The sequence below is a fragment of the Camponotus floridanus genome, unplaced genomic scaffold (genome assembly GCF_003227725.1).
Source record: "Camponotus floridanus strain SB8 unplaced genomic scaffold, Cflo_v7.5 scaffold156, whole genome shotgun sequence".
NCBI lineage: Eukaryota > Metazoa > Arthropoda > Insecta > Hymenoptera > Formicidae > Camponotus > Camponotus floridanus.
This window is the reverse complement of record NW_020229277.1, coordinates 118,932-191,020: the sequence shown is the minus strand read 5'-3', so window position 1 is coordinate 191,020 and position 72,089 is coordinate 118,932. Positions and strand designations below refer to the sequence as shown.

General features: G+C 32.2%; 4 protein-coding genes across 8 annotated transcripts in view; all 4 read left to right on the top strand.

Annotated features, from left to right (window-relative positions):
• Positions 1-23,700, top strand: part of LOC105254154 — a 72,058-nt gene extending 48,358 nt beyond the window's left edge. Inside the window, exons 1-3 of one of the 3 annotated variants that reach the window (XM_025406821.1) lie at positions 13,317-13,439; positions 13,617-13,778; positions 19,944-23,700. In XM_025406821.1, coding sequence (XP_025262606.1) covers positions 19,996-23,460 — 3,465 coding nt within the window. In that variant the 5' untranslated portion in view covers positions 13,317-13,439; positions 13,617-13,778; positions 19,944-19,995 and the 3' untranslated portion in view covers positions 23,461-23,700. Of the gene's footprint in view, positions 1-13,316; positions 13,779-19,943 lie in introns of those variants that run through there. The other 2 variants (XM_011262659.3, XM_025406820.1) reach the window with 2 other exon arrangements.
• A 19,526-nt stretch (positions 23,701-43,226) lies between these two features.
• LOC105254153 (solute carrier family 41 member 3) lies at positions 43,227-53,603 on the top strand. Of its 2 annotated transcripts, none has more exons than XM_011262658.3 (9): positions 43,227-43,589; positions 45,923-46,009; positions 46,749-47,018; positions 49,273-49,541; positions 50,401-50,725; positions 51,392-51,686; positions 51,985-52,190; positions 52,613-52,761; positions 52,844-53,603. In XM_011262658.3, exons 3-9 carry the CDS (start codon positions 46,751-46,753, stop codon positions 53,027-53,029), a joined length of 1,698 nt encoding a protein of 565 aa, XP_011260960.1. In that variant the 5' UTR covers positions 43,227-43,589; positions 45,923-46,009; positions 46,749-46,750; the 3' UTR covers positions 53,030-53,603. The 2 variants fall into 2 exon arrangements, with proteins under 2 accessions (XP_011260960.1, XP_011260959.1); XM_011262657.3 differs by having other exon boundaries at positions 43,227-43,602.
• A 2,642-nt stretch (positions 53,604-56,245) lies between these two features.
• On the top strand, positions 56,246-63,192 carry LOC105254152 (FYVE, RhoGEF and PH domain-containing protein 1). Of its 2 annotated transcripts, none has more exons than XM_011262656.3 (7): positions 56,246-56,684; positions 59,423-59,890; positions 60,008-60,723; positions 60,841-61,046; positions 61,147-61,512; positions 61,613-62,058; positions 62,147-63,192. In XM_011262656.3, the coding sequence occupies exons 2-7, from the start codon at positions 59,424-59,426 to the stop codon at positions 62,250-62,252; spliced, it is 2,307 nt and encodes a 768-aa protein (XP_011260958.1). In that variant the 5' UTR covers positions 56,246-56,684; position 59,423; the 3' UTR covers positions 62,253-63,192. The 2 variants fall into 2 exon arrangements, with proteins under 2 accessions (XP_011260958.1, XP_011260957.1); XM_011262655.3 differs by lacking the exon at positions 56,246-56,684 and adding an exon at positions 56,697-56,876.
• Positions 63,193-64,322: 1,130 nt separating this feature from the next.
• On the top strand, positions 64,323-64,917 carry LOC105254151. The gene is made up of 2 exons (XM_025406815.1): positions 64,323-64,447; positions 64,649-64,917. The coding sequence occupies exons 1-2, from the start codon at positions 64,340-64,342 to the stop codon at positions 64,787-64,789; spliced, it is 249 nt and encodes an 82-aa protein (XP_025262600.1). The 5' UTR covers positions 64,323-64,339; the 3' UTR covers positions 64,790-64,917.
• Positions 64,918-72,089: the final 7,172 nt, after the last annotated feature.

Below are 72,089 nucleotides of genomic sequence, written 5' to 3'. Positions count from 1 at the left end.
ACGGCGGTAACCAACCCCCGCCAGGATTTATGACGGCTCTAATAAACGCGGCAGCCATAATCATTTGCATACTATGACCACGCTCCGGCGAATGCATCGGATGGCGAAAAGAGACGAGAGCCGGCGAGATATCTCGGCGAAACAAAAGGCTTCCGTGCGACTAATTCTGGCTGCGTCAGTTCACGCATTCGCTTACGTCTCCCGTACATACGTGCTTGTGTACTTGTTCAACGGGGACGAGATGATGTTTTGTCTAACGGTGCATTAACCCTTATGCTATTGCATAAATTTCGCGTTCCACTTTCTCGCAAAAATCAACTCGACAAGACAAATTCCAGATATTTGCGCAATGTTTGTATTAATTTTTAATTTGAATTTTTGATTGACAAGAAAAAGAAAATCTTTTATTTGGCGGAAGAAAAATATACTTATTATGACTAAAATCTAATAATTATATATCCGAAGATATATTTTTGAAGAACTTAATTAAATGTTGTATGATAATGTTTTATAATGAATATAAATTTGGGCAAATTATCCTGCAATCGATTTTAAATTATGTTAAATTTACAATTTTGAAATTCCGAGTCGGTAATGGATTCCAATTATTGAATCAATTTAGATCAATTCAGTTCATCGCAAAAGTATCGAGAGAGAAATGTGATAAATATATAAATTTGTAAAAGATCGAATAGTTTTCAACGCATGTTAAATTATTAACTACTAATATACGGATTCAAAATGATATTTCAAATTTCACATGTCATTCAAAAATTTATCTGTCAATACGATTTTCTTCTTGGATAAAGGAAAAATAAGTCTCTCTCTCTAATAATTTCATGTCGATTTTGTAATTTTCTTAAGTGCACAAACACCTTCTCTATGATATTTTATATCTACTTTACACTTTTTTGAGAAGTTGATGAAACATGTTGAGAGAGACTGTATCGTTAGTTTTTCAGTAAGGCTTTGATGAGAAGTCGACAAAGAAGCTCGTCGTGACACGAAGAGAAAACGTATGAGCAGAAGTTCGTTGGCCGTTGAAGGTGAGCGAACAGGAGTTTATCGAACAGTGCAGTTGATAGTTGCGTCAATAGTTCTACGATGAATGATTTTTGTCGGATTCGAAATTATTATTAATAGCTACGAATTATCAGTATCGTTTAATTTTATGCTCCTATAGTTCTTTATATTCATATTTCTCACGGTGAAAGATAAAATAGATGAACAGAGGCAAAGTATATATAATGTCACGTTTAAATAAATAATCAATTTTAAACGTATATATTAGTTTTTCCATTAAACAAATAATTGTGGAAAAATAATTTCAGAAAAAGCAGAATTAAATTTAATTAAAGTTAATTAAAATAAAATTGTATAATAAAGCAGTTTCTCATTTAGCAAATTTATCTTTAAAGTATAAAAAAAGATCGTAACAAGTTTATTTTGAATAATTGTTTAAGATTAACTATGTAATTCTGTAGATTAAATGACATGTTACGTATAGATATACATGGTTATATATCGGCTATTTTTAATTTTAATATTCAGTAAATATGTAATGTAAAATAATATTTTATTTAATTTTACATCGGCCATTTTTCTGTTTGGAGAATTTTAAATTTTCGCTCTAGGAACGCTCCAAATTTCAACGAGGTCAAAGTCAAATAGTACCAGCAGCACAGAAATAGGGTAAGATAAGCTCGGTCGATCGATTCCTCTATCTTCCGAATGGAAATGAAGCGCATTCGACTAAATTTAAGTGCGCGAGCCGGTCCGAACTAATCAGCAATATTGCTGCAAGTGCACCCACTGCGCGGATTCTCCCTTGGGTTCTCGGTTTGCGGCTTGCGGTCTGTGGCTCACAGATATTGAACATTGTGAGCTATGAGACATACCGACTCGATAATAGAACGATATGTTTCGCGTACGAAAAAGCCGAATCGATCTGTGATCGAACGATTTAGCTTTCTTACTGCCTTTCCAGAGATGGTCAATTATTTCCCAAACAGATCGCAAACTACTCTCGCGATTTGCTCGCAACGTTTATTATTGCGCAGAAAGATAGAATTTAGAAAAAGAGGAAAAGGAGAGAGAGAGAGAAAGAGAAAGATTATTAAAATCGCAAGGTAAATATTTACAAAATCAAATACAAATCATATTCAAGTGCATTTTAAATGATGTTTCCAATTAATCGATGTGAAAGGAAAGAGAGGGAGAGAAAGAAACAGCTTTTGTACGAGTTTGTAACATATTTCTCTGCGATTCTATTTTAATAATGTAAAACACGAGCGTACTACATCGACAATTCTTTTATTTTTGTCTTATATAAATTTAAAGCATAGGTTTTATTATTTAAAAAGTTTGCATTTAATGCCCGAAACAGTAATATTATTTTAAAAAGTATTTAAAAAAATGTTTTCATATATTCATATAAAGATATATATACTTTAGCATTAACAATTGATATTATAATATCTCTACCTATTTGTGGTGCAATAATCCTATTTGTAGTGTAAATATAATTGTGATTAAATTTTTTGGGAAATTATTTGCACTAAATAATTTGAACTAAAATAGTAATTAAAACGTAGATTATTAAACTGAATTTTGCAAATATCGATAAATGCCTTTGTTAAATTATGTAACGATTACTTAATTAATATATCTAATTAAAATTAGTGTACAATGTAGATTAATATTAATATGTGAGCACGGTATATTGTACACAGTGTATTATAAAATTAACGGAAACTTCGCAAATTCAAAAATGTTATAAAAATATTAGATAAATATGTTTGTTAAAATAGAGCAAATGTACAAATATAATAATTCGAAATCCGGATAAATATTCAAAGTTATTATACGATTTGTAAAATACTCTCATTAGAATATACATATAAATGTAAAGGTTAATTACGTTGATTAAAAAGATATCGTTTTCCAAGATTTATTCGAAGAAAAAGAAGTGTAATGCATTGTCGACGCAACAAGCCACTTATTGAGAGCAACGGCGACTTTTCTTTCGCAAGTAACTCATCCCGAATCAATTGGTCGATGTCTCGAGAAAAGCGGAATATTGGAAATGGCGGCTGAGCGGAGACGGAACAGTCTGGCTGATTATCCGATTATCCGATTCTCCGGAACATTTGCAATTTACGTCTCAGAGTTCTACCCTTCCCTTTCTCTCTCTCTCTCTTTCTCTTTCGAAGCAAGCGAAAGGGTAAGTCGTCTTCCTTTCCTATATCTCTCCTCCACCCTTGTTCTCGTATCGACGAATGGTAAATTTCGTTTCCATCTCGCAAAAGTCGTTTTCGCGCGAGCTCACCTTCCTGTCACATGGATCCTTGATTAAGAGTCCTTATGCGGATCACGATAACTGCCATAGTTGACCTACACGAGCCTGGAGATTAATTCTCAAGCGGAGACTCTCATTCCACAGCTGCAGGTACAAATCCTATTAACATAATAGGGACGACCTAATTAAGGACCATTTATGCCCAATATGTCGCAGCTTCTTTGAAGGAATATCCCAGAGGGATTTGATGATTAATCTTATCGAACGCGACATTCTCTATTAAAATCTTTCAAATGTGACAGGCGTATGAGCTTATTTAAGCTTTAATATCTGCTTATCGATCGACGTACCATATATACTTTATCTAGGCCGAAAATATATACGATATTACGAAAAATCTTTATTGGATCTATCGAATTTCAATCAGAAATTCTTCAGAGCTGTCTTTTTAAAGTAGATATTCTTTAAAAGTTTCGATATTATTTACCGCCAATTTACGAATAAGTATTTTTGCAAACAAAAAATTAAATTTCTTAGTAAAACAGCATCTGCTTGAAACAAAGTTAAGTACATTTTCCATGTATATATTTGCATTCTTGATTTCATTCAATGCAATAACTTTCATGTCAAATATATAGTTATATATATATATATATTTTTTTTATCGATCAATGTTTATGCGCTGTTTATATTCATTTTTATATTATTTTTTTTATTTATATTATTTTAGTATTTATATTTATTTAGTATTTATATTATTTTATAATTATTTATATTACCTTTTTTGCTAACTATTTATACTAATAAAGAATAACTATTATTTCGTGAAAAAGTTAGGGATTGAAAACACACTCAAAAATAAATCTAAAACATGATATTTTGGAGTTAAAACACATTATATTACTTTTATACTATTAGTGAGCAAAAAATCACCAGTTTGTTGCACAAATAACTAACTAAGATCTATTCTCGTAAGTTAAAAAAACGAGGGCAAGTCGCGTTTTAAAGTTTGCATTATTTACCAATAGTAAAATAACAATTTCAACTATATTGGCCATTTTCCGATGGTTAACTTTGCGACTTGGAGAATGTGGAGAGCATCGAGTCGCTAATTATTCATCACCGCAGTCCCCGCAGATCGAACGTGGAGAGAGAAGGGAGAAGGGATGGTTTCCACAGGAGCAACGACGGACATAACGTCGTTCTGAGACGGATAACGGCGAGGGGGAGAGAAAATGGGGAAGAAGAGGGAGGGTTGCCGAGCAAGAGCCTCGACAACGGCGTATTCGATGTTCCCTCGTGTCACTGATTATTCCATTTACAAGCCATGCCGCATGATTCTGAATAGAGGTACACATACCGGGCGCGAATTCGCTGGATCCATAACCGGTATACGTTGTCTCTCATCGCGCAGCCATATCGCTCTCCTCTTTCTCTTTCCTTTTACCCTCCCGGCCTCGCACGTTTCGTCCCAGAAAGAGAAAGAGGAGAAACCCCCATCGGATCGGAAATCAATTCAATCTGCGCGAGTCGTGTCAGGCGAGGATTTTGACTCGCGAGCGCGAACGATACTTCTGAAAAAAAAAATAGCAGCATCCCCTGCAGAAACACACGCGTCCGTATCGTCATTTAGCGCGATCGACACCGTTGAGGTGGAATGTTTACGCACTCTTCCGAGCTGATTTTCCGATCGTGCACGCGAGGATATCCCGACTTGATGAAGCTCAAATTGAAATACGCAATAAAAATAACGTGTCAGTTGCTGTGATCAGTTGTTTCTTGCACTATGTTGTTTCGATTCGGGATACGATTGGCATACTTGACGATACTCATCGCTGTTTTAAACGCGCTTTCGCGATTCGCCAGGTATTCCATCGATTCTCGGCGTATCAGACACTCAGAGCGCTGTATTAAATCCCATAGCGGCGCTTATGCACCGATAACGTTGCAGTCTCCATCGACAAGCCGGCTCAGTCATATTACATCCATCTACTATCTCCGATCGGCAGCGACGAAAGGAGGCTCGGCCGGTTAACGTTAACCAATTTAGGCCCCCAGTCGAGCTTTAGATACGTATCGCGACCGACATTATGGAGATGCGAGAGCTCGCGCGCACTTTGGAAAATTTCCCCCTCTCCCCCTGCCGCGTATATATATGCGGAATAAAAAATTTTGCGGGGGCAGCACCCTGCCGCTATCGAACACTCTGCACGTCCGCAAACACGACGTAGATCGTCGTGCTTGCGCATGCAGATTTTCACGTGCTGCAAGCCGTCTGCGCTGGAGAAGCGCGACGCGTCTACCTGAATTAGGCACGAGCGGGAGAAGGATGGAGGGAAGGGACGCGAAGGGTACTTCTGTCCTTATTCATGCATAAAATCCATATTCTTCGAGGAGGAGGCACAACGTGCCATCACGAGGAAGCGACCATCACCCGAGGCAACCCTTTCTTCGTTCGCCCTCGTGTCACCCCCCTCGGTTGTGCGTTTTTAAGGGATTACATTGTCTCACTTTCGCTTTATTTTTCTCGCAAAACTCCCTTGACATCATCACGATGACGTGTTCACGGAGAATTAATGCATTAGGAATCACGAACGTAGGGGAGGCGAGATGTCTCGAAAGAGGGATGAAAAATTTAAAACCTGATTCATGAAATATAAAAGTTTCGAGATACATTTTGTTTCTTTTTTTCGTTCTATTAAAAATATTAAGAACAGTTTAAAATTTTTTTTCGCCCACGTTGCAAAAGTTGGCGAGTTGTTTTTAATGCGGTTTCGTTTTATCCGGCGAGCGATTAAAATTACATCGCCTCCAGAGAACGGTATCTTTATTTTATCCCGTCTCTCGTTTCAGCTTAAGTCACGTCGTGCTCGCGAGTGCGCACTCGATTACTTTATAATTGAATCAATGGCCCGCGCGCTCTCTCGATCAGTAGTTATGGCTATTCGATTTTATTATGCGTCTTGTGATAACGTTCCGTGGCTCGTGGCTCGCGAACAATGCCCGCGAGCGATACGAAACATTTCAATCTCGCTGATTAATCGGAGTACACGCTGAAATGAAATATATTTAATTCTGCGAAAATTTAGTCCCGCATACAATTATTCCACGATATTCCCTCGATTATATTAATGAACCGAGCGAATGCATTACGCTGTCGTGATTCTGTCGTTGCATCGACAAAGGACCAGTTACACATTTCATTCTGTCGTAATATTCTCGATAATTACCGCAATTAACAAACATCTGCAAATGAAATACACAGAGTGATGCATATGGAATAAAATCTATACGGATTACTTGGTAGCATAATTCATGCGAATGAAATACGTTAGTGTCGAATGGGGACACGTCGTTTCGAATTTGAATCAATATCAATCGCTTATGTTAACAGTAAACGAATTTCTGGAACGCTAGAGAATAAAATCAAATTCAAGATAAAGATTCTTTAAAAATAGATTTATACAAAAGAGAAAAATACGATAAATTTCGAATCTTCCCGCACATTTATCCTCTATCTAGAGTGTTTTTCTCGTAATAAAAGAAATTTTAGATATGTGAAAAAATATTGACGCATTAACCGTAGTTTTCGAATCGTTCTCAAATCTATTGAGGAATCCGCGGATGACAAGAAACAAGTAGAGAAGAATCGAAATATAACGAAGGATATTAGAAACTTGAAAGTGACGCGGAAACTAACGAAAAAGGAAGAGGAAAAAATGAAGAAACGCGGTGCAAAAAGACAACGATATTGGAACAGATCGCGGAAACTTTGCGACTTTATCAAACCCCGTCTAATCGTCCGAATATGAGAGATTCTCCCGAAGACTTTATTATTAGAAAAGTTCACGGATGCGGAGGAGAATCGGACGATATCCGGCTCGAGTCGCGCCGGATTATCATGGTTATCGACTTCGCGGCTCTGACGGCTCTGATCGAAGACGGGGGAGGGTCGCTCTGCCCATTACGTCGTTCAAGTAACAAGATATTGAATTTCCGGCGCGGTTGCGAGAGCCGACCTCCTCTCTTCGAGACCGGAATCCGCGCCCTGCGTTATAATGGAGCACCTTTACTCGCTCGGAACCGTGTGTTCCAGAGCACTCGACGAAGAGGGTAGAGACGCGGCGGCGAATATACACACGTACAAGCCTCCCTACAAACTCCCATTTTCAAACAATGAATATTTTAGCGCGTCCGTGAAAGAGAGTCCCTACTCTCGAGCCCGCTTTTTTTTTTTTGTGTTCGACCGCTCTCGACACAAAAGGCGTCATCGTCGCGCCTCCCGCGCATGTATGTGTACGTGCTTGTACGAGCCTTGACCATTGAAGGAATATCACCCCGTGAAACTGAATCAAGTATAATACCATGCTTCGCGCGAGAATATCCTTTGTCTTTTTATTCTTGAAGTGTTCGCTCACCCTCGCGACAATATTTGTGATTCGCTTCATAGGGGTAGGAAAATACTTATCTTGAGATGGACCGAAAAAATTTGGTAACTCGGAATTGATTTAAAATAAAGATTTAAAATTGCGATTTTTTATAAACGAAAAGACAAAGTTGTATTTGTGCAGAAAATATGTTAAAATCGAACACTTCGAAATACGCGCGATATCGATATGAATGAAATGGACATGAATGGTATTACCAGAGAGCACGTTTTATCTACAAACGGTACGGAGTATTTTGAGCCATCTTTTCCTATCAACATATGGTAGAATCTATCAGAAATTTGAAAATAAAAATGTATTACATATATTTAAAGATGACAGTTATATAAAATAAAGTAATTATATAAAAGTGTTTTTAAAATATCTATATTTTCAATATTAAATTTGACATAATAGCTGGCTGCGTGATATCCAGACTATAAAATTCCTTATTCATCTTTTGTAGATAAAGTGCAAAGTGAATACCAGTGTGAGATATGAAAAATAAAAAATTTCAACATTTGAATTTATTAATAAAATGTTAACATTATTAATACAAAATATATACTGAATTTTATTTTACATAATTTAACATCACATACATATTAGAAAAAAATATAAATTACAAATCATAAAATATAAATACTTCTTATATAAATAACTTATTTTTTATATATCTTTGGATTTATTTAAATATTTCTTATTTTTATTTTATTTTAAGGAAAAAGAATTTCGCAAAAAACAAATGTGAAAAATAACTTGCACCAAATTATTTAACACATAAACAATTATTTTTTAATAATTTCTATATAAAAATTTATAAAAAATAAAATAAATTATTTAAATTGCAAAAAGTTTGTTAGAATATATATAGAATATACAAAATAATAAAGGAAATACTTTTTCTAGTTTTACTACAAAAGATTTAATAATTCTTACGTAACATTTCAAGATATATTACGTAAGTTTCCTCTTTAACAAAGTTTCCTCTTTTTTATTAATTGAAACTTTGAGAATAAAAATAATAATTTATAATTCAATTTATACAAAATGTTAAAATTTGCGAATTAAAATATTATAGCAAGAGAGTTCTTAAAAATTAAAAGAATTTATTAATTCCGATTTTTTATTCCAAATAGTAGTTTTGTCGTATAAAAATTTAAAGCTGTTCATCACAGGATATTTTTAGATAGTCGCCTGTTGTGAATGATAAGTACATGCATCACTAATGCCAGCAATCTTTATTATTTAATCTTTCGGGAATGTTTCTGCTATAGTATTTTAATTCCCGAATTTTGAAACATTCTGTGTACTCGATAAAACATACATTTCTTTTTACATATAAAATAAAATTCAGTACAGTTTGTTATTTCCGCTAGCTTATGATTTTGTCTTCAAAATGTGACAATAAAGAAGAGAAAAGCTGTGCAATTTCTATTCAAATGGAAAAAAATTGAAATAGCGATATCGTGTCGAATGAAAGTGGCAGCGACTGTGTTATCCGAGCAAAAACGAAAGTTCAGAAGCGAGGGATAAAAATCGGCGGCGAAGCGACCATTGTCCAGCTGTCCAGTAATGGACGACCCTCTTTTGGCTCGAGTTAATAATACTGAATTGATCTAGGACGTTTTGGCGATTATGTTTCACGGCGTTGCTTTCCGCGCACGCTTGCCTTTTATATTACAGACAGTCGAAAAACACAACTTTTTACCCAATTTTTTTCGTGATCGACTGCCTCCGTCCAGCATCTGTCTCCCGATATGCATCGGTCATAGGACGTGTGGCGCGATCGTCCGATAAAATGCAAAATAATCCTGAAAAGTGTTATTGAATCCTCACAAAATAAAATAAAATTTAACATCGAGATGAAACATACCATTTCAGAACCAAAAAATAACTAGATAAAAATAAATTCTAAAGAAGCATATTCTCCCAAATAATTTTAATCATTAGTTTTATTAATTTTTTTTATTTGAATAAATTGTTCAAATAAAATTCATGTGATTAAGATTTAAGATTAAATTTATAAATTTAAAATTTGTTTGAGAAACATTAAAAGTTTGCTTATTTAATACAATATGTTTTATATATTTTTATCTTTCGATCAAAATATTAATTATAGTAGTTCAGTATACAGTAAAATAAAAATACATAATAAAAAAGGAATGCATTCTCCAAAAGCAATATAATTTTGCACTAACATATATATACATATATAAGATATGATTTTAATAAATAAAATTTGTTTATGAGTATAACGATGTAAAGGGCGAATTTATATGCAAATGTGCCTATTTCATAAAAATTATAAAATTGATGAATACACAGATTTTGATGTAAAAATGTTATCATATGAAACGTGCTCACGCTCGCATCATATGTTTAAAAAGTTTTATTCGCTAATTTACGTTATCTTCGAGCCATAGTATCTTGATCACTTTTTTGGAGATTGTGATTATAATTACGTGCTTATATAATATCATCACGTATGCAATCTAGATTGAATTTAATCGCAAGTAAATGTCAAGATACGAAGATAAAGATCATATTCTCGATTAAGAAAAGCCAAAGTTCTTCCGGCTGTATCAATATTATGTCAAGTTTGAACATTATTAAATAAATGTAAAACATCAATATTAATAACGTAGTTTAATATGATGGAGATTAAAAGAGAAAGAAAAAGACATATTTAAACTTAATTTATTATATTAAACAATATTTAATTTAAAAATACTATTCACAATTTAAATTACATTCAATAATTCAATTTTAAGATAATAATTTAAACGATTAATTTAATAGTCAATAGTTAATAGTTGGTAATTAAACGATAGTTAAACGTTAATAGTTAAACGATTAATTGAATAGTTTATAGTTTTATTTTATAGGTTTTTTTTATTAAAGTGAGATTTCTGCAAAGTGATTTTTTAAGTTTTTGTATATGAAACTTTTGCATATTTGCATTTTCGTCATATTGCATTTCGAAGCAAGAGGGAGTCGTTATTGGCTGAACAACAGCTTATTCCGCAATCATTCGTATGACGTGCGGTCATGCGATACGACTACTCGTCCAATTTTTTTACCACACGATTCATTCGAAGGACAGGAAGGGAAGTTTAGTTCGCGCGTGTAACAAGAAAGGTATTCTCGTTTCTTCGTACAAATTTCATATAAAGGAGTTTTTTTATCTTGTTACTACGATATGATATATCTCATTTGGGTATAATAATTCCTTATAAAAATATAATTCCTTATATAAAAATAATTCCTTATATAAAAATAATAAGACACACATGCATGTAAAAAGAGTATATGTATAGATTATAAAATATATGTATATATATTATTATATAATTTATATAATATTATATTATATAAGTTAAATACATACATAATATTGCAATATATAAACTAAAGATTACGATAAATATGTTAAGTGTATATCTCACTTAAAAATTTAATTTAATTGAAGTTTTTTGCAATATTAATTTTTTATTTGTTATAAATTATAACCAGTTAATAAAATTTGAAGTGCAATATTTTTCATACATTTCATTACAAAAATAAGATGCTTTCGTTCTCGAGTGTAAAGCTATTATTTCAAGCGTTCGTTCCGTTACAACTTAAGAAGAAATGATGCTTGATAGGAACTCATGCACCGGTATAGGTTCTCACGGATTTATCGACTCGAATACCTCATAAAAATTATCAAGCTAGGGCTCAATAGCGGTTATCCTGTAATGCCATTAATTTGCAGGAACCGATGCAGACCACCGGCTTCATTATCGTTATCAATACTGTATTGAATCGCGTGACAAGTGCGTGACCGCAGATGCGGAACGCCCCCGGTACCTATAAACGTTTACGTCCAACCGCCTCAATTTATCCTTTAAATTATGCACGATCTCGCTGAGCATAGCGGTTTTTGATCTGCATCGAATAAGCGGGGAATCAGTTTAATATTACATTTTATATTTTCATTTTTTAATATTTGTTCAACATTATTACTAGACATCATTATCGCTACATTTTTCCAAAACAAACTATCGTTTCTCAATTAAACCTAATTATATTGAAAAATCTTTCTGTTTCTTTATCAATCAAATTCTTTTACGCGTCATATAATATACATTTTTATTTTTTCCTAATTATTATTTTTATATGCAAGATTGATCATGATTGATCATGATAAATAATATATAATTATTTAAAACAAATATAAAAAAAGATGGATAAAATAAAATATGAAGTTTAAATACAAACAATAATATCGATATAAAAGCTTGTCGTGGAAAAAGTTCAGATTTTAAGAAAGATCCTGCGTGTCATTTTCTTCGTGAAATAACGGAGAAAGGTCCTGAGAAGAGGCTCGAGCTGGCTCGAACTTGTCCGTAAGGCTAAACTAATTTGCTGCGTGAGGGTGGACGGTTGGAACCTTTAGGTGGGGTGACACAGGACCAGAACTATGGTCGAACGTGGAACGGCGAGAGAAATCGGGAAGGGGCAGGAAGGGAGCTCTAATATCGTAGTGGTGGGGTACCGAATTCCAAGTGACCAGTAAAAGTGCCACCCCACGCGAACTTCGCTTCTCTCTTCTCTCTCGTTCCCTTTTTTTCTACCTTTCTCTTCTTTTCGTCATCGTTCGTCTCCCTTTTCCCCGATGAATCCCCTTTCCCTTTCGCTTCGACACCCCCGCCCTTCCAGCCCCTCAAAAGACCTCCAGTGTTATCCGAGGGGAACTGTGAACTGGGGTAAAAGACTCGTGCGGCTCGTGCTGGGTCGCGAGGACGTTTGTATTTTACGAACATATATGTGTATGTGTATGTGTGTGTATATAAGTCGGGTGTTTTTTTTCAACGCACGTGTGTGCAGGTGCGTAACTTCGGAAGAGAAGGAAGTACCTTACGAGAAGGAGTTCCGACAGTAATGGCTAATCTTTCTTCAGATCCCCGAGCTTTCAAAAAAAAACTTTTCTTTCAATCCCTAATAAATTTTGTCGTTTTTCTGCATACGCGATATAGCTGACAATGAGGTAGAGGGTATTTTATCCATATTACAATTATATTTATATCTCCCTTTGTATAAAAATATATACATATAAAATATGCCATATAAATTATGTAAAACTACTGTAACTATAATTTTCGATAAATTTTAATATAACTTTACACATATACTTCACAGTCATTTACGAAAAATCCAAAATTTTCTATAAAAGCAAGAAAAATTTTTTCTCTCATTCCTTCAAAAATAGATTTTTCTCTTTCCTTTTTCTTTCTGTTCCAATTGTTAAAAAAATTTAATTTTTATTCTCTCCATAATTTCTCTATTCTCTTTTAATTTTTTACTGAATATTTTTAACGATGGAAAATAATTCCGTCTGACAGTTTAATAAATGTTCAAAAAAAAATCTTGACAGAAAGATGAGGAAGAAAACAGTGATTCTCTCCTCTGTTTTCAGAAAGGCGTCGGCCCTGACTTTGAAAGAACGTGGGGGTGGCAGGCAGGCAGGCAGGGGGTTAACTCCCTGCGAGGGAGGGACATCGAATCGTGGAACACGGGGACGGGGGTGCGGGCGCGGCGGCCGCGGCGGGCCGGAGGGTTGAATCAGCGCGGGGGTGTATGGGGGAATTAGTGGATGGTCGCGGACAATGTGGGGGATACTTTCTCATATCAAGTATGGCCGCCATCGTGGCACGATGGTCAAAACAATAGTAAGTAGCCGAGGCCGCGGGCGATCCTTCTTCTATCCTGTATCGTCGCGCGCCGCCATGATATATACTTTTCTTTTTCTCTTTTCCATTTTCTTTTTTCCACCTTAATTATCGCCACCTCGCCATCGACAGCGCGCGATCTGCCATTATTCCACCCTCCTCCTCTCGGCTTTCCAGTGCGCAGTGAACAAAGTGGTGTTATCGTCGCGTTATCGCCGGTACGCACGTCTAAGCACTCCTCAGCGGTATTTAACAAATGGATAATAACGAAGGATCATCGACGACTCGTGATTTCCCGGAGTGGTTTTGCATCCGAGTTGCATCGCGTCGCTGATTACGGTGAGTGCAATCTTTCGTCGTGGTAATCAAAATTATCTGTGCGATTAGAGCATTGCGATGCCACATATGGATTGGAAATCAATTTAATTTCGCTGTATAATTGTGTTATCTTGTAATTGTAATTGTATTACAATATCTTGTAATTCTTACGCATGTATGACAGATTGTCACGATAATTGACACGAATGAGTTACAGTTTATTATTTGTAGCGCAGACATTTTTAAACTCAACATTTAACTTCGATCTTTATCTCTAGATCCTTACTTTTGATTGATTGAAAAACAAAATATTAATTCAGGAAATTTCAATCTCGTTTGTCACAATTACAGAAACAAATACAGAAAATTAAAGATTTTATCTGTACTTCCTTTTAGAAGTTTAATTTATAATATTCGAGTCTCGTTATCACACATGAAAATTTCTTTTCACGATTTAAAAAATTGCCATCAGTCATTTATCACCTATGCTGTTACAATCGAGAAAGGGTGACATGATAAATCAAAGTGACGGAATAAGATGGAACTGTTGAAACAATTTTTGCGCGTTCGACTCAATCGCTCGGTGTCTCGGTTACTGATGGATTACGAGACCCAAACTTCGCGTATCCCAAACTTCCGGATCCTTTCACCGGAATAAGCACGATCTGCCGAATGCGCGAAGCGACACTGAACCGCTCCCTCTTTCAGGGTGGACTAAGAGAGTACCGACCGGTTACTCTCGCCGCGACGTCTTTTGCATGCGAATACTCCACGTGGTTCATCCGGCGACACGCATTGCGCAGATCCGACCTTTCGTGATCCCCACCTCTGTGCGAGAATCGCACCTTTTACCATACCGTTACAGATTCATGTGTAAGCCCATCGACTATCAATTCAGCCTTCCATGCATACTTTATGATTTAAACCAATCTAATGTGATTTTCTTATCGCATGCGTATGCATGCAGACTTAGAGATATTGATTGGTAAGAATTTATTTTAAATTGCAAATTTAATTTATGCTTACTTTTCAAATGATTTAAAATATTTTAAATGTATATTAAGAATCTTAAAAAAATTCGAGTTTCGTCATATATTTTTAAAATATTAAAGAATTAAGAAAGAATAATTAAATGAATAATAGAGAGAGAGACAGAGAGAGAGAAAACATCCAATGGGAAGAAAGTTAAAATTGGAAGAATATTTTTAATAACATATTTTTTTATATTTTTTTTAATGATACCATTGTATGTATATGTAAATTATCATGCGTTTCTCACGCAAACAAGAAATATTAATATAAACTAAATTTTAAGAATATTGCACACATTAAATTTTCTTATACGTAGTGATGCAAGCCTTATTAAAAAATAATATTATTCAATTGTTAAATCAAATTATTTTTTCTAAATTAATTTTTTTCCTCTGGGAAGAATTTAATTGGAAAAAAAGAAATGGATTTTGATAGGTATACATTCTCATACTCTAGAGAATATTTTATTACATTTTAGCAAAATTCAGAAACTTCCTAAGAGAGAATATCTTTTATTTTGTTATAAAATACTTAAATGAACGAAAATTGCTTTCCTAAAATTGCTTACCTAAATAAACGAAAAATAAAATTTTCTGATTCATGTACCTTTTGCTGGGACTACACAGGATTATTGATTATTCATTCATAAATATGAAAAGGTTTATTTTATTGAAACATATACATTGACATCAAATCTTCTGTTCCACCGTAATTAAGGCATACTTTAGCCACGGCAAAGTGGATCTGCCGCTGAAAAACGAATCGCGATCGTATCGGATGGACATTTCGGGACATCGAAGGGAAGATGGACGGGCGGATGGATTTTCAGGACTGGCGATGATATTTGTCTTGTTTACGGGAAGACTTATGCGCGTGTGCGAACCGCCGAAGTTCGCTGCTCGATCAATAGGCCTCTACTGGAATCACACGTAAACGGAACCCGTGTGTATCCGCACACGCCCACGCGGCACGCGCGCGCGAGCGTGGAGATACACACGCACACGCATACGCGTAGAGATGTGTAACGTAACTCGCTCGCGCGCGCACATCGAACCAATCCACGCGAAAAGTTTGCGCGAGCTTCTCTCTCGACTTTTTGCGAAAGGAGAATTACAAAGCTTTCATAATTCACTGTCCATATCCGTTATCGATCTTCGTCTCTCTCTCTCTCTCTCTCTTTCGTGTTTTCTCTCTCTTTCTCTTTCTTTTATTCTCTAAACCTGTATTGATGTCTCCACTTTATTGCTTCACCTTACGTTCGATTGATTTTGCTTGCTTTTGTCGACCTGCTGTTTCTTTTAATTAAATTTCATATATGAGTATAGGTACTTATTATAATAGGTACCTATTATTATAGGTATATAGTATTTATCAGATTTCATTTGTTGAAATATAAAATAAAAAAATGTTGGAAGCTGTAAAATTTAAATAAAGTATAGTGCAGATTACTAATATATACTAAATTATACATATATTATTATATGTACTAAATTATATATTTTATATAGATTATTTAGATATATTAAATTATTTATTTTATATATATCTTTTTTATATATTTTATATATATTTTATATATATTTTATTATACTAAATTTTATTTATTTTAAATACGATATCAATAGGAAAAGGAATGACTCATAAAGCTGGCGCGTTTAAATTAATTAAATTAATAGCGCATACTATTATTATGTCATTCGTCGCTCGAATTTCAAATATCGAGTCATCTTCGTATTTTATATTCGTTAAAATTATTAAGTTACAATTAATTTTTGTTACTCGTCGTCGTGACGTTGCAACGGGAGCAGCTGCGAAAATACATTCGCCATGTGCTTTCGTCCATTATTCCGTGAGAGTGCAACGTTTTGTTTGTCATTCGACATCCCACGCGTCAATCCGTGCAAATCAAAAGAAATCTAGCAAATGCGCGCGTATATAATATTACAATGCTCCGAGCATCTTTCTCTGTTTCACGTCGTTGTTCTCTGCATCTCTAACGTAACGTGTTTTCCCAAAACCCTTTCACGTTATGGCGAACCGATCCTGCCGCGGATCGGATCACCATCCCCCTCATTCATCCAATTTCGGCGGTGAGTTTCCACAATGTCCCCGCGCGAACATACGGGCCTATTTACGCGTATTTTTGGAAAATCTGTCAAACGTTGCGTTGTAGAAATATACGGGTGTCTCAGAAATCCCCATCCCCACTCGGTCTCTCTCACGATTCTATTATTTCTTTCTCTCTCTTACGTACGTCAACGATTGCTTTACAACCCTCGTGTAATCCATTTTCCATTCCGTTAACATGCATACGTGCAACTGCGTTGTTGTAATAACCGATATGTACTGTAATAATCGTTGTTTTTTTTTAGATAAATCAAAAATGAAAAACAAATCCGCGGGATAATTATTACACTAAGGAAAAATCTTTAAATTAATCAGAATATCTCTCTCTCTCTCTCTCTCTCTTTCTCTGTTATTAAAAGGATATCTATTGTTTTTTTTTTAAGGAAGATACCTTCTACATATATATCTGTAGACATAATATATAAAAAAAATTAAAAAATTGCGAAAAATGGCTTCTGACACATACAAATAAAAGGAAAAAAAATCACTTAATATTGTTTTACAACAATGAATATAAAATGAAGAAAGAGGGAGATAAAATATATTAAATAATATTTACTGCACCTAAAATATTATTTCAAGGCGGACTATCTTGTTACTAGCGCTCAGATAATTCCGGAAATCATCTACGAAAAATTTAGTAAAACGCAATGCTAGAGTGGGGAGATTTGTATCGGTCTCCAAAGGTGGTAGGGATGTAAAAACGGCATGACAGGCCCTTCATAGGGCATCGTGCCTATATTTAACAGTAACCTGGCAGAATCCGAAGGGGCGTAAACTGCCGAGGGTCGCGGATCAGGCACGCGAATACCTGATCTCTCGGTTTTATACATCGTCATTTCCATGTCTCTTCGACAATATCCTCGCGTTTTCGCGTCTTAATTATTTAACTATCGTTTTTATGTATTTTGCATTTTCGTGAGCCTCATCAATCTGATGTAAAAATCGAATACGAAATCCTCAAGTGGCGCGATATTTCAATGATTTTGATATCCTAAGAGAGAGATCAACACAAAAATGAAAATACTCTCGCGCTTCACCATTCGAAGTCCACATTGATTTATTTGCGACATGTAACAGTGCTCTTGACAGGAAGGCGAGGCAATTATCCTGTTGCAAAATGCGTGCTGTTTCGAATTTGCAGTACAGGCAAAGTTTTTGTAATCGAAATATGTGACGAAGCTGTGTTCGTGCTCTTACGACGATGATGTACGATTTTCCAGATATCTCGGCACAGGAGCAATCTTCATAATTCACCATGAAAAATGATTTGAAACACAAGTATCTCGCGAGTGAGAGCTTAGGTATAAATTACGATTGAGTGTCATAATTTTGAAATAATAATTGCGTAAATAATATTCCTATGAACATTGCAGATATTTAATAGAAATATTTTATTAACGATTTTGAATTATAACATAATTTTTAAAAAAACTAGTAAAATTAATATTACAATATATATCAAAGTGATATATAAAAGGTAAATATATAGAAATTAATAATTAAATTTTTCTTACATTTAATAAAGATTACGTACAAAATGCATGATCGCAGAAGAAAATCGATAAACTTCAGCATTGATAATTTTCTTTCTGTCCGCTACATTAGTGATAAAACAGGCAGTCTACCTATAAGAATCATTAATATGTTTCCGAGCTTATGCACGCATGGCTCACGCGATCCTTTCTCACGCGTGTATCATGCACGACTGGACATAATGGCAGATACCGTTGAGAGTTCACTAACCGCGCACCGTCCACTTGTATTCGCGATACAAAGCTGTCATCCTGAATTAGTAATTATGTCGCGCTTCTGAAATGCATATTCGTACTATCCTCCGAATTCCCCGAATGCGTGGGGTGGATGTATAATATGAGTCATGGGGGGGTGCTCATTCTTCCCCCTTCCGTTCCTTTCTTCGAGACCGCATGTCCATCGCGCGCGAGCGAGGGTGTCCCGTTCGCCGTATCTCGTTCGTCAAGTTTCGCATGTGTCTTTCAGCAGCACGAAGTGCTCGTTAGCCTGACCCCAACCTTCCAGCCCCTCGGACCGCGTCGAACGAAATTATTATCATCTTTCTGCCGAATTAATATCGCCTTCCACGAGCATTCGCGAACTTCTGTGTCAGTGAGACGACGTATATTCGAAATTATATTAAAAATATTTCCAGATTAAACATATCGATACTAATGTGATAAATTATTATAACTCAGCGACAAAGTATTTATTTGAAAAAACAAAATCTTGCGAGTATAACAAATTGTAATACATTTTTTATAAAATTCTTTGCACATATTTTCCATTGAAAAATAATTTCATATGTGAAAATATTGTATGCATATATATCTAAATATTTAATCTGTCAATATTAAATCTATCTAAAATATTTAATCTGTCAATATTAAATCTATCTAAAATATTTAATCTATCAATATTAAATTTATCGCGTCGTAAGCTATTAATGCCGCGAACATGTTAGTGTATTCACAAAATTGCTGTATAGTTTTGAAAGATCAATAAACATCTATATGTCATTTAAAATTTTATAATGTGCTGTAGAAATAAATTAATAAGATAAATAGTATCTTGATAAATTGCTTGATAATTAATAAAAATATGATTATCAATACATAATTTACGAAATTTCTCTTCTCTTTTTCTTTCATACATAAAATATTTAAATGTTATAAATTTTTCTTTCATTCAAGATAATTTATTTTATATTTTTATTACTTTTTTTTAAAGAATTATTTTTTCACCACTTGTATTATTTGTTGGATTTACATCACACAATAGATATTCTGACATTATTAGGTAATATTATATATATGATAGTATATAATTATTATAATAATATAGATGTGTATGATTGATTAATTATATAAATTTATATCATTTTGAAGCTTCATCGAAGAGAAATAACTGAGAAAAAAACTGTGTTGAATGGATTTTCCCTTTTCGCGAAATCTTTATAAGACTAGATTCCTTCGCAACTTTTTAAAGAGAAATTTATCTGTTTTTTGCCAGACGGGCAACATCGCAGGAATAACGGGCTGCGGATCGCGTGATCCACCGAGAGATGTCATCGAGCATGACATCGTCGCACGAGCCGACGACGACGATGGCCGAGGCGGAGCTGGACAGCGACGGTTCGAGCTGCGGCGAGCGCGACACGTGGAAGCGCGTCCGCGGCGATTCCGCCGATCTCGGTGTCGGTATCAAAAAACGTCGGAAGCAAACAACACCGGTAAGATTTTCGTCCAGTATAGCGACAGGCGCGCATGAGGATGGGTGCGAGGACGAGCGCGAGGACGAGGATAGCGAAGGTAAGCCGTCATCGCGATCGCCGTTGCCGGGCAACGAGCATCACCATCGTCAACACCACTATCATCATCAGCCGTCGTCGAAAGACGAGAATCTCAACAACGAGTTTCGTTGCCACTTCTGCGGCCGGTTCTTCGATAGCGACGAGACGCTCAACGTCCACGTGGACGGCGAACACGGTGGCGCGAGACAGGCGACACCGAGCGTCACCGTCAAGGTAGAACCGACGCAGCAGCTGGATCAGACTAATGATGGTCCCGTTAGCCTCTTAAGCGTCAAGAACTTCGCGACTACCTGGCTGGCGTCCGGCAGCCAGCAACACGTGCAATCGCAGACGCAGATGCAATCGCAAGGCGAGGACTCGTGGTCAGGCGGTCCGGTCAATCAGATCGTCACGATGACTAATCACTTGCAGGCGCTCTCGGGTTTTCCTGGCGCCCTCGCGCAGTATCTACCCTTGCCGAGTTTTCCCCTACCCGATCCCCAGCAAGTCCCGAGATCCTCCCTCGGTCCGATGCCGGTCAAGATTTTTAATCCGGACGCGTACTGCGATATGTGCAACAAGGAGTTCTGCAACAAGTATTTCCTGAAGACGCACAAGGCGAATAAACACGGGATCTATGTGGATTCGCCGGCGCCGAGCACGGTTACGGATGCCGCTAATGTATTCGGCGCCGCGAACTTTCCTACAGGTAATACGAGCGTGAAGCTGGAACCACCGACGACGCCGCCGCAGAAACGTTTTCGCAACGAGGAATCTGCCATAAAAAAGCAGAAGCAAAAAAATGAATCGTTGATGGATCAGCAATCGGACAGCCAACAGATCTCTCTGTCGCAGAACGAGGAGGATCGAGAGACTCCGCGCGACTCCGCGCGACTCAGTCCCAGCGGCATGGAGGCGCTTCTTAAGCAGGAATACGGCATCGAACAGGAAGACGCTACCTTTATGCCGGCTCCTAGACACCTTTCGCCCCAGTCCATTCAACAGGCGCGCGATTCCGGCTTCAGCGCCGATCTTCTGCGTCGTCTGGGCGTCATAAATCCCGACGCGTTTTGCGAAATCTGTTGCAAGGAATACTGTAACAAGTACTTCCTGCGCACGCATAAGATGAAACGGCATGGTATTGTGGTGCAAGACAACGAGAGGTCACCTGGTAATCCTGGCACGACTGTCGCCACGTGGCACCAAGTGCAGACTAGTCCGCTGAATCTGATCGTGGCCGATTCCATCGCCGCAGAGTCCAACGAGCGTATCGGTGAAGAGCACGAGTGCAAATCTTGCGGGATCCGCTTCCAAACGATCGGTCTTTATCAGGCGCACTGCAGGAAGATACACGAGGGCGAAGAACGTGGCACGCCGAAGCAAGAATATGACCTAGAAAGTTCCGATCAGCGCACCGATTCGATCTCGGAGGATCTTCAAAAGCTGCAGACAATGATCATGCAACTGAATGGCTTGGATTCCGATAAAGGATTATCCTGCGGCGTCTGTGGTAAAGAGTGCGACTCGAGGTCGGCTCTGCGCGTTCATATGGCGACCGAACATGGTGTCGTCAATGATGAAATTTCGTCGCCGCAGGAAACATCGCCAACGCAGATCGTTTCGACTATCTTCTGCACTTTGTGCGAGAAGGATTACCCCAGCCAGGAGGCTCTGAGGAGACACATCAACGAGGAACATCAACCTGTTGTGTCCAGCGTTATCACACCGCCGACACTTCCGCCGACGATAATCTCCTCTCCCGCCAGCTCGACACCAACTAATCAGGCTCTAAGCAATCAAACGATGACGATAACGACGACGGCGACGACGACGACGACGACGGACAAGAAGATGACGTCATTGACGCCGACATCCAGCTACTGCGAAATATGCAACAAGGAGCTGTGTAACAAGTATTTTATGAAGACGCACATGCAACGAATGCACGGCATCGAAATTGAAAATGGTGCGCAGATCGGTGGTGTTATTTGCAATATTTGCAACAAAGAGTTGTGCAGCAAATATTTCCTACGCGTTCACAAGCACAATACCCACGGGATCGTCGATGAGAACACGTCGTCGGCATCAACATCGAATAAACAAGAACCTTACGACGCTTCCAGCGCAGAGGATTCGGTATTGAAGCAGGAATTGAGCGATCTTAGTCATAAGTATTTCATTCACTTCACCGAGGTATGTCCGATCTGCAATCGGAGGTTTCGCAGCATCAAGTGGTTGAAAGCCCATTTGATGGGCGATCATGGCAAAGTCGGGATTGATAAATGGCGCGAATTAGAACAGCAATATCAAGAAACGCCCAGAACCAGCGGCAAAAGTGCTGTCGCTCCAGTAAAGAACGTCCAACAAACGTCGAATCTGAAGATTCCCAATGGCTTTGAGATTCAACAAGTCAAGTCGACCGATTGCACCAATCTAGGAAATCAAGTGTTGTCAAATTTCTTTGGTTCTTCGTCCGAGGAACACCAGTTAAAAAATTATCATTGCGCCTATTGCAACTTTGCGACCTCCGTGTTGCCGTTACTCTTCTTTCACGAGCGATCACACGTGAGTTTGCAGGAAGGTGACCGGCCGTTGCAGTGTCCGATTTGCTTGCAGGACTTCCATCAACTGGAACTACTTCATCAGCACCTACTCGCTAAGCATCAAATCCCAACTTTGCTATCGCAGTTTCAGTATCCTCTTCTGAATAATTTGAGATCGGACGCTGATGTCAAAGCGAGCGACGCTAAGAACAAAGCCGATCAAGATAAGGACAACCGAGCGGGATGCAGTCCGCAGATCGATAAAAATATTCCCGAGCCCGCGAGGAACCAACAGCAGGATGAAACCGCCGTGCAGGTGACTGCTCATGGCGCGTACAAGTGCGCTCAGTGCGGATACGCGACGACGAATCTAAATCGAATCAAGAAACACGTGCGAAAAGATCACAAAATGATCGGCGATCCAACGGAGAGCGTGATCGCCGAACTTAGCAAGACTCTGAAAGACGTGGCGAATAAGCAGAAGGTACCGGCCTGTTTTGCGATGCCGCAGGACATGAATTCGAACCCCGATAAAACCATCATGCAACCGTTCTTGATCGAGGAACAAGATCTGATGCAGGCGGGCGTCGAATCCAGCTCGGCGAAGAGATTCGCGCCAGCTCTGGTCTATTTGCCAGTTAAATCCAGAATCGGCAACGTCTTAACCGCTTCCTTCACTCTCACCCCCGCCTGAGTTTAAATTTTTATCGTATCTGCCTCGCACCTTCGAGCATGAGCGACAGCATCTACATCTGCGATCCGAGCACATGGTATTGATTCCTATTTATTGTGCAAGACGAGCGGCAAGTATTATTTGCACCACAATATTCTGATGTTTCATTAATTTTTACGTAATTTTTCGCAATTTTTACAAACTCCATTATTATAGGTTAAACAAGCTCTCTGATTTCATATTGCGAATTGGTAAAGTAAAAAGATAGTCGAATTAACATGATATCAATTAAAGAGAATTTATATTTTACGTTTTCAAATTTATGCTACAAATTAATTTTAAACCGTTCGAAACTGAGAAAATATTAATTCGAAGATTAATATTTCGTAAACACTTTTTAAAAATTTTTGAATTATTTTCTTAGACATTAATCAGTTTTGAAAATTTCGTTTACTACGTATAACGTTTGTAAGAAGAAGATAATTCAATCTGAAAGTATTTTTCGTCACGATGCAAAATTGCGAAATTTCGTGACGCATCATATACATAAAATATGTGGAGATCATTCTGAATCATCAAAAAATACGACTATTTTTACCGCGCAATCTTATTTCAGAGTAGTTTGAAGAGCGAAGAGGTTTTATACCAGACCGACTGATGAACGGTTTTCTTCGAAAGGGTAGATCCTCCCTCAAAAAAATAACGAGACGAGATTGTTATTATTGTTCTAAGAAGAACATACTCGTTATATATTCTTGTAAATACTTAATCGTAACTAATTAAAAGCACGAACGGGTGATCGACAAAGTTCCTATCTTAATCGCGATAAACTCTTTTATATCAGAAGCCTATTTTTTTATTCTTTCGCGTTTTATTTTCTCTTTCTTTCTCCACCTTAGTTTCGATTTTGTTTTTGCTGAACGAAAAAATTTAATGTAAAATCAAACATAATTGTTCGATTGACATTAATTAACACATTATTTCTTATTTTTTTTCGCGCGACTGTTTTAATCAATATTATATATAAATATACATATACGCATAAAAGAGAATAAGCAGAGAGTTTTCAGAGATGAAGAAGATTTTTAGAAGAGAGATATTTATCATATGTATACATATGATAAATATTTCTATAAACGCTAGACCTCTAGACTTCGGAAAATCGGCGGAAGGCGCTAATTAAGCGCGACGGCCAAGAAGGCGACAGTATGATTTGATATATAATGATTACCAGAGCATTGAATATCAATATGCAAAGAGAATCGCCAACCAACTCAGGGGTGGACACAGTATAACCCGCAACAAAAGTACAATCGTATACACAGCCAACACATTACATAGACTTTAAATAACTTTTAAATATAATGATGAAACGTAGCGTGTGTGTCTCGTAAATGTTCCGCGGATATCAATATAATATGACCGACCTTCTCTATCTTAGGGGAGGTCGCAAACCGACCAAGCTCGATCCATACGAATATTTGACGAACAGCCTCCAATTTATATATATATAAATATAATATAATCTACATATTAAAGTTATATAGAGCACACTCGGATTTTTAACTAAGAGTTATCTAGTCTAGTCGGTAAAAAATAAAACGCGAAGAGACGTCGAGTTCGAGATAAAAGTTCCTGCCGAAAACTGTTTCGAACCTCGTGCCTTTGCAGTTTGCAAAACCCGCGAATTATCACGCAAGTCTCGATAAAATACCCGATGTAACAGTCTGATCCGTGTTACGATTATATAATAAATAAGTTTTCTGTTGGGTACTTTTGCGATTGTATTGTGTAATAGTCGGCCTCTTCTACTCGACGTAATTATAAAATTTTTCTTGAAGATAATTAACAAATAATTGAATAATTGTTCTTTGAATTATATAAATATCTTTGAATTATATTTATCTCAAAACTAGAAGAATAATCATTTCATGACGCACATAATATTTATTTAAAATTTTCGCATGACATAGGATTTTAATTTATTCTATCTGTAAAAAAATTTCCAGGAAAGAAAGTGAGATAAAAAATATTTAAATCATATATTATTGTTTACTTAAAAATGTCAATTAGCTTAAAATCGAGTTACAAAGATGCATTAAATTATTTTGACGTAAAAATTTAGATTATTTTTTCGGCAACGGTCAAGGCCCGGATTCGATCGAAATGCTCGAAAAGACAGCTGCAGTCAACTGCACATTGACCATACCTTCGATAGCGAAGCGTACAGCCATTCTAATAAACTGCCTAGTTTCCGAAAATACCTCGCAGCGCACCGGTGCATCTATCCCTCGACGATGAACAAACATGCATTTCCGCCCACGCAATGTTGCCCCCGCTGTATGAAATAATAATGTTGCTTACTCAATCCAATTATTACCCAGCGATATTTTACATATTTTTATTTCCGAAATATTAAAAAAATGAAGAGAGAAAAATGTTATATTTTGTCCGCTCTACTTATGTTTTTCTAATCTTCCTAAAACAAAAGTAAAATAAAGTAAATTATAAAGTAAAATAAATCAAACTTGATTAAGATATAGATTATATTTTTAAAAATAAAATATATTCATATATATATATTTAAAAATAAATAATTATAATAGCTGAATCTATTATATAATTGAGCCATTTGTGCAATTTTGAGAATCTACCTCGAACAACGAACAGAGGGATGATCGATGCATCGCGAATAACAAATGAGACAATAAATAATTGCGATCGGGTAGAGTGAATTGCATCGATTCCCACTGAAATGCAACATTCGTAATGCGAATTCGGCGCTGTCAAAGACGGCAATGATTTATTCCGAGCGATTTCCATCGCCCGGGCTGCTTTTTGTCTCAGAGGCCATAAAAGTTTTCCCCGCGCGCGCAGCTGAAATTCGAGATCTGCGTCATTTAATGGAGCGCGCACCCCGGAGGGCCGGCCGTTGCCGAAAATTCGTCTGAATTAGTATGCGCGCACGCGTGCATTAACATACCTTAGGGGAGGAGAGAGAGAGAGGCGACCGGCTATTACACAGATCTGTCGAGGGAGTGGGAAAAAAAGGAAGAGAAGCGGAAACGCGTTGTCGAATGAAGGGAGAAGGAGCGATTTTGGTTGGGGAGAAAACGAATTTTTAGACGGCATTGTCGAGCTAGCGAGAGATGGGTCCGGACAAGCGAGACGGGTCCCTCCCCCCCACATCTGGTTCCCCCTTCCCCCTCTCCCCCCGCCCGCCCGCCGTCCCTGTATCGAGAAGGTCAGAGAGGAGAAAGGAGGTCGCGACCTTGACGAGGATTTTTCCGAAAAAGTCCGAGAACGAAGCTCGAAATGGGAAGAGGAAGGCGCACATATTCTCGCCCCTTCCCCCTCCTGTCTCCCCGATTTACCCGGCTCGCCTATTCTTCTCGTTCCACGTGCGCGACGCGCGGTGACATGCAAAACGACCGTTCTCCACCCCGCTCTTAATTGCGGATCCCATGCAGATACGCGCGTATTGTGCATTTAATGGCCCGACGCGTTACGCACGCGGGGAGGGAGAATACAGATTTTAATTGTTGTCGAGGGAAAGAGAGAATGCTACGCACACACGTACACGGGGTGGATGATAAATCTGGGCATCGCCGGGTAAATCACGGTTTTTCGCGCGCGGTTGATTGCATTCATTTCCGAATAATAACGAGCGATAGACGCAAGATAAATTTTTTTTGATGCTTCGATATAAAAGGGCACATTTCGAAATGTAAGATATCAAAGAAATTCTTATATATCCACTTCGAGGTTTTATTGAATAAAATGAACGATGATACTTGATAGTGAAAATTATCGATAGAAAAATGTTAGGTTTTTATCATTTTAATGATAAAGCCATTGGAATGTTTAACTCAAAGAGTTTCCTTCGTTTGAAATTATCACCCCGATCAAAATGTGAAAATTTTTCGCTCTTTTTTATCGAACATCAAAGATTTATGCGCGCGAAATGATTTTTCTTTATTGCGGAAAAGTGAAATCTAGTTTTAGTCGCATTGATGGTTCAAAATTGAATTTTCTCTTTTGCTATTTATATTATATCTATTTATAACTCGATGAGAGTATTAGACGGGCGCTGAGTGTAGTCATTTAATTACGAATGTCGACGTATGCCGAAGCCGAGCGTAAGATCATAATAAAGTTCTGAGAGAAGTCCTAGCGACTCGCATGCCCGATCAGCATTGCCTTTGTAACATAATTGAGCACAAAATCAAAATTTTACCCGTAAACCAAACGAAAAAACATAAAGTATATATATATATATATACATATTGTTCATTAATATATATTATTAATTATATTAAGAGCGTCGTAGGCTAAGTACATATTTCACTATGTGAATAATACAAATGAGAATTACGTACAGTAGAGTCTCGTTAATTTTGGTCCTTTGGGGGGATAGGAGCGAAAATTTCTTGGGAAACAAATTAACGGTCTATCCATTATGACATGGAGAGAACGCGATGTTAATATTCGTGCAAATATAATTGTGGACAAATTAATGGAGCCACAAATTTAAGGAGATTCTATTGTAGATATCTACGTACATCGTGTAATCCGTGTAACATTGGGTGCATACGAGCGTACGCGTTCAACAAACATACGGTATAGAGCGCATATTTCGTGAAGAAAATTAGAGGAATTAATTAATAGCATGTCTAGTCATTTTGGAAGCGATTTACAATTCCTATACCTGATCTAGTCACACGATCTAGTCACATTTAATCAAGGCAAAGTATTTCGATTACAGCGTAATCAATTGTCATTGCTCGACTAATCGCATATTTTTATATAAGACTACACGAAACGAGATATATTATTTTTATTATTTTATATTTTATATATTCATATAAAAAAAGAATCAGGTAAACACACATCATATATGCATATGTACATAATATATGCATGCAGAATGTTCAAAGTAACACTTGTTCATATTTTTTTTCTATTGTAAACATAAAATTATAATTTCCGTTTTGGCACTTTTTTTTAAGCTTTTTCTTGAATAAAAAATGATCAGAAATTAATAAAATCATTTTTTTTTAACCGAGCGGTTTGATATCACGCACATCTTTGTATAATTTTTATAATTTCTGCAAAAATTGTTTAAAAATTTGTCAAATTTTATTCTTGTTGCTACGTATATTGAAGTTGCATCATATTAATATTGAATTTGTATGAAATTTTTTTCTTTAAAAAAATCTTTAAAACGAGAAACAACTTAAGGGAGAGTGTCAGCCAAAAGTTATTAATTATTTTTTTCTCTCCTTTTGATTTTCCTGTAAAGGTGGTTATGATTATTATATGATTTCAAAAGATTAGTCTCTCGATATCATAATCAAAAATTTTTCTATCTAAAATGGGAAAAAATACGAAAAGATTTACTTTGTAGGCACATAATATATTTATATATACGGCTGATTCTTTCTTTGCAATTATTTCTACCTTAAATTATTTATACGTGTGATCAAAAGAAAATTTATGAAAATAAAATTATTTTCTATATTTTATTCATTTTTGCTTCTTTTTGTTATCCTTTTCGTATTTAATCAATCTGCACAAGATTTATGTTTACAATTCAGTGAGTTAAATTATTGATGCTATAGATGTACACTAAAATGATCACCATGAATAAGTATAGAGATCATTTTCGTATTGAATCAAAGCATCGAAATTCGAACTCGTTGAAATTACATCGGCTTGAAACGCTGGTTTTAAGATATCGAATTACCCAATTCAGTTCGATGAGCGGCTGTTACAGCACCGTCGACTCGTTGGTTTTGTTTTTTAAGGGTGTCGCTCCTAGGGTGCCTTTTTGCCACCGATGACAAATGATGTCTCAAACAAATTAAATTTGATAAATTGTACACATGCGTGTACAATTCAGGTGTGTTTTTTATGCATGTGTAAAGTAAAAGTTCCTCTAAATAATAAAAAAATAGCATTCATCGAATCTAATTTTTCTAGAGTATTTTATACAGAGTGAACAGAATAAGCAAACTCTCTAAAAGTGAATCAGTGTATTATCACTCAAAAACAGTAAATACTCACTGATTACAGTGATCATACACTGATTCACTTTTAGAGAGAAGGATAATAATATCTTAATATTGTTTGGATTAATTTATAAAATCTCTTTTAAAAATAAAAATAATTTACAAGTTAATATTATTAATTTGTTTTCTTAAAGATAAATTAAATGATAATGTTAGGATTAGTAAGAGTCTAGAATTTTATTCAAGTTAGTTTATTTAATTAGTCACCTTTAATTGAAGAGAACCTCAATAAAAGTCGAAATTAGTTCGGTTCCGAAGAGTAAAAATAATATATATGAGAGATGTGTGTATTTAAGTATATAAGATAAATATTACTTATAAAAGTATAGGACGAAAATATCTAATTTCATATTATATCTTATTTTTAATAATACAATTATTAAATAATACAATTATTGAATAATTTTTTTTTAAATATTTAAAAATTTCTGAAAACGCATACTCGTATGTCAGTTTCAATAAATGCAAATATTTCAATAATCACATTTCGAATAACACAATATGTAGCATCAAAATAAATTTAGATAAAAAATATATACTTCTATAAAGAATATATATATTCCATTATGTATTTTATACAATATTCTAAATAAATGTTAATAAATATAAAAAAATTTACAGGATCTGAGCAGCTTTATTCAGAGTCACTCTGTATAAAAGCATAGTTAGAAATTTCGACAATATTTCCCTCAAGGCATTGTGTTATTTATAACTAATGGTGAACGATTCGAGACATTATTTCCCGATAGTAGGACGATGGGCGCTATCGAACGAAGGAAAAAGCGTGTACGATGATTTTCAATCAGAAGGAACATCAAGCGCTTGCGCCATATAGAAGCTTTCCTTTTACTTGATAGCCTGCGGAGAGTCGAGTTTGAAAAGGGAAAGCGGAAAGACTCGTCGCGTCTTTCTTGCGCGCGCGCATCGAGCGACGACCGATGAGTAAATGACACACAGCTAAACCCCTCTATTCTCTGCGTAAACACACAGACGCGTGCACGTGTATACGGACTCGAAAAACGAATGTCCACCCGCGCCCACACACACACACATATACAGGGTTGTGCGGAGGGATATGTATAAAAATCAATAATATCTTGCGGTTTCCAAGAGCTCCGAAAACGAAGGAGAATGTGACGCGAAAGTGGTGGTCTTTCGCCCTGTAGATATAAAGACGGAGGATATTTTGTTATCGTTCGTTATCGCGCATATATCGCACAATAAAAAGAGCTGAGACTGTTGATCTGAACAAATTTTATTGGATATTTTGGAGGAAAAAAATATGAATCATGTGTTCGTGCAAGAAGCATGTGTTGTGTGCACCAATGTATTTTTTTCTGAATTTTTTAATATTTAAATATTTTTAATATTAAATTCAAAATATTAAGATTTATGTATACAACAAATTACAGATTATATTTAAATAGCATCAGCTGAGATTTAGTTTTATGATCGCTTCATCTTTAATTATATTGACTCACAACCGACTTCGATATTTATATTTATAGTGTTTCATTAAAAAAAAATTCCAAAGCGGGGATTGAAACTTTTAATTTAATATTTTTTAATTTAATACATATATTCGCTCGCTTTTATATCCACTGTTTTGGCTTTATTATATAGTTTATATTTCGATAATAATTATAATTGTTTTGTTTTTTCGTTATTTAAAAGGGCGACTGAATCAAGATCCATGGTAAATTTCAGAAAAAAATATCGAATTGTTCTCTCCTTCCACTCAGATCGGTCCATTTTGCTTCTCCTACTCATCAACGTCACAGTCTGCTTATATCCCGTCAAGGAAGTGGATTGCAATTATCAAAGCCTGTCCCTCTCAATCCTCCCTTTTTCCTCTTTGGATCCACTCTTCGACCTTGTTCCCCTGCGTTCACGTTCTTCCCCTTCTTCCACTAACTTGTAGAAATTTTATCCTCTCGTAATAATTTCACCACTACCGTCACAATCGTTACCACCACTATCGCAACAACTTCTTTCGCGTTTCCCGCATTCTTTTCTTCATCTTGAACTTTATCGCGGCCACAACCGACGTCTCGTACGATCAAAAAAATCCACGTGCCGGAACGAGGGTGAAATTTTCCACACGAGAAAACTCGTAAAAGTGACAGAGAACAGCGGTTAAAAAAAAATAATCCTCCAGAATTTGAAAAAGAAAATCCTTAAAGTGAAAGTATCAAGTTTACTTATAAGTTTTCATTTAATTAAATCAAAGAATTTAATACCATTTTCGTACTTTACAATAATTTTTTAATATAATTTTAACATAATATTATTTAATAATATTTTAATATAATATTTTAATATAATGTTTATTTAATATTTGATAAGAGTAAATATGGAGAGATTTTTTCTCAAAATTATTTATTTCTCCACATTGAAATAAAATGTATAAAACTTTTTAATCTTTTGAAATATTATTATTTGTCTTCTTAATTTTCTTTTTCGAGTCATTAATTTAATCATTTCTTATTCTCACATTTTTAGTTTGCAGTCTACGATATTTCCAATTACACAATCATCTTTAGTCGAATGTAACAATAAATGTTGAATTATTTCAATCGTTATCGATGTCGTTAAATTCGATGGACTATAAAATCTTAATTCCGTCAATGATTGTCGGAGAAATCGTTGCAAATAACAGACGATGATATCGCAATCGTCGCAAGTAAATAATATTATCGCAAATAATTATCATGATCGATTCCACTTCCAAATTTATTAACTGATTAAATTTTACAACTGAAGAAGAGCAAACATCTCTTAGAAATTACAATATTTTCAAATTTTTTTAGCTAAGAAATTTGATTTTGTTTCGAATTCAAATTATTATTGAAATATATAAAAAAATATAAAAAAACCACGCTCGTATTTCAATTTTATTCAATCATTATATTCCGAATTTATTGTTGAATTTATTGTTGAACGAGCTTGACACATGTCTTGGACAATAAAATATCGGGTAAGCATAGGAGATGTAACATTTCGTAAGCGCTGTTTCGCGATCCATCGAACGAACCCTTCGATATAATGCAAAAAAAAAGTGCGAGAAAAAAGAGCGAGAAACAGGGAATTGTTCCAGAAACCCTTTCACGGCTTTTCAGCTTGCGCCGCGAATCACAGAAACGTTTCCAGTCGAGCGCTTCCACGAAAAGGGTAAAAGCGGAGAATCCGCGAAACAGGAATCGAAAAACGGCGAAGGGTTGAAAACGGGAGCATTGTGCCGGCCTCTGTTCATGTGCACTATCGGAAGAAAGATTAAATCCTGGCACACAACCCTTTATTTATTTAGCGCCCTCCACGCGCCGGGTGCGTGCGCGTTTTCCCCATTTTGACGGATTTCACCCCAAATTTTCAGCTGGCACATCTCCCTTTCTCCTCTCTCTAGCCGATTTACACAATATTTTGGAAATCCTTTATAAGATTTCGCTTCTATCGTTCTCTCTCTTTCTCTTTCTCTCTTTTCCCTTACTATCGTCGGCTTAACTCGCTATTGTTGGATCTCGACGGCCCCTATCGCGATGACCGACGACGCCAGATGGGTAAAGCGCATCGATCGTAAAGAATCGGCGCAAAAAAAAGTTTGTAAAACACCGCGGAATTCGTGAAATTAGGGTTGACGCCATATGAGAGAAATGTGAAAATATGGAAGGAGAGAAAATCCCTGTGTGACACGTGTCGCGTTTTTTCATTCCTTTTTAAGGCGCTGGGGAAAGATGTGGGACAATAGTGAGAGAGTTACACTTTGAAGAACTGAAAGAACAAAGAATTGAAATTTGTTTGAGATTTCATTGTGCGAGAATATATGCTTCCAAGTATTTCGAACAGATTTCTTTATCAATAATCTGAGATATCAAAGGAGATTTTTTTTAATCAATTTAATTTAAAGTACCGGATGTCCTTTAATCTTACCTGAATCTTAATTTGATTATGATAGAAGATAAAGCGATCGATTGTTTTCTAAAAAAATAATTAATCTTTAATAAATAATTAACAAAAATTTGTATTAGTTCATTTTTAATGCAAATATAACATTGCATCTTTGATCAAAATTGCTAATTAAGATTAAAATTTACGTTAAGTTGGTGTTAAAATTAATGTGATTTTATATACACAAATATATATATATATATATATATATATATATAATAATTAATTTATCTCTAAAAGAGATAATTATTAGTCATCGATACATTTCTATCAAAGTATAAGTAAATCATTTTATCTATACTTTCTCTCATAGAAATGTATTGATGATTAATATATTATATAATTAATATATATATATATATATATATATATATATATATATATTGTGTATCACGATTTTATCTATATTATCTATTTAAAAAATGTGGCAAAAGAGCAAGAAGATGAAACAAATAAATAACATAAATTTTCACTAGAGTTATACAGTAATCGTTGTTAGCATATCAATATTAATAACCATTATGGAGCGACACCTAGTTGAAAAAAAATTATACGCGTATTTACAATATTTATTATTTCCTTTTTTTCAGTCATCTGCATTTTTCTTTTTACACATAAGACAATGCTTGACAATTAACCGGTCATTCTTATGAATAGTTCGAAGAATCCCAGGTTGCATTTACGTTCAACAATCGCGAGACAATAATAGCCTTGGAAACATTACACAAGCGACATTCATACGCGTACAGAATATATAGACTATTAAGAAAAGAAAAAAAATGTTTAATATTTTTTAAGATATAGCATACTTTTAAATTTTAAGTTAAACGAGTCCCTTAGCTCTCTATTCCACATATTTTTCTAAATAATTATAATTCTTTTCTTTTTTTACAGACAGCGATTTTTATTTAAATAAGAAGTTAATCGCAAGAGATATTGAAATAACAATTGCACAAAAATTCTCTTTAAGCGAATGAAATATATTATATAAGAAAAAAAAATCTATTAGCAACAATCTATTTCAATGAACGATACATGAATCTTGACCCGATTAATTTCCTTCGTACACTCAGTATAGACGCTGATATTATAACAATGTCCGAACTGACGCAACTGCGGAATGTCAATCCTCAGGAATCGCGTGGCTACCTCAGCAATGAATTTTTACAAAGTCATACGTTTTTATTTAGACATTTGCAGAGACGCGGAGCATTCGCGTGGAAGAAAATGTCGTGGTTATCGCGACATTTATCAAGAATGACCTTGCGCGACAATAATGACCAAGGTCCGCGTCGCGCAAGAGAAAATTCAGTTCCTATTACATTGTAAACGGCTAGGTTCCTAAATTGAGCTTTACCGAGCGACACGTCAGGTTAGTCCGATCGGAATAGATTTGTTACGTCGAACAAAGCTGGTTCCGATGGAATTGGACCAACCGTATCGTATTCGCGCGCGCACATCGATGTATGTATAATTTAATCGATAAATGAAAGAAGAGCCTCTTTAAACATATACATAGAACATATACATATGCATAGAATCGCTGTTTTATGTAATAATTATATAAAAAAGATTATATCGCTTCATATTAAAAAGAAATATAAATCTAATTTTCTTGTCTCGTCTAAATATTATGCTTGTTTTTCTAATGTAAAATATTACTGAAGAGGAAGTACGTATTAGCATCATTAAAAATGATAAATGTTTACTTTACATCATACAGCTCGGAAAATTTTTATTTTTACATATGTTGTAGATGATACATTTCTAAGTAATACACTTTGGAATATGTCCTCCACAACATATCTGAAAATTAAAATTTTTCGAGCTGTGTGACGTAAAGTAAACATTTATTTTAATAAATATCTATTAAAAGCAAATATATGACTTTTACATCTTATTAATTGTCTCCTTTTTTTCGGAAGAAATATTTCATGTTTTTTATTTTTTATAATTTTTTTTCTTTACACGAGCTCTTCTTTTGCTTATCAAATCGGCAACAAATGTAATCGTCCGTGTGTGCGCGACGTTGTAAAATTAAATATTTTTTAGAGTTAGACTAAGTACTTTAAGAGAACGACGTAGAATTAAGATACGTAATACGTAACGCATGTAGATGTACAATGTGTAAGTTTCGAGGATAATCAAAATTAGTGATTAAATCGATAGAGCGATTCCGCAAGAAGCCGACAAAGGGTGATAGGTATTTAAATTAATACGATCGGTAAGCACCAGCGATTCAGGGTCCCCTAGTTACTTCTTTCCTCGACCGATGACGAGAATAGCATAATTAAATCTTATCTACTGGAACAAGAAAAAGTACAAGACATCGGGTCGACATGACGAATTATTAAATATATATTTACCAAAGTGTGCATTAGAATATATACATAATAAACGACTAACGATAAATGTCACCGTAACTTTCGATTATTTTACAGACGACTGTGTTGCGAGATGTGCGCAGTGTAACATTATCGAGTGCAAGTTTTTATCGAAAAGCGAAAGACTGTAATCGCTTAATAAACATTATAACGAATTTAATTTATAATTTCCGCCTTATTTTTCGATCGTAGAGCCTTTCTTTTTGACTGATTATGAAAGAATATAAATATTCATTGGAGATAAATACCTAATACACAACTGTGCACACAAACGCGTGACGAATATTAATTAAGTTAGAGGACAGATGTCATGGCGTTTTAACGAAATTGTTAATTATTAAGACGGCACATTTCATTTTTAGATTTTACGGATTTATTATCTTTCAATAATAATAATTTTGTAACAAAATATCAGAGAGATAATTATTTTGATTCTAATGTCGCTTAATAATACCTACTATTTTTGCGGGGAAAGGTCGGATTGAATAATTAATGGGTCCTATTGTATATTTTTGCCAAAGTTCTTCTCGAAGACGAATTACTTTTCAAATACTCTGCCAACGTTTTAGAACGATAAGATTCACGAATCGTATATCGTACATTAGCTTTCGTACGTAACACGAGAGTTTCGTACAAAGGTATCGATCGATTCATTTACGGTAATCGCTACCCCTTACCACCTTAAGTGTGACGGTAATTTAAGAGAACAACAGCAAAACGAATGTTCCTATTATAATGCTTTCATCTATTGTATTTATAGATATTTATGCGATAGTAATTATATATATAGTCTTTATACCATACTCTCTCTATAACGTTTTTGTTTTTAGTACTTTCAACAAATGACGAACGGCATTAGTTATGCATACATGGTAAATTTAGTACGATTTAACGAAGATCAAAAATTGTGTATCTATATTTATGATATATATACATACACATATAAAATATATATATGTATATATATATATAGTGTGGCTCTACATAGGCTCTATAATCTAATCTTGACATAAAATGAAAGTTTCTTGATATCTATAAAATTAGAGATCAAAACGATTAAAATTGATTGATTGCATTCTTGAAATATTAAACTGTTAATGTTTATGTGAGTCACTCTGTATATGTATATATAGTATATCAATATATATATATATATATATAAAGAACTGAGAGATTAATATAATGTGTGTATGATTAAATTAATTAGTATGAGAAACTATTGCGAGAAAGCACTCGTCTTCTGTAACTTATTTGTGTAAAAGACACTGTATCAAAATTATCTGAAATCTTAACTTATCTTGCTACAAACGCGCGCGCACACATATTTTTTGATATTAACGTACATATATGTTATTTCGAATAAAAAAATCTAAAATCAAGTCGTGATATACATATATAAAAAAAGAATTTGATACGTAAATTTAATACATGAAATTTAATACAAAAATTGATTGGTCTCTTTTACACAAATTAGATATGTGATATGGACGAAGAGTGTGCTGTGCTTCGGTGTCAAAAAAGTATTTTTACCCTTGACCGAAAGATATTTTTGAAATTCACGTACAATCGTGACGATGATTTGTCGTAGAGATAATTTTTTCTTTCACATATATAGATATATATATATCTTTCCTCTGTGTGCGATACTTTTTTTGTTTCGAAGAAGCCGTTGGTGTGATTGCCAACGAGCGACTGAGGGTACAAAGTGTATGAGAAAGGAAAGAAGGTAGGAAGAAATTGAAAATCAAAATATTCGGAATCAAAATTACATTGTAAGTTCATAGGGATTATATTGTTCGTCGATAAATATTATTTGTTAGCCAAGAATAGTTGGACACGTCCAATAATATAATCTAACAAACACTAAGCTCTTGTTGTTCTTTCTACCTACCAATTACTATTCTTTATCTCTTTACAGATTTAAAAATAATTCCGAAATATTTCGATTAAAAATCATACAAAGACAAAATAGAAAGTGCAACAACAAAAATGTAGAAAATGATGATTAAAAATATAAAATATGTAAGTATTTACATAATTATATAACTTTGATAAATTGAATTTAGGTGAACGTATTTCAGAGATGAAAAAGTTTCATTATTAATTAATTTATCATATTAATTTATTTAACCTAAATGATATGATATGTGTGAACAGAGTTATCGAAGAAAAGGCAGTTTTATATAGCAGAGTAGGAAAATATTGATAAAAATTGTGATAAATCACATGTCTGATAAAACTAACATAACAAGTGGCAATTGACGAGAGAAGCTGAATCGTTGAATTAGTTGCATCATAATTACAATCGATCCTTACTATTCGCACATCGTATACAATTGATAAAGAAATCCCCCGGTATAACATAATCTTGTCTACATATCTGTGACGTTATTTCTCATATGTCTGGAAATTATTTTGATATTTGCGATACGCGCGCGATAGGACAATCTTGTGTTTTACGTAAGAAATACAAGAACGTGTTAACACACATATTTTTTTCTTTCATAGAAAATAAGCACTCTGAAGAGATTTTCAAGATATCATAATAGTTGAAACTTCATTCATAATAGTTGAAACTTTTGATCTCGCCTCGCGAAAATCAATTGTAACATGCTGAATAAAGCGACTATTAAAATTTTCTTGTGCAATAGAAAAAACTGCATGATAAAATCAAAGTGCACTCTTATCGGAGCATATCCCCTGCACATTTCAGCCTAAGCATCTTATCGATAGCGCAATGAGACGTGAAGAATTCCGATTCTCTGCGATTGAAAATATGCACGATACATCAAATTTTACAAAATACGCTCGTTAAATTTTACAAAAGTCATTCGTTACCGCGAATGGAAAGATAAATGTTTCTTTAAAATTACACTACGTACATACAAGAGGAAATGCAGACACAATAACGTTATATAACATATAGTTGTAGAAACCGATGACATTATTATCCACCAGGTAAAATTATAGAAACAGTGATCGCGCGAAAAATCCGGCGCAAAAACGAGCTATTTATTGTAATTTTTTACCTCGGTTTTTTACTCGATGATTAAGAATAACAAGTACATGCAGTCATCAGTGCAATTGTCGTCTGGTATATTTCCCGGAAAAAAGCACTCGTGCATCACCTCTTTTTCCTCATGTTTAGCACAAGAAAAAAAAAAGAAAAAGAAAATAGAGGAATTTTGCGTCTTATCTCGAGAGTTAGCACAATGATGATCGCGCATATGATATCTAACTATTTATTTGACAGCAACATCTTAATTCGGATTTAATTATTATCAGACGTCGTAACAATGAATTGCAACAAGTGTAGGTCACGCAAAGATTCGATGCTTGCTTAAAAAATTTTATTGCCACGTAATATACTCCGTCATATAATCGGAGACTCAAAAAAATATGGCATATTACTTAAATAATATAATAAAATATATATATCGCGTACATTCTAAAATATTTTTTAGAGACAATGTAAGAGAGAATAATATGCGAATTAATTCTTGTATAAATTAATATTTTTCAAGTCTTATGCAAGTTAATTGAATAATAAATTGAATAATTAAATAATTTTATTTAAAACAAATAAATAATTTATATTAATTATATCATATTTTAAATTCGCCCATTTCGCAACATCGGATTTTAAGTCTAGTTTCTAAAATTGTCACGCTATTTAATAAATATTTATAGAGTACTACACATTAATTTGTAATTTGTCGAGAAACAAATAATTAGCGTAAATAATTAGAGCGTATTTTCGTTATCGATGTATTGTTTAAACATTTTATGCTGAAAGTATCGTGCCTCTCGTTTGCGTTTGCTTGCCACGCCGAATGTTGTGCAATGTAAACAAACTTTACAACTGTTTTATTGCATGCTCTCGTCGGCTGTAAATCCGATGAATACTCGGGGCTCATTTCCCTTCGGTAAGCATGATTATAAAATGCTAATACGCTTGTATGTGAATCGTCATTTGGAATGTAAGCGCGCATTGCAAAATTCTTGATGAAACTAGTTTAACTTCGATTTTCGTGGAAAAATATTTGAAAATTAATATTGCAACGTCTTCTTTTAATTTTCACTAGAATTACAAATACCTTTAGCCTACAGGATCGACATTTTCGTTAAAAACAATTTGTTTCCGCTGAAAACCAGTTACTTAAAAAAAATTCTAATATTTTTTCTTTATAAAACCATAAAAAATACACTATATGAATAAAGTAACTAAATTTTTATTTTTAACACACACACACACACAATTTTAACATATATAAAATTCCAATTATAATATATATTAAAAAATAATAAGTTAGTTTATCTATTTAATAATTATTTTAAAACATAATTTACAGGGCGCATTAGATATTATTAGACACAGTATATTTTAATATTCAATTATATTAATATTCAGTATATATTAATATTCATTATCGAGTCAGTTAAACAGTAATTTTTTCTATTTTAGAAATAAAAAAGATATAATTGAACATTTTTTTCTCTGTCTCTCTTTTTCTCTCTTTCTCTCTTAATCACTCAGATATCGTGATAAGTAATCAACTTAAATCCACATTTATTATTGTTGACTTGTTTACGAACGTCGAAATATTTCTATAACGTCACTAAACGTAATGTCGCCAGTCATTGATGATGATCCGTGAGTTCTCGAGTCTCGTGCCATTTTAACCTCTTTTTAATCTTTGTACTTAGCAAGAAAAAAAAATATTCTTTGCAGAATAAATTCTTTAAATTGATATCGAAACTATGATACATGTCGTAATTGCAATCAGAGATTGATATCTGTATAATCTCGGTGAGTGAACTCGTTACTCCACATTCATTTATCATGACAAGTTGCAAAACTCAATTTGAAAAATTGCTTATAAAAAAATTCTTCTCTACGATATTTCATAATATTATTAATGGCTAAAACCGCGATAAATCGCGATAAGAATAATACCGAGTTGATAATAATAATAGTTTCAAGAATTTTAGTTAATTCGATAGGATCGCATACATTATCGATAAAATTAATTTTTCAATCATTCTTCAAATTAATTTTTTCAATAATTAAAATACCGAAACACGCACATACACATGTCTATGCTGTTGACGTGGCATGGAAAAACTTTAACATTTTCAATGTTAACATTTACATTGATTTTTATCATATAATCGTTGAATATTTACTTTCGAATGTATAACTATGTATACTATGTCGAATGTATACATTTCATCACGTGTATACACATCCATATCATGTAATTAATCTAGTAGATAAGTTGAAATTCGTGGGAATAATAAGTGAAATATCTAATATATAGTCAGTTATCGGTGACAATCAGTTCACATTGTATTTCGCGAACTACATCGAATTACGCATGTTTATCACTGAACACGTTCTCAAAGAGTGCAGTTAATAACACTTATTAAGAAAAATCCCTATTTTATCAAATGCTAACAATAAGTATGCATCTTACAGACAAGATTATCATCTAAATGCTAAACTCTTCCAAATATTCATAACATACGTGAATAATTTATACATTTATATCTTAGACAATTTTTATACAATCTATTATTTTCCGATATATTTAAAACACGAAAATATTTTATAACAGAAACAAATCACTTAAAATTATTATGTAAATATTACTATTATTTTATGTTATCATACATACATTGATAGAATTTATATGTATATAACGCTTAATAATAATAATAATAGTGTAAGAAAAAATATAAGATTGCATGATTTATGTTACAGGCGAAAATCGGCCTATTTTAGCTTTTTATTTTAGTTGCTTATTCGCATATTTTTAATAAGAAAAAGTAAATTATTTTTCTTACATGTTCTATTATGTTTTCTAAATAAAAAGTTTTATTAAAAATTATCTATTGAATTTTAACAAAAATAAAAAAATATAAAATTATACAATGATCAAGAATTACAAATGACGTGCTAATATTTTGCGAAGTATTATTTACAAATTTACTATAGCACATTTTTTTTCATATTTGCGTTTTCTTTCTTATATTTTCTCATTTGATCTCGTTCGAGATATGTGAGCGTCAATCATGTCAGTCTATACCGAGATATAATTAATCATTAATATCCGCTCGAGCCGAGGTAACATCATTGTTCTCAAGTGAAATATGTAATCGACGGTTTAAAATTATGCTTAAAAAAATATATGATAAACCTTGCGAATAATAAGCGTCCGTTTTCATGCCGGACACGGTATTTCCCCACCTTTGACGGTCACAAAATAATGTGAATCCCAACGAATGTAAGGTCACGTTTGCGTGCACGGGATGTCGATCGTGTAGTCGATGAGGTGGGCAATACAATATTCATGGGTTACGTATGCGAAAGGACAACTCGTATATTCGTTAGATTAATGAACGAATTAAAGTTAGCATAAAATTGTACGTATCGTACAAGGTATCGTGTACAAATCGATTCGTGACTCATTCTTGAAGGCATATTGACGTTTTCTCCAAGCAAGTACTTTAAAACTTAACAATTCGATGACGCAAACAGCATGGCATTGCTTACGTCGTACGTTAAGTGATAATATTAATGCCGGTATTAATAACAGTTCAATAGAAATCACTATCGATTGTTAAATATAATAGACACACACATAATATGTTTAAAGGCAACTCAAAACTTAATTGTTTTGATTGAGTTAAAAGTCCAGAGGGTTTTTTCTCTAAAACATCTTAAGAGTTCTTAAACGAGAATATTAACAAAAAATGTGAAGATCTCACGTAATTCTATTTAGAAAACTTAGCAAACAATTTGCATTAAATGATTCATTATTAGTGTAAATTTTCCTTTTTTTTATCGATTATTATTATATATATAGATATAAAATTTCATATTATTTATCGACGAAGAAAATTCACAAGCGATCACAATCGCTAGTCTTTCGAATTTTGTGAGTATATTTGATTAATAAATTTTCTCTATTTATTGATAATGTATATTAATTTGATTTTATACTCAATTAAATCCTATTTTAATAGAATGTAAATTTTCTCTATTTATTGATAACGTATATATGTATATATACATATATATATATATATATATATATATATATATTTTTTTTCTCTATTTATTGATAATTAATTTTATTTTACTCAATTAAATCCTATTTTAATAGAATACTAATTTTTTTCACTAACATAAATTCCGTAATTCTCAATGACACTTCTTTCAAACTTGATCATGAAGATTCCCTATCCCAAGAAAATGGGGGAATCTAATTAATTTTCGAAGCACTTGCTAATCGATCTCAGCGATTCACCTCAGGATCTAGCTCCCACCTACTACCGGCGAGATAGCGCACGTGAGGTAGGCACACGAACGCTCAACAAGAACAAGGAGGAGTACTGACAATCGAGCTACGGCTTCCTTTTATCAGTCAAGCCGAACCGTGCGTGGCACGCGGACATTTCCGTGCGCTCTGAAGAACGGAAAAGGGAAACCCGGTTTTCTTCTCATCTGACATATAGAGTGTACAATATTTAATAACGCTGGAAATCCCGAAGTGCTTGAACTCATTGTGGGTGGTTTTACGCGAGTCGCGGAAAAGGGTGCCCGCTAAACTTTGGAGTTATAGAGCATTCAAGAGGAAATTGGGACCGGAATCGGTGCTAGTACCGTCCTCATCGTCATTTCTGACGGATTCTCCAGGAACAAGTATTCCATCAATTAAATTCGACACGCTGGCGCAAATTCAATGTAAGCTTTCTATGTGAGTATCGATACGTGATATCTGAATAATTTTTTCCTTTCTTTATCAGCAATTGATATAATTTTAAAAATTGTTGCGTGCTTTTAAAATATCAAAAGTCAGATAATTATTCTATAGTTGAGATTTATACTATAATTGAGATTTTTTTATTTATATTTATAGATATTTAATTTAAAAGAGTACAAATTTATTTTGCACGTGATAAGTTTTTATAGATAAAAAATTTAAAAAACAACTTTTTTCATATCTAAACGAATAATTAGATAATAATTATTTTTATTCTTATTATAAAAAGAAATTGTGATTATTGCAATATCATGCACTAAATAATTATTACACCGATCCAGACCACTGATTATAAATATATGTATGTTGAAATAAATAATATTAGCAGTGGCTATCTATCAATATAATCAATTAATTAATTATTACTTATTTATGTAATCGATTATAAGATAATAAAATTATATTTCATTAGCAAGATCTGTGTAATATTAATAACTATGTCATGATTATTATTATTTATTATTTAATATATCTATCAATCAGTTCTTAGATGGCAATTGTAATGAAATTTGATAAATCGATATAAATTATTCGCATAATTTATCTTGGGCGATCCAAGTTGGATTTTTCCGATTTTATCGGATCAAAAACCGCAGAACTTTCCCAGATAAGTGTGGCAAAAAGGTACGCGTGTCCCTTCTCGCACATTCACGCGTAATTCAATTCATGCGACACGTGCGATCAGATTATCGCGACGCGACAGAACTCTAGTTGCCTCTATCAATCCGGTAACGTTCCCGCTGATTTTGCATATTGTGTTACATCAAGGAGCATCAAGTCCACGGGTTAGAGTGATAACTTGTCTAGTCATGATTATTTTAGTCACCCAACAAATAATTGTAAAAAAAATATATTGCTTCGATGTATATTTTTTATTGTTTACATTTACTTCTTCTATGAAAATGTGCCACAATTGGGAATAAAACTTATACATTATAAAATTTAACTTCGTATTAGTTTGGGTTTAATCTTCGATGTAATTCTAATAGAGAATTAGAAATATTAAAGTTTTTTAAAACCGAGCGAAGATAAATCGAAAATTATTCTTTTAATATCTGTTCAAAAAACAAAATATAATATTAATGTAGGATGTTTATATGATCATTCCGTACAAAATTTAAGAACTGACTATACATAATTATTTGTATATGATTATATTTAAATAACAGAAAAACATCTTCTGGGATATTATTTCTTTAATTAAAAAAAAATTTTTTTTAAAATAACTGTTTCTTTTCACAAATTGTTTACCCGTTTCTAGTAATATATATCTTTTCACCTTCTCTTCATATTTTTCTCTAGCAAATATATATAATTCGAATATTGTTTTGAATGTTGTTTTGAACACAAAAGATATATTTTTTTCTTCAAAGAGTTTATCTTTATTTTATAGCACATCAAAATTTCTTAAATATGTTTCAATAAATGGTTCTTATTTAAAAGATTCTAAGTTTTAATATAAATTATTTTAATATAAATATAAACTAGTAGGATCTCTGTTGAATAAATAATTTTTTATTTTTTTAGTAGAGCAAAGTTTTCTGTGATACATATTTTTTTTTGTAGATAGAAAATTGTTAAACAAAGATAAATTAAAATTTTGTAGAAGTTTCAGCAAATAGAACCATGTCACTGATAAGATTGCGACTGATATTATTTGTATGGTCGACTTACGACATGAAGATACACAATCTAAACTGTTAGCATCGATCAGTTAGCATCGATCGCTTCTGGCTAGCAGGCGTTTTTATTGCCCATTATGAATTATGTCCGGCGCCAACGAACAATTAGGTTTATATTAAACAACTATTGATTTTTTTATATATTTTTGTAAGATCTTTGTAACTAAAGTAAAATTCCAATATTTCAGATTTTTTACGTCAATCGAATTCGAAAAACATTTGAATTATTCATATTTTAACTTGAGCTCCTTGATTTGCATATATATGACGTAAATTTGCGTAAATTCCGATTTTCTGATTTTCATTTTTCTTGTTTTCGTACATTACATTCTCATTACTCACTTTTTCTTGATAAGCGCTACGATGTTTTGTATCGGTCAAAAAACACACATAAATGTAATTACAGTAGTTTGGACAGGTGATTTATCGTGCGATAACGATTGTAAAATCGCTAATGTATATATTGCTAAAATAGGTAGTACCAGTTATTTGATTGACCAGTTGTTCGACAATGGCAATAAATAATTTTTTGATTGATCTCTAAATAAATTACCATATTTTCAATTTTTCAGTTCAAAGCTTGCGGAAATTGGCAGATCCGACGTGAAATTATCACAAGTTGATCCTAAAGTGGACAACAATCAACGTTAGCGGATTCGGTATGAGCATATACAATAAAATCTTATTAATATAATATGAAAGCTAAAGACTTATATGAAACAATTTTCACGAAATTATCAAATTTATCAAATTTATTTGATCATATTTTCATCAATGCGTGAGTTTTGCTTACTCTTCATATTTTTCTTTAGTAAAGATTTATAATTTGAATATTGTTTCTCAAATACATTATATAGAAGAATATATTTCTTCTCTCAAATTTTTTTCTCTAATAATTCAGCTTGTATATGTGTGTGTTTTAAACAGAAAGAGAGAGACAGAATTTGATAAGTAATATAATAAGAAATAAATTAGTGTAATCTATTTATTTATAGTTCATAATTTTCTCAAAATTTTCTTGTTGTCATTTCTTATAAAAATTATAATATTAATTTATAGCATCGCATCAAAGGTTTTAATTATCATATTTAAACTTAAATATAACTCGCACAAAGGAGTGTTGTTTTAATATAAAAACGATGCTATATAAATTTCCAATAATAATTAAAAATTAATAGATAATTATTATTTTTAATAGAATTCTTTATAATAAGTAGATATTATTATTTTTAATAACCTTCAACTATTAATTCGACGCTCTTTTCGGAAAAATTATTGCGGTTTCTTTATTTATATAGTCTTCGTTTTTTAAATATTAAACGCATACGCGAACGATCGAAAACTTTTATATTTTGCCTCGCGACGAGGCTTCTATCTAATTGATTCATTGGATTTTAGATATGGTTGCTATTCCGGACTCGCGAACTGATCCGGTATTGTTGAATGGCATAGAAATAACAGTACCGAATAACAACAGTAGCAGCAATAACAATGTAGCAGACGACACCAGAAGAGTCAGGGATCAAGCCTTCACCATACCTCGTATTACAATACCGACCAGTGACGATAATTATACGTTGAAATTCGAAAACATAGACAAAATCAACGACAAGAAACTAAACACGGACAACATCAATGCGGAACCTGTCGTTATGAAAAAAATTGCCGGTAAGAAACCCCAAACTGTGAAATTAGCATAAAAATTCCAATATACAAAGTGCAAAAGTAGATATAGGGATAAAATAATCGCTAATTATATGAAAATTTTACTCACAAAATAAGTAATTTTATGTACTTAGAAAATACAACACGGTTCATTTATTAACTTATCAATTTACACGATCTTCTCGTTAATGCTCTAGTTTTGTTATATGTATTTTATCCGACCTATTTTTTTCTTATCTGTTTAGAATAATCATAAAAATTTAAAGGACAAAAATTACATTAAAAAGTAACGTGCGTTATCAAACCGAGTTATGTAACTCCAAGGGATATAATATATGAAAAACATTTATAAATTTACCACGCAGACAAAACTAATATATAATATTATATAAAAATGCCATAAATCTCACACAAATTTATTTGACAATTTATTTGACAAACGAATTTCCAGATTGCTTTGCACAGTATCAAATGATACTGGGAAATAATAAAATACAATATATGTATGAAAGGATTGTATAAAATTTTTAAAATTAGCGAATATTCCGACAATGTCACCATTGCAAGTTTTCCTACATTACTTTAAAGTAAGTTTTAGCTCTTTTAGAAACGAACAAAGTAATTGTGATAATGATATGTTTGCGGATGTGGTGGGGAAAAAGAAAAACCATTATATATATGCGCAAAGTCGCGCGAATTTGCGCATATGTATAATGGTGATTATAATAATGACACAATACTGTGTGACTCTCCGATTATTTAACGCAACATGAACGCACTGAACGTTCCATGACCATCAAAATTCAAAATACTATAAATTCGCAACGGTATATAATCTCGGTACAGAGAAAAAACTTGATCATTTCGTGCCTTTGCGGAATACAAGTGTGTTTATACGGAGAAGATACGGAAACGTTGAACGCTACCAGAAGATTATTTATTCGTGTACTAGTGAGCTTGTTTCCCTTTTTTAGATTTTATATGAATCAATCAAAAGTGAAAAAACTTGTTAAAAACGAAATTTAAGAAACCTACGAAAAAATGGCTAATTATGTGTGTATGATCGGATCAAAAAATTATTAATAGAATATCAATAAGTTTCTAATCAAATTTTTGCTTTTTAATTTCTCCATTTTAGCAAAGTTATATAATATATTTGGCCTTTAAATATCGAGACCAACAATATCAAGTTTAATCGATGAATTATCATCATATTTCTTGTATAGTTCGAATATACACGCAAAAAAATATAAGACTAACCATTTTCCATAATTTTTTAAATATTGAATACAATTTTAATTTCACATTGCTCCACTACATCATAATTTCGAGAAATTTGTAATTAAAGTTAAAAAGGCTTTATTTTAATATTATTTTAATATTATTTTTTCATATTATAACTATATGTTACGTGACTATTTATTACATCTATAGCATGTGTTGATAAAATTGTATAGCAATCAAAATTATATTATTAGCATTTCCAATTTTCAAAAAAAATTTATTGTGTCGGTATTCAATTAGTATATATAATATTTAAAATAATGATGGTTATTTCAAATTCTAAAACATTAAAAATAACGAAAATTCAACTTGCAGTGAAAATATAAAAATATTAATATCTAAAAAGAATTTAAAAAAAGAGTAACGCTTGTTTTTTTGTAAAACTGTATTTTTTAAAAAAAGAAAAACAATTTTCCATTTATATCTTCTAAGTTTCTAATTTCCTAATCTTTTAATTTTCTATTTATATATCTTTAGAAATAAATAGATTGTCTTTATTATAGATACAAAAACACAGTTTGTAATTTTTAGAAAGTAATCACTATTTTAATATAATAAAAAAATCTAAATTTTTTATATTTTTAATTTATCTTTTTCGAAAATAATTTAATGAAATTTAAAGATTAATAAAATTTTTGCGATTAAAATGATATCAATATAATTCGAATATAACATGACATAATTCAAAAAATTATTATCGATTAGATGTATAAAAATTAGATGTATAAAAATTTTTGTTCAATCATGTCGCGTCTTGATGTAATTTATCGCAAAAATAATTAATTACAAATTAATTAATCTATATAAAACTTTCTACAAAAAATTAAATATTTTTAAAATTTGTCCGCGTATTCGAAAAAATAGTTTATCTTGTATTAAACTATGTTACTTAGAAAATACAGATATAATAAATTTTATTTGAATATTCCTGACCTATTAGATAAGAAACTATGTATTAATGCTTACTTGATAGCGGGTTTGAAGACAACCAACGGCCAAAAGGATAAGAAAGACATGTCTGGCGGTGGTGGATCTCTTTCCAGTGGTAGCTCCATAGTAACAATCTCGTCAGTCGCCATTTCGGATCCTGATCCGGACTATCGTGCCGACCCAAATGAACATGGAGACAAAAGAAATATCAGGAATGAAAAATGGTATCACACAATTGTTCAAGTATCAGTACCTTTTCTTATCGCTGGTATGGGCACTATCGGAGCAGGCCGTGTTCTCACTACCGCAAAGGTAAGGGATTTTTAACAAAGAAATTCGAACAATTTATTTTGTTTCTCAGACTGTCTTCTTATCAGGATAAGGTATTTGTCATTGTCCAAAGATAAAAAAATAACTATTATTAGCAAGGAAAAAAAATGTCGAAGCCAATTTCTCTCTGAATGTTTATCGGATCCGATACATTTATCGATCGCAAACCAGGATATCTTGTATCATTCTTTACTTGTGATTATAAACATCTTGAGTATCCACATTTTTAAGTAGATTTCAGACAAAGACTTTTAAAACGAGTTAGTTAAAAAAATAAAAAAATAAAAAAATTGAACATTTCGATTAACTAGAGTGAAATAATAATATTAAATAGTATTAAATTAATAATAGTAATAAATATACATTAATTTTTTCATAAGTTCTCTCTCTCTCTCTCTCTCTCTCTCTCTCTCTCTTTTTTCGTCAATAATATATATTTAAAGATAAAAATAAATTTATGCTAATAAAAATTGCAATTTTCTGGGATATAATTCAATAACAGATTCTTATTACATTTTAAATCCGTCTTAAGTAAACATTTTTAGGATTTTTATTTGATTAATACAATATTTAATTTCAAGCATAAGAAATATGTTTAAAAATAATTTCTTCTCGCCAATTTTATTTTCAAAAATTAATACTAAAAAGTCAAGGCATTTTTCATTGCTTTTATGTTTATATGATCACAAAAAATATGCGATATTTATAATAATTATCATTATTGTTTATTATTTACAATCTTATCATAATGCGTATATGTGTCTAACACAATCCATGCGATAAAAAACATATATATCACATATATATCATTATTTTAATTTCTGTATATATTTGATTCCAGAACTTGTCCGCATTTACGGAAGTCCCTCAATTGTTAATTTTGACTACGGCGTTGCAAGGTCTAAAGGGTAATCTTGATATGTGTTTGGCGTCGCGTTTATGCACTCAAGCGAATTTAGGCAACATGAAGGGTCGACGAGAGATCATCAAGATGATCATCGGTAACATCGCCTTGGTGCAGATCCAAGCGATAGTCGCGGCTCTATGCCTATCGGTATTTGGAATGGGAGTAGGCGCGATCAATGGAAACGGCTTCGTCTGGAATCACGCGTTATTGTTGGCGGTTTCGTGCATGTGCACAGCAACAAGTTCCTGCTTTATCTTAGGTAAACCATCCTCTCGTCGGTGTGCTTATTAAACATTGATTAATGAACCGCCGCTTACGCGCTTGCTCCCATGAATCGACACTTGTGTAAGGTAATCTATTCGCCATTTATCAGCAATTAGCATTAATAATGATTGCTATCGCAGTTCAGTTTTCACGCATTACACTAACAGATTATTTTTTCTTATGCACAGATACTCTTTTTATGCATATCGTTTGTCATAAAGATCTTTTTTTTTTATTCTTTTGTTAATGCGTGAATATTTTTCAAATATATCACAAATCTATATCACATATCAAATATTTCACAAATCTTCGATCTAGCAAAATATTATGTGTAATTTATGTACTCACATTCTAAATTCAAATCATAATTCGTGCCATTTGTTATTGACATTTCATATTTTTCTCCGTGCATAATAATCCTGACAATTTTTATAATGTAAATATGTTTATTCTTTTTGTAACAGTTTCATAATTTTTTAAAATTATTCCTCTTTATAACTCTTCCTTTCTTGTAATTTTTTTCCATTAATTTCCAAATTATTACATTTGGTATTCGTTATAATAAAATCTAAATCCATGTATCTTCCTTAGGTAGATGCAATAGAGTACATTGATAAATCGAGGTCCAAATTATTGATAAAATTTTTCTTTACCTTTATAGATTTCGTCATGATTGCCGTAATCATGATATCCCATCGATTCAAGATGAATCCAGACAATTTAGCAACTCCTTTGGCTGCATCTATCGGTGATGTTGTATCCATTAGCATCCTCTCATTCATAGCCTCGGAATTCTTCCTCAGACTAAATGCCGAAATATGGGTATTGTACATCGTCCTTGGGTTTTTTCTTGTGCTCTTACCACTTTGGATCCTGATCGTATTAAAGAATAAATATACGAGCAGTGTATTGAAGTCTGGCTGGGTTCCTATTCTATCTGCTCTTCTGATCAGTGGGTTAGTCTAAAGTGACATGTTACATACTAGACACATATACATCTTCGTTTTTTTGAATAATTTCATCTGAATATGACCAAGTTTATGCGTAACATATTAAAGAAAATAAATATTCGGATGATAAATATTCAATCTTCTTTCATGATTAACTGATTATTAATTTTATTATATAAATCATTTTTTAAATTTTATATTGCTCATATTTTAATTTGCGTAATTATGTTAATAATTAATTATGTAATTCGATTATTATAATGTGTTTTTATTTTATTTAATTATATTTTTATTTCATCTTTAGCGGAGGTGGATTAGTTCTTGAAAGAATGGTTGAGTCTTTTGAAGGATTTGAAGTTTTCCAACCAGTTATTAATGGAATTGGCGGCAATTTAGTATCGGTGCAAGCGTCTCGAATGTCAACTATGTTACATCAGTCTTCCATCATGGGAATTTTACCGCCACACGGAAAAATTTGGGTGTTTCCGTGGACAGCACTCTTCGTAGGATGTATGTATAATTCTATATAAAAGGATATAATCTGGTATACATTCTTTAGCGCGATTTTTTTATTTCTTTTTCACACGAAAATATTCTGTTTTTGAAAACTCTAAATTTTGATAAAATTTAAAATTATTTAAAATTATTATACACTGATTATACTATTTTTTTCTATAATTTTTCATAACTTTTTCATATATATATTATTTATATTTTCTATATATAAATATATTTTCTTTCTTTATATATTATTATTTATATTTTCTATATATTTTTTCTTTCTTTTATCCTTTTTTATATATATTTATCTTTCTTTTTTATTCAGAGAAATCAACATTTTTGAATAAAACTCTTTCAAGAAATTTTCCATGCTTGAATTTTCTAAGCAGGAATTTCCCGTACAATATTTGACATATTTTTCTTCCTTACAGCGCCATATGCGACAACCGCTAGATTACTCGTTGCAATGGCAATTCCTGGTCAATTGATTTTCGTCTTTATCGCTGACGTATTAAACCCGGGCAATTGTACTTTATATGCGTATTTCGTAATCTCCTACATAGTCGTTTCCGTGTTACAAGTAAGTTACGCAATGTTCTTATTTAGTCTCTATTTTGAATAACAAGTAAGGATAAAATAATAAAATTTCTTTATTTTTTCAGGTATTGTTATTGTTATACGTCGCGCACATAATTATTCACGCAATGTGGAGGTATAAAATCGATCCTGATAACTCGGCGATCCCCTATTTAACGGCATTAGGTGATCTTAGTGGATCATTACTCCTAGCGTTAGCCTTCTTCGTCGTATACTCGATAATACATCAACCATATTGTATTGAGAAATGACTTTGTGACGAAACATAAAATCCGATTTAGAATCAAAGTAGATATAAATACAGCGCGCAAAGAATTTTTAACGATAATAAAATTTGTCATGTGAGATGTTAAAATCGTTGATTGAATGCTTGAGCCATGAAAACAATTCAAATGCGCTGTCATGGTGGCATTTATTCAAAGTGATTTGCAAAATTGAATTAAAAATAATGGCCAAATAATACTAAAAAATAGTACAAAATACTCAGATTATACAAATATATTTATGTTATTAATTTCAAAAAAAAGAGAGAGAGCTGTTAATTAAATTTGTGTTCGCATAAATATATGATCTGCGATTGACGAGATAAGAAGTCATTCGAAAGCCAAATTGATCAGCCAACAAGAATGATAATTTTTTATTCATTAATAAAACTATAATTATTAAAAACAAGATTTTTCAATATATTACGTGTATTTTCTTTTTTTGCACAAGGTAAAGAAAGGTACAGATTTTTTGCAAATCGACAGAAGCCTAATCAAATTCAAAGCAAATAGAAATTCAAAGAAACTTTAGAAGGCATTTTAAAATATTTAAAGAGATTTAATAAAAACACTTAAAAAGAGATTTAAAAATATTTATAAAAAATTTAGGAAGACATTTAGAAACATTTTAAATTTCTGAAATATGCTTTAAAAATTCAAGAGACATAATACATTTTTAAAATCGAGTTAAACATCTTTTGTATTTTAGATATATGTATATTTAAATAAAATTGAATTAAATAAAACTTGCGTTGCTTGACAAGAATTAAACGTCAGACTTAGAATGGAAGGTCGCACTGTGATGTGTTTTAATTCTAAGCAATAATGATCATAATTTATATAAAACAGTGGCCATGAAGTATTATGAAACTGTATATCGTTGTCAAGGATTTCATGTCGTCCATTTTAAGAGATATATTGCAAGATATAAGACATTATTTAACTATGTAATCATATAACTGCAACGCAATTGCAATTCAATTAAAACAGTGGCATAATTTAACTACCTACTATTAAAACAAATGATAACTATCAGTCCTCATCACTGCCTTATATCTCATTTAATTACGCAATATATCTTCAGGACACACGTTACCTAACGCTTGGACAACGCCGAGTAATTAGACTGCATCTATTACTTGTTTTTGAACACAAGCGAGAAATTCACATATTTCGAATATTCATTCTTAATCCGTTAATAACCGAAAAGAAATATTCCACACTGCTTAGCAAAATTTCTTTTACTAGAATTATAATTTAATACTTTAAAATTCATTAATATAATTTTGTTAAAATCTCTATTTGTTATAAAAGTTTTTTTAATAATTAGCAAATTTGTTGCAGATAAAATTGCAACAAATAATCAATATAAAATTTGAAACTTTGAATCATTTCTAAAGATGTGATGGGATTTGACAAGTTCAAACAGAATTTTAGCTTTATCGATTTATATTTTTTTACAATGTACTAAATTAAAGTATAAAAATTTAAAATAATGAAAATAATTTTTAAACAACTGTGTATATATTTTTAAAAGGTAAGATAAGATTGAAGTCTGGCGTACTTCGTCAAATCAATGCAAATTGAATGATGCGTTCTCCCAACAATATTGTAATGTTTTAATTACTTTTTCGAGGATAAATTATTTAATTGTCTACTTGTTTTTCCAATGTACATATTGCATGTACGTATAATGGATATACATATATACTATTGATTGCAAAATAATTGTACATGAAATTCTCAAAGTTTTCAAATTGTATAGATAGCGATAAAAACGCGAAATATATATTTTTCAATTTTTCGATTTTTTCACAAAAAAACATATAATATTAAAAGAAGATTCGATTTTTTTATCCGTTTATCATTTTCACATAAATATCTGCTAAAATGTTTGAGTTCAATCACTAACTAGACGAGATATTGCAAAAAAATCCACGAGTGCAATTAAATTTTTACATTGACTTAGGAAACAGCATTTCTATATATTATTAAATATTTTATATTGCTATCTCAAGAATGTATAAATTCAAGTTGTATTTAACATATATTTTTTCATTATAAATATAAAAATATTTAACAAATAAGATATTAATAAATTAATTTAATAAATAAGAGGTATTACGAGAGAGATTTAATAAATACGAGATAAGCAATTATTTTAGGCTAACCTTCGAGCTACGGCTGTCTTCAATAGTATGAAAATACATACTCGTACATTATAGTTAAAAGTTATAAATATTTCTCATCAATAAAATTATTAAATTGTTAAATTACATAAATATTTCTTACATAAATTATATAAATATTTCTTAAATAAAATATTCATGCTTACGAATTCAAAGACGTCCTGTTCCGGGGTCTCCTGAACGATCCAATGGAATGGAATGATCCAAAAATATTTCGCGCTGCTTCACCGATACCGATAATCAGTCTAGTAGAATCTCTACCTTATATACCGATGATACTGTATCAATCTGATCGCGAGAGTCGAACAGGAAAGCCTCCCACTTTCCGACATAATTCTCGACATAAATATCTGCCAAAATGTTTGAGTTCAATCACTAACTAGACGAGATATTGCAAAAAAATCCACGAATGCAATTAAATTTTTACATTGACTTAGGAAACAGCATTTCTATATATTATTAAATATTTTATATTGCTATCTCAAGAATGTATAAATTCAAGTTGTATTTAACATATATTTTTTCATTATAAATATAAAAATATTTAACAAATAAGATATTAATAAATTAATTTAATAAATAAGAGGTATTACGAGAGAGATTTAATAAATACGAGATAAGCAATTATTTTAGGCTAACCTTCAAGCTACGGCTGTCGTCAATAGTATGAAAATACATACTCGTACATTATAGTTAAAAGTTATAAATATTTCTCATCAATAAAATTATTAAATTGTTAAATTACATAAATATTTCTTACATAAATTATATAAATATTTCTTAAATAAAATATTCATACTTACAAATTCAAAGACGTCCTGTTCCGGGGTCTCCTGAACGATCCAATGGAATGGAATGATCCAAAAATATTTCGCGCTGCTTCACCGATACCGATAATCAGTCTAGTAGAATCTCTACCTTATATACCGATGATACTGTATCAACCTGATCGCGAGAGTCAAACAGAAAGGCCTCCCACTTTCCGACATAATTCTAACCGCGACGAGCCTTCCAGTCGCGTGTCCCGCGTCGTTGGGATCGCGTCAGCGGCCGAACCGAATATCGACGCGTATCCGTCAGCCGGATGATTGTATCTGATCGTTAGTACTACACTGCACACGCAGTTTACGTCGTCGCGAGTGATCTAAACGACGTCCGAGGAAGTGTCATTTTTCCTCGCGCTTTGACAATCTCGCGCGATTCGCCCGAGGTCGTTCTCGGATCTGGACAGGATATACCCGGTGTCGCGATGCGATGCGCGGCGACGAACCGTTCGCTCGGCAGCGCGGCCATTGAGTGCCGGTGATTTTGTCGCGAGCTCCGAGCCTGGGGAGAGATTATCGTCCTCGCTTCGCCTCGCTCCGTCTCGCTCCAGCTCAAGATCATTATGCCCGCCGAGTCGATCCGCCTGTTGCTGTTCAGCTGCATCATAAGCGATCGTCCCGGGGCAAGAGGTAACGATGGCAATTCTTTTCGAGCGAGCGACCTCGCCGTCCTCCTCCTTCCCAGCCAGGAACCTCCTCATTTCCGCTTTTTCTCGCGCGAAACGTCAAGCGCGACGTAGGTTCTGCGTCTCGCTTCCGCGTACACGAGGAGGAGAGTGCGATCGCATCGACGAAACGAAGGGCGTAGTACCCTATGACGAGGTACGTAAGTGCCGCCCTTTGATCTCCCTCGCCGAGGGTCGGCCGATTCCTTTGATATTTTACATGTCATATGTCTGTATGTCAAGTTGACGGAGACGCGAATCAAAGGCGACAAGGTTGTTCATCGATCACCTTCATTCTCATAATTATTGTCATTATTGCAACTAATGAGTAATATATATGCTGTTTGGTTTGCCTGCCTACTGATTTCATAACCGGTTATCATATGTAAATATGTATAGAGTTTAGTTTCGGAGAGAATGACATTTCTCTCTTGACGTCTGATTTCTTCTTTAATATTATTATAGGTCTGTTTATATTTTCTTACTCATACTTGCTATATTTAAAATGAGATAAATTCAATATTGAACTCAAAATTTTAAATTTGTATGAGAGGAATTTCACTTTAAAAGGATAGATATATATTATATTGAATGGATCTCTGATATATTACATTTTTGTATCAAATATCTGATTTTAATTCATCCATTTGTTTATTTTTTCTAAGATGCCCGCTTGCCAACGATTCTATAAATTGACCTGTAGACTGCAAAATAGAATTTCAATACGTTTTATGATTCATATTAGCGGGAAAATTAGTCAGATTAATTATATATAACCATCAGATTTTACAATTGAGAGAACTTAATTTTTGATTGATTAGGAAATAAAACATAATTTGTAAAATATATTTGAAACTTGACGTCTCTCGAATGGATTTGTTTTTGCATTAAATTTTTTAATTTTTTGAAATAGACAAAAGATAATAAACGATTGCTACTTTAATTATTTTACTTCTTATTAAAAGTGAATATTTAAATATACTCCAATTTAAATTATATATTACATTTAAATATACTCCATTTTAAATATTTTAAATATATCATTTTAAATTAAAATTTATAATTATGACAATTTTAATACATTGCTTAAAAATTTTTACAGTTCTCCTATTCTATCGGAGACGATTTGCGCGTTAAGTTCTATGCTGTTATAAATAAATTTAGATAAGTCGCTACGCATACACACTTCAAGTTACGACTAGAAGCAAAGTCGTAGTCGTTTTAAAATATGAATATACCTTGTTAATTTGAAAATAATTATACATTCGCTCTACTATCTAAAGTTGCTTTGATATGAATAACAGCCCTTCAATATTCATTAATGAATAAAACTTAGTGTTCAAAAACATTAATTTCTGAAAATTTATCGATTAAAAAAGTGCAATCCAGTAAAAATGCGTGCGTAATCTATTTTAAATTTGGAATAATTAATTTCCAACTTGAGGCGTAACAAAATTTAATTCCCATAATTTCATTTAATTTACATTTTCTTTTAATCTATTTATTAAAGATTCATGGAATAGTGTTTCAAAAAAAAAAATAAAATTTGCATATCACAATTATACGTTGACATCATACATCTATTTATTCCTTGCTTACATTTTCTCGATATATATATATATATATATATATATATATATATATATATATTTCGCGTGCTGTTTAAATTAACTTCTCTTTTGATGTAAGGAACGAATATCAGAATTATTAATTTATAAGAATCATTATAAATTAATTTATAATTCTTATAATTTATATTATAGTTTTATAATTTATAAGAATTATAAATTAATTTATAAGAATTATTATAAATTAATTTATAATTCTTATAAAATAATTCTTATAAATTAATTTATAAGAATTATTATAAATTAATTTATGAGAATTAATTTATAAGAATTTCATCTTCGCGCAAAAATGAAGAAATTTGACGCCTTTGAAATAAAAACACGCATCAGATAGAATTATCGTGTTGCGTATACGTACAACGATGCGTGTGTGTGTGCGTGCGTTCGTTCTGTTCGAAGCGCGCCGAATGTCAATTAATGATGCCGACGTGACGCAAGCGTTCTCGCTCGCACGCTAGGGCCGACACGTTAATTTTAGCGTAATGGGCCCACGTAAGAGGAACGTACGTTTTTAAATAGTCTCTCGAGAGAAATCTATCGAGTTGTTTGTATTATTCCGGAACCGCTATATCGATGATGGAAATAGCTCTCTCTCTTTCTCTCTCATTTTTGATGATAGAATCATAGATCCGTTAAATAAAGATATCCGGCAATCGAGAAAAGGTCATACGAAATTTAAGATGATATATCCATAACTTTATGCGTCGATGTGCATGAATTAATGACGTGTTTTTGTTGTCATTAGGAGAAATATGCAATTTTATATCAAGCGAGTTTATGAGTCAAAGTTCAAAGGAATAATAACACGCGTGATCAATATTTCTTGATGTTTTGTATTTGTTGTCATAGAAGCTGAAATGCAAATTGCTTGAAAAGCTTGTAATCTTATATTAGAATGACGTCTAGAATTAAACTATATATTTGTAATTAATGCAATTATTATAGTGTATTATTTAATTTTTATGTTTATGATATGCCCCATGTGCACTCGCCATAACTTGTTCTTTATGCTCCAATTATCCCTTCGTGCAAAGTATGCGATAATTGACTACAATTAGCAACGTGATGATTATAGAATGCAACGAAGTCAGTTGAGGGACATTTCATCCTGGATGACACGCCTATTTCCGGAACCTGGAGACGGAAGTAATCGGATGATCGAAGGATTCAAAATGTTTGGTTTGAAAAACACCTCACCCACCAGCACGTTTTACACTGATCTGGATATTACGGAGGATAAGGAGGAACTGCAACAGGAGGAGGAACATTCCAAGACGCCACATTTGTCAGAACAACAGAGCACAACCAGCGAAAATGGAAACTCGCAAGATTCGGAGACCGCAACAGGTGTCGAGGAGCAACAATACGTCAGACATTCCTTCCATAGGATCGCCAGTTTCGGCGGCTTTCCGCGATTTCAGCCGTTCGTCATGTCCGCTTCCACGCCCGCTGAATGCATCGATATCACGAGGCATGAAGAAACTTCAACCGAAACGTCCTATATTAAAATGTCACATAGCGTTCTAGAGTATAGAAGTAGCAGGTGAGAGCATAGTTTTGGGTATAGCTTTTGACACAAAAGAGACAATATAATTTATATATCTTTGATTTGGAGAATTTTAAAGCGTGTGTTTTTAAAAGAGTAATCTCTCTCTTACAGGTATGTAGCTTCAGAGAGGAGATCTCATCAATATACATTAGATACATATGCAGTAAGTGAATCCGAAAGTGAAGAAGAATCAGAAGAAATAAGATCTTCAGAGACAGACTCTACCATAGTAACGGACCATACGGATGAATCGATATCTGAGCCTAAATTATTCATAAAGAAAGGTTCTCCTGATTCGAAGCGGAAGAAGGCGTTGCATGTGGCGCACGAGTTATTGGCTACTGAAAAAAATTACGTGAACGTTCTGCATTTAATTGACCAAGTGTTTCAATTCAGAGTTGATCAAGAAAACAGAGCACATCCAATGTTCCCTCCAGAAACTGTTCAACACATGTTTTCAAATATTAAATCCATTTATAAATTTCACAACGAATTTTTATTACCACAACTCGAGGAGAGAATGCAATGTTGGAATTCAAATCCGAAAATCGGTGATATAATGAAAAATTTTGCGCCATTTCTCAAGATGTATACAGAATATGTAAAGAATTTTGATTATGCCATGAATCTGATAAACACATTGCAAAATAAAGTGCCCAAATTTGCTGCAATTATTAATGAAATTCAAAAACTCGATGAATGTGCTAAATTGTCACTAGCCCATCATATGTTGAGTCCGATACAGAGGTTACCACGATACGAGCTGCTTCTTAAGGATTATTTACGAAATCTCACTGAAGACAATCCGGATTATGAAGATACACAAAGTGAGTAAATTTGTTTTTTGTAATTGCATATTCTATACAAATATAGAAGAATTATAATTATATTAATTAGAAAATAATAATTAATTAATAATAATAAATTATAATATTAAATTTTAGAAGCTCTAGAATTGGTATCCACTGCAGCGAATCATACGAACGAAGCAATGAAGAAAATCGATAAATTTAAGAAACTCTTAGAAATCCAAGAAAGCATATATGATGCAACTGATCTAGTCAGTGCGACTCGCGAACTAGTAAAAGAAGGACGTATAGTGAAAATTTCGGCGCGTAGTGGCGATCATCAGGAGAGACATCTATTTTTGGTAAAGATTAATTTATGCGCATATAATATACTGATCATGAAGTCGTTCTTCCTCGTTTTTTTTCTCTTTGATTTATTAAATTGTTTATATCTTTTTTTAGTTTAGTGATTTATTATTACTCTGTTCAATAAGACTGATACCCGGTCCTATGTACCGGCTAAGAGCCAAGTTTATGGTGGAAAATTTACAAGTAGTTGAAGGAGATAATCTAGAAACAGCAAATACTTTTTACATAAGAGACGAAAATAAAAGCGTTGAATTGTATACACATGCCGCCGCGGAAAAAGCAGCGTGGTTGGACGCATTATTTCAAACAATGCAAGAGATTATGAGACGTAAAGCCAGTCTGAAAACTGGTAACGTTAAGACTTCTCTAGTTAAAGCTGATGATGTAACTAGGTGCATGGTTTGCGAAGTTATTTTTTCTGTGATGAAGCGAAAGCACAATTGCCGGGCTTGTGGAATAGTAAGTATTGCACAATACGATTAATTTTTCACTATAAATTATTTAATTTTTATAATAATAATTAAAGATCTGTGAATTAATTAATTTTATTTTTTTTCAGGTGGTTTGTAGTAAATGCTCAAATCAGAAATTATTATTTGAAGACAATAAGAATATGAGAGTGTGCAGATTATGCCATGCCGCGCTCACTCAACCACTCACTAAATCGCCATCTTCACCGTCTGGACCGGTGCCAAGTTTGCTGCAGGTATCAGCGTGCGCGCCATCAGTATTATCCGGATACCTATTGTTGAAAACACAGGCCAGTAAACCATGGACAAAACGATGGTTCGCATTACACGTCGATTTCGTTTTGTATTCGTTCAAATCGGAATCGGAGAGCATGGCCATGACAGCGACGCCTATGCCAGGTTTCATGGTTACCGAAGGTACAAAACTTCCCGATGAGGATCCCTTAAACATGAAAGATCGGATAAGAGCGTTCAAGATGCATCATTCTAGAAAATATTATTATCTTCAAGCATCCTCCCAGGAGGACAAAGAAAAGTGCGTGTAACAATTAAATATAATTTGTATAATTTAATTTATATATAATTTAGTTTATATATACATGAAATATTTGTGTGATTTTTAGATGGATGTACACGTTAGAGTTGGCTACGAAAGCTGAACTACCTCATTCTACGCAGGTGGGAAACGAAAACGCACAAGAAAGTCAATCGATGAACGATGTACAATAAATATTCGTACCTTTTTACCTACCAAACTAGCCAATTTTTTACTATCGTGCTCGTAAATCAGGTCACGATATGGCAATGTAAGATAATCGTTAGTTAATTAGCTAAATTTAAAATGACGTTAACTTGTGTTATATATATATTGTTATCAATGTATACATTACAAGAGAGAAATCGAGTCAATAGCGGCCGCTGCCGAAACGCTTGTTGTTTTGTATAATGTTCTGTTATAATATATTTATAAATATATATGTCGTTCGATCACGATACACTGTGCCGACCGTAATTTACAATGGAAGTCGATAAGTCGCAATGAGAAGTTAATTACATGCTTCAGTGATAGTAAGCTATTTAAACTAAAAAAAAAGTCGATTTTATTACAAAAAAAACGCGCATTTTCATAATTTTATTAATAAACGTATTTCGTATTTAAAATTTCATAGTTTCTTTAAACATAGTTCCTATTATAATTACGAATATAAAAAAATTGCAAATTTTATTGTATTTACTACAGCTGTATTTGCATATAAAAGTGCATTTGGATGCCTGCTAAATATCCTATGCGTATTATACATTTTTCACATTTTCTTGAATTGTACATAGAAACTGTCAGTTATGTAGTAAATATGTGAACAGCATTATTACTATTTGAGATATCCTTTTTATTCGTTTTATAGCGAGAGTGTAATTTGGAAGATCGTGATTAACACCATTTTTAAATCATTGTAGAAATGATTATAATATTATAAAATCATCTGATATATACGTATCTAAAGAAAAAAAAGTTACTACATATCTCATTCTGTTTAATACATTTTTTACAGGTAATTTATACACGATTGAGGTTCGATACCGAATTCCAAAGATTTGTAAAACTTTATTCTCTGTCTCCGTTTTCAGTGGAATAAAATCTTGCGGATTAATAAAGTATTTAGAATTTTGATTTGTTGTGTTCACAGGTACAAAATACTCTTCTTTATTATCAATACCTGGCAACTAGAAATAAAAGCATTTCTCAACTTTCCCACTCTTCTTCTCTTCTTCCTCTTTCCTTCTCTCTCTTTTATTCTCTTTTAAAGTTCTAATTTATATTTTTTTATTTAATTTATATAAAACCTTTATACTATATCATATTTTTTTGTAAATTTTACTTATCTAGGTTTTATTTTTTCTTTTTTTATGTGTGCTCTTCTTTCTTTTACTTTTATAAATATAATTTTGATATTATTATTAATTCTTAATTCGATATTTCTTTTTTTATTTTATACTTTTAAAATATTGCGCAGAAAATATTAATCAGATAATATTAATCATATCACAGATTTACACATACAAACAGACACACATAATTTTCGAGATATAACTGATATTAAATGTATATACATATATAAGATATTCCAAAGTTGAGAAAATTCTAAACTTTGCTATATTATGTTCTTCCCTAGAAACAAGAAACAACTGTTATATTAAGCATTATTATATTTAAAAAATAAAAATTTGTTTAATTTTCCTTGCAACAAATTAATTTTCATATGATACTATTTTTGCTTTTGAATATAAAATGCAGTTAGAATATTAGATAATTTCTATATCTTTTCTAATATTCTTATTATATCTTTTTAATTTTTAATAATAAAGTTTCGGAGTAATGTTTATATATCGCATTTCTTTCTTGTTTCTATCTATAGAACATACTGACAAAAATTTAATTGTTTAATTTTGAAACATCTTGTATAAGCAAATAGAGAGAAATCAGAGATGTAAACTAAAATAAATCTTTAAATAGAATACTTTATCAATCCTCGGTTTAAATTCCTCAGATAAGATTATTGTGATTGTCTTATAAATTTACGAGAGTACCTTAGAAAATTATAGTTAAATATATTTCTTCAATACGAACCAAACGCAGACGTATCTTTTATACTTACATGTATTATATTATCTAACATTAGTTCTAAATCTAGTAAAACTTATTGCACGTTCTTCTTTTAATTATATTGTTAATTACTTTACATTTTTATTATTATTAATCTGATATATTTAGTATTATTATTTTACTTTTTAATGTTACAGTTTATTTTTATATTAAAATGAACAAGTGCCTGGTATTTGCTTTAATCGCTATGACTTCTATCAACGTTGTAGTTACTTCTACAACTACGAATCCTGAGCCTATATGTATACCTTGGCTTGGAAAAGTAAGTATAATTAAAAGCAATTGTATTAACGCTTAATTTTTTATATATAAAAATTGTACTACATTAAACATATACATATACACACATTTTTAAAAATCATTATCCATTTATAATTATAATATCATAGTCAATATGCATTTTTATACAATTCCTTTTTCATATAATGAACTTTTGTTATATAATAAATTGTTATAATTATAGTGCCTACTTACCGAACAATGCTGTCGTGATTTAGTATGCATGAGATATTTGGCTAAATGTATTCCTGGTCAAATTTGGAATGATAATAGGCCTATTGGAGATGGTCCATTCCCTCCAAAAATTAAAACATTATTCAATTAATTCTTAACTCGAAATAGAAGATAAAAGTGCACAATGTATTTCAAACGATTATCCAATGTTACTTTTGCGTTAAATGTTTAATCTTATTCACAATATTCATACTGTGTATTTCTTACACACAAATACGTTTATTAATAAAATTATATATTCTATTCATATCAAATATATATGCATTTATTATAATTTTAGATTTATTATAATTATATGTTAATTACATATTAAATTATATACTTATAATGCATATCATATCCCAATATACAAAATGCGCTTAATATATCAGCAGATTGGCAACAGATTTATTTAAAAGTTACAAGCAATTTGGCATCAATTATATTCACAGACTTGTAATCAGCCAGCAGAATTTCCTAACATAATTTGATGTCAAATTGGCGGCAGAAATAAAGCAAAATTTTGCACACTTTGGTAACAGATAAATAAACTCTATAGACGTAAAATTAAAAATAAATTAATTAATGGTAAGTAGTACAAATTTAGTTTTAAGCTAGACTTAACATGTAAGGTGCAATTCGGCAACGAAAGCAATTATAATTTATCAGGAATTAATAAATATACATCTACAATACATCTATTTTATTAATTATAATTAATTTAAAAGCAGCAATTATATTTGCTGCTCGATCGCATATTGGAGGCGATTCGATTATTTGTATGGATGTTTATTTATAGAATACAAACATTCATAGAATATAAATAGAATAAAAATTTATTAATTTAATCTAGGAAAATATAAGTGATAAATATAATTTACATATTTATGTATCAATCGATGCATTGATTGAATATTGTGTATTATTTATAAAGAAAGAGTCGAAATTCTTATCGATTTTGGATATTTAAATGAGTTTTGTAGTGTTATAGAATTTTGATATGTTATAGAATAGTTAAAAATAAGAGATATATGTATTTTTCATTAAGAGATATATTGTTTTTTTCATAAGTTTATAGGTTGAAACATATCTTACTAGTTAATTCGATATATTTAATTTCGATCGAATATTTCATCAAAATCATACAATATACGAAAAAATATTTTATATACAGAAGTTTTATATGATATTTTATATATTTTAAAAATATTATGTTTTTAAATATATCTTTTTATCTTTTTAATATATCTATATATTTATATTATTTTTACAAATTATGAAATTTATATTAAAAGAAATAAAAATAAAAAATAAATTATAAGAGAATATATACATATACATATATGTGTATATAAACGTTTGACACACTGAATACTGTTATCATTAATTTGTCATCGGTTTTTGTAGTATATGAGACTCTGATGTTTGATAATTTGACATGATTCGACCTTGTTATCATTCATGCGGCGACACTCAAGCAGAAAGGTAGTGGTGCGAGTAGTGATTGCTTCGTTCAAATTCTTCTTCTAAATTCGATCGCGATGTATCGAGAAATAATTTGATATTATTATTAATTGAATTAATGAATAATTAACTTTCATAAATAATATGTAACTACATATATCCCGATGACAGATCTTGAAGCACGTTTTCGAATAATTTATTTATTTTAACTATCGAAATACATAATAGAAATCAAAATTATAAATTATCATTTTATTACGATTCTTGCAAACAATAATCATTTTTCTATCTGTACTGTTAGAATCAATATTTTATTCAATATTTTATCGTACAGCCGCCAAAAACGGTCATCGTATTATTGCCTATTATATTGTATTATTGTCGTATTATATTGTCGTATTATATTATATCGTATTATTGTCAATTATAGTTGTCAAATTATTTTACATACTTTGTTCGACATTTCAACGATCTAAATGTAATTCAGATTGAGAACACTCAATAAAACAATTGGATCAGTTTGAGTAAGATTGAGTTATTAGCATAATGGTTTTGCGATACATTAATCATTTAATATAAATAATTAATTTATAATTTAAAATATTTCTCTACACTTTATATATTCCATGTACGTATACGTTAAAGTAAAATAACTCGATATAAGTACGTAAAATAACTCGATATAGATAATAACACAATGACCGACCTTGGCGGCCGTAAACGTAGTAACGCGCTATCGTTTATGTCGTGGCCTTATTATCATTCGTACAGCGACACACGAGGAGTAAAGTAGTGTTGCAAAACGCTCCATATATTATCGAATTCTTTTTCCAAATGCGATCGCGACTAATATTAAATCACAATTCGCCGTGATTATTATAATTAACGATTATTGAACTTTTGATAAGCCGTATTAAAACTATATTGTGACAATAATCTTTATCAAAGCGCGATAATTCAGTATTGCAAGAAAGAATCGAAGCGACAGGAATAAAAATGATAAATTTTGTTACGATCCTTGAATTATCGATTTTTACAGATAACAATTATTTCTCTAATGCTTAGAATCAAATATATTTTATCCAATTTTTAAAATTTTTCTAATATTTTTCTATATATAATGTATATATCGATATTTTTTCTATTGCTTTCTTGTAAAATACAGCAAGTGCGTATTCATTCCGCGGTCGGAAGTACCGTGCAAAATGTTTCTCAATCGTTGAACTAATTAATCGTTTCATCTAAAATCTAATGTCTTATCTGAAATCGCCTAATCGAATTCGAATTATCCTGAAACGCGAATATACGCGGATAAGAATTCGGATAAGAGTTCGGAAATGAATCCCATTCGCGACAATCGATTTCGCCTTAATTTGAAATCATCGTTAAATTTCCGATTTATTGACATGAAGTATTCTTACGTGGAACGGGATTTTTGATTATGATGAAATTCGGGAGTACCGTTCAAAGTATCGTGCGTATAAGTGCGGGAGTGCCGTTTTAAGTGTCGCGCATGTGAGCCAACAGATCCTGATGATCCTGACAACCTGAGAGGAGGAGAAAGTCTGAGATACCTACACCGGAACAACCCTAAGGTGAATATTATTATTTGTATATTAATTATTATACATGACATTGTTATAACAGGGAAAGATTCACAGAGAAAAAAATTTTATATAATCTTCTACAAGTTTCTGTTTAAAGAAGTTTTTTTAGAATTTAATAAATACAATAAAATTATTCCGTATTTATATATTTGCTTATCATTTTACGCATCGGTGAAATTCGGCATGTATAATAATAATTTTTCGAAATATTAATTATATTTTGAGCGCTGTTATAATTTGGATTTTACATTTATATGTGTTACAAATAACAGCTTCAAAATCAATAACATCATTTTGTTACGTATCAGTGATAGATGAAAAAATATAATTAATTTTAAGACAATGGATTTATATTGTAGATAAAGATTTAGATTGTAGATAAAATGGATAAATTAAAACAGATTAAGTTAAATAACTTTTAACAAATCCTTTATATACAGTGCATCGATTGCAAAAGTAAATTAAAGTAGAAAAGGAAATATCACAAGTTAGAAAAGGAAATATCATAAGAAATATTTTAAAGTACAAATTAAAGAAGGAAAATCGTAGAAAACATTTTTTTCAATTTATAGATTTTTATTCAATTTATCGAAATGATTATTTAATTTAGAAAATGTTAATAGTTTAATCTTTTATATGATGATTTATTATTAAAATACGCGTCGATCTTATGCTAATTTTTTATAATTTATCTATATTACAAAATTTGATTGTAGATTTGATTGTTTTTAACTTTGTTTTACTGATATAAAACCAAATTACATAAAATTAAACAATTGCATCATCTGTAATATGATAATAAATAATATAAATGTTGAATTAATTTTATTTTATTATAAATTATATAGTAAAAGTATTTTATTCAATTAATTTTAATTAATAACTTGGTTTTATCTCAGCTAAATAAAATTATATTCAAATAAACGTCTAATAGATAACCGTAAAATCGCGATCATCAACATCGTTTCTAGTTAGGGACCGAGCCAACAAGTAACATAGGTTCAACTGGAAAGAATAGATATAGGCTAGGCGCAAAATAGGTGGCTAATACTAGCCAAAAGCATAGCAAGATACATAAGATATCGTTACGAGTATATATATTACGATAACATTTTGAATATTTTATATTTTTTTACGTGCAATATATCTCGTAATCAGAAACGCTGACACATTCAATTAGAGCACGCGATTAGGGCATGGGATTAGAGTATGCGATTAGGACATATGATCAAAATACGCGATTAACAACACGCTCCTCAAATAAACGTAGATTCATTGGCTTAGCAAATATAATAAACCTAAATGATTGAAAAAATTTATTTTGAAAAGAAAAAAATTTTAATTAAAAAAATATATATTTTCAAAAAAAGTTGAAATTAAAAAGTTAAAATGTTTTAAGAAATTGAAAAAGAAATTACTTAATTATATTTATTTAATTATATAAAAATTACTTAATTATAAATGTTTAAAAAATCAGTTAGTTATTTGAAATTATGATTTATTTTATAATTTTGATTTATTTTTTATCTTGCAAAGTATTTCAATTAAAATTTTTTTAATCTTATTGTTATCGGGTTGATATGTCTCAAGTAATTAATATCCAAGAATTACTTATATTTATATATTTGATATAAGAAAAATTAAATTTTCAACTTTATTTTTTTATTAAATTAGATTGAAAAAGTGAGACATTAGCATTTTTATTCATTTAATTTATTTTAAGCCATGATTAAAAATATAATAGTATTAAAGATAATAAAAAAAATATAAATATCAGGAAAATAAATATAAAAAAATATTACCAAAATTACTTAACTCAATTAGAATATTTTTACAGAAAATTACAGCAATAAGTATTAAATAAACTAAATTAAGAGAGACAAGAATGTAATACTCTCATGTCCGTGATTTTTCTCGTCATATTTTCATTTAATTTACAAATCGAAATATCGCATCTTGAAACTGACACACTTTTGCTACTTCGCGACGAAAGAATATACGTGATTCGGTCGTCGCCCCGTGACACTATGTCCGTAAAGGCGTTCGATTATTATTAAATCGTATGTTATTGAACGCATTTTCGTAATGAACGACCAAAATAATCGATGAGCGATGGCTGTTGGGTCATCGGTGATAATAGCGGTGGTACCTCGCGAACCCGTCCACGTTCCTCGACACGGGGCGAAAAAAGTAAAAAAAAAACGCACGTTGAAAGAGAAGGGAAGAGAACGATTTCGTTGGAGGACGAGGGGTAAAAGACGAATACATGGCTAAGTCGAATGTCGAGTGATGCCAAAGTTAAATATAAATGCGGGTAGCAAGAGAGAGAAAGAAAGAGAAAGAAAGAGAGAGAGAAGAGGAAGAGAGAGCGTCGCGACGCCCATCCTGAATCGATGATCCAGCGCCGGGGCCAGTCTCCCGTGGTCCACGACTCGATCCAACGTGGAAATTGTTCTTGTCTCTTACCACCCTCGCGATTTTATTCTGCTAATCTCGATCGAATTCTTTGCTCACGATCAATTGCATCAAGTGTTTTACCGACGAGAAAAAGCGAGTAAAAAAAAGTGCAATTTTTGGAATACAGAATAAAATTTGCTCGCAGCAAAATTCAATTAATGTCTCCGTGCATATGAGATCAATCGGTCATCGAAATTGCGTACACTCATCGGATCGTATTAAAAATTCTTGAATTGGCCGGTAATTTACATTGTAACAATTGTTCTTCTCAAAATAAGTGTGATCTTAATTTTATTGATCCAAATTTTTTTAAAATTTACAGTAAATTTTCCTTTACCTCTATTTTTTTACATATCAATTATTTTCGAGAGTTGAAAAGAATAGAAAATTAAGAATCAAAAGTTTTGTTTATAAATTATAAGTGTGTTTTTTCTATAAATTGTGAAATACATGTACAAGATTAATATAATCAAAGAATTTATCCTTAAAATTATTAGAAGTCTTGATATTCTTTTGTATTTTATAATTTATATAATCATGTTTTCGTATTTTCAATGATTACAAAATATTGCGCAATTTGAGAATTTTATTAGTATAAAGATAATAATAAGCATAATTATAATTTTTAGTTATTTATTTATGATGCTGAAATTTGGATCATACAGTTTTGTTTATGCTTTATGGTTTGTCGTTTACGATTGATATTGATAAAATCAAAGAATGCTAATTTTAACATTAGGTGAATTATTAAAGTTCCTGTGTCCTCACTGCAGCCATATTGAATTACGACGTCAGAAACGAGAAATTATATAAATTTTTTCTTGCCAAAATACATCGAGATACATTTTTTTCAAATGCGATTATTCAAATTCGGTATTTGAATTAATAAAATGCATACATGTGTTTTACGTTTTCAGTGAAAATAAACCGTACAGTGATTGATCAAGATTTATAACTATTTATTAATTCATGAAAAAAAGAATTGTGAGATGTATTTTATTCTACTAATTTATATGACACAAGAGAATGGTTGTCGCATGCAGAAAAATTTATTTATTATTTATTTATTTTCGATATATTTCGCAAAAATAAAACTCATATAATTTCTCGTATCATAATTCAATATGACGTCAATAAAGACCCAGAAACTTCAAATTGACGAAAAAAAAACTTTAATTTTATTGTTTGTGTTATTGAAATAATATTTTAATAATAAATTTAATTTACAATAATACATTTTAAAGCTTTATTTTAACATTATTTACCAAATAAAAAGTTAAAAACAAAATTTATATTAATCAAAATATAATTTCCAATAACTTTAATACAATCTTTTTGGAGAAAAATTTATTTGTTTTAATTGTAGACTTCCAGTTTTATTTAAGAAAAAGAATTAATGAAAAGATGATCTTTAATACAAGAATTTAATAGGAAAGAATTTAATAGTGTGCAAAATATCAAGTTTTATAAATCTATGTGAAATGCTCGATCTCAAATGCAACGAGCGAATTTCATTTGCATTACAGTTAAATCATTACGAAATTTATTTAACGGCACGTAGAGTTTGCGTTTACAACATGACGCCGATGATGTCATCGGGTCAATAGATGAGGGTGAGCTCCAATAATAATTGCTGACCGACAAGTCGCTGCAGACGATTCTGTCAGCGACATTCATTCGGAACACGGTTATTTTTGATCATCAATTCGGCAGAGATCTTATTTTTGGATGCAGCATCCGAGGTCCTGGATCCAGTGAACCGCTAACGTATGATCGAGCGGATGATCCTAGCACTAAATTTTTCAGCGGGTCTGCACGAAATCTTCTTTTTTTGTTTCCTTACGTGACCGAGATCGAAATTTCGGTGTTATATTTTAAATCGCG

Coding starts and splice junctions, on each gene's coding strand:
- LOC105254153 (XM_011262658.3), top strand. CDS start 46,751: ATGGTTGCTATTCCGGACTCGCGAACTGATCCGGTATTGTTGAATGGC. Junction 47,019..49,272: donor CGTTATGAAAAAAATTGCCG/GTAAGAAACCCC, acceptor CTTACTTGATAG/CGGGTTTGAAGACAACCAAC. Junction 50,726..51,391: donor AAGTTCCTGCTTTATCTTAG/GTAAACCATCCT, acceptor TTACCTTTATAG/ATTTCGTCATGATTGCCGTA.
- LOC105254152 (XM_011262655.3), top strand. Junction 60,724..60,840: donor GGATTATGAAGATACACAAA/GTGAGTAAATTT, acceptor ATTAAATTTTAG/AAGCTCTAGAATTGGTATCC. Junction 62,059..62,146: donor TCCCAGGAGGACAAAGAAAA/GTGCGTGTAACA, acceptor TGTGATTTTTAG/ATGGATGTACACGTTAGAGT.
- LOC105254151 (XM_025406815.1), top strand. CDS start 64,340: ATGAACAAGTGCCTGGTATTTGCTTTAATCGCTATGACTTCTATCAAC. Junction 64,448..64,648: donor GTATACCTTGGCTTGGAAAA/GTAAGTATAATT, acceptor TTATAATTATAG/TGCCTACTTACCGAACAATG.